General features: G+C 40.9%; 5 protein-coding genes across 5 annotated transcripts in view; 2 read left to right on the top strand and 3 right to left on the bottom strand.

Moving 5' to 3' along the window:
- Positions 1-314: 314 nt before the first annotated feature.
- LOC139435779 (putative nuclease HARBI1) lies at positions 315-2,158 on the top strand. The gene is made up of 3 exons (XM_071206635.1): positions 315-341; positions 1,012-1,845; positions 1,955-2,158. The coding sequence occupies exons 1-3, from the start codon at positions 315-317 to the stop codon at positions 2,156-2,158; spliced, it is 1,065 nt and encodes a 354-aa protein (XP_071062736.1).
- Positions 2,159-12,714: 10,556 nt separating this feature from the next.
- LOC117464021 (uncharacterized) lies at positions 12,715-15,305 on the bottom strand. The gene is made up of 4 exons (XM_071206634.1): positions 14,110-15,305; positions 13,511-13,620; positions 12,778-12,976; positions 12,715-12,718 (listed from the first exon to the last, which is right to left on the bottom strand). The coding sequence occupies exons 1-4, from the start codon at positions 15,090-15,092 to the stop codon at positions 12,715-12,717; spliced, it is 1,296 nt and encodes a 431-aa protein (XP_071062735.1). The 5' UTR covers positions 15,093-15,305.
- Positions 15,306-19,327: 4,022 nt separating this feature from the next.
- LOC117464020 (trace amine-associated receptor 13c-like) lies at positions 19,328-20,335 on the top strand. The gene has a single exon (XM_034106551.1). It carries the CDS (start codon positions 19,328-19,330, stop codon positions 20,333-20,335), a length of 1,008 nt encoding a protein of 335 aa, XP_033962442.1.
- Positions 20,336-45,673: 25,338 nt separating this feature from the next.
- On the bottom strand, positions 45,674-64,133 carry LOC117464019 (uncharacterized). Its single transcript, XM_071206633.1, has 13 exons — positions 64,094-64,133; positions 56,339-56,621; positions 56,016-56,167; positions 54,878-55,160; positions 54,518-54,669; positions 54,093-54,369; positions 49,114-49,259; positions 48,746-48,974; positions 48,415-48,590; positions 47,773-48,159; positions 47,318-47,650; positions 46,690-46,772; positions 45,674-46,543 (listed from the first exon to the last, which is right to left on the bottom strand). The coding sequence occupies exons 1-13, from the start codon at positions 64,131-64,133 to the stop codon at positions 46,463-46,465; spliced, it is 2,622 nt and encodes an 873-aa protein (XP_071062734.1). The 3' UTR covers positions 45,674-46,462.
- Positions 64,134-66,478: 2,345 nt separating this feature from the next.
- supt16h (SPT16 homolog, facilitates chromatin remodeling subunit) overlaps positions 66,479-72,089 on the bottom strand; it is a 26,762-nt gene continuing 21,151 nt past the window's right edge. The window contains exons 22-24 of the mRNA XM_034106158.2: positions 70,909-71,038; positions 70,697-70,771; positions 66,479-67,406 (exon numbers count right to left, since the gene is read on the bottom strand). Of these exons, the coding sequence (XP_033962049.1) occupies positions 67,297-67,406; positions 70,697-70,771; positions 70,909-71,038 (315 nt within the window). The 3' untranslated portion in view covers positions 66,479-67,296. The remainder of the gene's footprint in view (positions 67,407-70,696; positions 70,772-70,908; positions 71,039-72,089) is intronic.

Here is a 72,089-nt window from a genome sequence, read left to right as displayed (position 1 = left end):
GTAATAACTAGCAAACTAAAGATCATGTACATCCACTGCACACATCATCTGAAATAACAACTCATATTTCTCGCATCAAATGACATCAAAACGCATTTTAATGGCCAAACTAACTTTAAAATAGGCATTTTACACCCAGAATAAAACGAAGTTCGGCCATGTTTTCTTTTTCTGCAGGGAGAAATGTGAAGATCACGTGACGTCAAACAGAGCTTATGGGCTGTGTCCCAATTCAGCGGCTGCATCCTCCTGAGGACCCAGCCTTTGAATTCCGCGGAGGACCCAACCGACGTGGGTCCTCCGCGGAATGCGAAATGAGACGGTCTACGGAGCATTTCCTGGTACGTCACCGGCCGTTATCCCTATCTTTTGCCGCCCCCGTCGCATAGCAACCAGCTGCAGTCAGAAGTGTCGGTAATAATTTCTGACATTAGGCAAAATATTTTCAAACGGTTCAATATGGAGTCAGAGATAGTGCTTCTTTTGGTGATGTTCAATATGTTAAAATCAATTTCCCAAGGTCACACCAGGCGCACCATCTATTTCAAATTAATGGAAGACCATGTCCAGGTACTGATACTTATATCTATTATCATATTATATAAAATATATATGTACTGTATTTTTAGTACAGTAATGTTAATATTAGCCTATAATACATGTTTAAAATGTTATTTCTCAGGTTGAGTATAGCTTGTGTATATATATAAACATGTCTATAGAGATATATTTATACACAAACACAGAATATATGTATGTACTGTATTTTTAGCTAACAGTAATGTTATTAGCATAATACTGATACAAATTGTATTTCAGGTTGAGTATAGCTTCAGTATATATATATATATACATATATAAGTATGTATATATATATGTATATATTTTTGTGTGTATATATCAATAAACATATATATATATATAAACATGTCAATAGATATATGTATAAACATAGAACAAAAATGCTGTTCACTTATTTAACCCTTTTTTCTCAACCTTTCCCTCTACCAGCCAAGGCCCCTGTATTGCAGGATCAACCTAAGCGTCCCTGTCCTGGACAGGTTTTTTAATGACCAGGACACACGCCCTGATTTCAGGCTGAGCAGGGAGTCCCTGAAGGTGCTGCTGGAACTCCTGGGTCAGGACAGGAGACATGGATGGGGGGCCACAATTGAGACCCTGGTGTTCCTGTTCTGGCTGGCAAGTGGGGCATCATGCAGGGTGGTCTCCAGAGTTTTTGGGATGCCTAGATCCACGGTACACCGGATTGTCCACAGAGTGACTGAGGAGGTGGTGGCCATTTGCCACCAGGTCATCCACCTCCCCAGGACAGCAGAAGACCTGGAGGCTGTGTCGCGTGGGTTCGCAGGGCTGGCCAGACACAGAGCCTTCAGAAAAGCTGCAGGAGCAATCGACGGCTGCCATGTCCGCATCGTGCCACCAAGCGGCCCTGATGGTCACTGCTATAGAAACAGAAAACTGTTCAGCTCCATTTTGCTGCAGGCTGTTTGTGACCATCAGGGCCGCTTCATCGACACGTACGTGGGCTGGCATGGGTCAGTCCATGACTCTAGAGTGCTCCGCCACAGCCCACTCTATCGGCAGGCACTCTACCCTCCTCCAGGGCACTTTATCCTCGCAGACGGGGGGTACCCCTGCCTCCAACATCCACTCCCCCTCATCACTCCATACAAACGGCCGCTGCAAGGTGTGGGACCCCAGCGCTTCAACAGCCATCACTCCCGGGCACGCTCCATCATCGAGCGTGCCTTCGGGGTGATGAAGACACGATTCAGGAGTATCTTCCTGCAAGCGCTGGAGGTGCACCACACCTTCGTTCCTCAAGTAAGTAATCACTCATTAGGACATTTTGATAATACTGAAGAGTAGATCTAACATGAGGTATAACATATATATATATATTTATATATTTCTGCCAATTTTTAAATTTCAGATAATAACAGCATGTGCCGTCCTCCACAACATCTGTATTGGGGCCGGCGACATCATGGCCCCAGAAGAGGACACTGTGGAGGATGTAGCGGAGGATGAGGGGGAGAATGTGTTGGAGGCAGTCAGTGGTGCTCCTTGGCGGGACCAACTGTCTGCGGAGGTGTCTGCCCTGGAGGAGGTTCCTGGTGACCACGATTATGTGTAAAGGTATGTAAAACAATTGACGAGCTGTGATAAAATAACCGTGTGCAATATTTATATACATCTTTTGTTCTTATCTGCTGCTGAAAACATCTTAGTGACATGGCAGCCGTCGATTACGTCCGCCATGCGAACCCTAGCCCTAATGGACAATCCGATGTACTGTGGAGAGAAGCATCCCCAACAGCTCTGGAGACCACCCTGCATGATGCCCCACCCACCATCAGAGCACACCAGGGTCCTAATTGTGGCAGCCAGGTCCAGCAGCACCACCTGGGACTCCCTGCTCAGCCTGAATGTGTATATAGTTTAAATGTTGTTTTATTTGTATGTTGTTTCATTTGTATGTTGTTCCATCAAATTATAAGTTTCATATTGCTCATTACATTTATTTATTTATTTATCAACTAATTTTTCTAGGAGAGAAAAAAGCCTGTTCAGGTTCTCCCTGTTCTCCTCCCTCTGCTGCTTCATATCCTCTCTGATGAGGTCCATTAGCCCCTCCTTTCTTTTCCTTTTAGGCCGGGATGGCCCTGCCTCAACCTGATCCTCTTCCTCGTCCTCCTCTTGGTCCCCCACTGCTGAACTTGGCCGTGGCGTGTCCTCTGGAATAGAGGATATTAGGACAGGCGGGCAGATAGAGGGCCTCTGTCCTAATATCTCATCCATTTGGACAAACCACGGCCAAGTTGCAGCCGTGGGTTTCCCACCGACTCCCTCTCCTGACCCTGGGTATTTGCAATCCTAAAGGCAGAGTAAAACAATCATGGCATTACAAAAAAAAACACCAGCCGATAAACAAATGTCAGCAAATGTGTTTATTAACTTGTAAAACTCACATACTTTATATCTTTTTTTCAGATTGTCCCACTTCTTCTTAGCTTGCAGGGAAGTTACACTTCCCTGCAGGCCCATATCTTCCAAAACCGTCCTAATCACAGAGAGAATAGTACAACATCTAGTATTATGAATAAAACAATAACAATGTCACAACTAAGGATACACACTTAGGAAGAAATCTTCTTTTTCTTTTTCTAATGGTGGCATGGAGACATCCCCAGTGCTTGAATTGAAATAAAAAAGGTGCCAGTACTCTAAATCAGCAACTGTTTCAAGTACATTTTATGTATACAGCCCAAAAACAAGAATTTGGCTCAAAGGTCTTTACAATCTGTACAACATACGACTCCCTCTATCCTTATCCTCATATCTTTGATTCAGTAATTAAAAAGATACTACTATAATATAATATTACTACTGGGTGGGTGTTGCAACTGAGCATAAACACAACAAATATGCGTACCTAGATGCGTCATGAGGTGCCGGTACGCAGTAAGAACTAACGGTAAGCAGATGGGTAAAAATCAGAAGTCCCGGTACTAGACAATATTAGTTGTTTTATTAGAATGGAGTGTATGAAATGAGGGATGATTCATAAAATAAGAACGATACAAACTGGATATTGTGCCTTACCTCCAAGCGATGGCCGCGGAGAATTTGGCCCCGGTGAAGAGGGATTCATTCTCCCCTCGCATTTGGATGAATTGAGCAGTCTGCTCCTTGCTCCCTATCAAAACAAATTTTTGCAGTAAGATTTGTATAACAAAAGCAGTTAAATAAATAAATTAGCTTTATAATTAATCCCAACAATATGAAAACCATGGTTCTGGTTTACAACATGTCGAAATATTTTCACTTCATATTATTTTATGTATACAAAGAAGACATCTCCAATCGCCCGTATCTTTAAATAAAACTGTTAAATCGGTTTACTGTTTCATGTCGTTTACTATTTGGGTGAGTTGAAACCCTATACTTACATTTAAAAACAAATCCGGCTCCCGCCGAAGCTTCAGCCGTTGTTGCCGTCCCGTTAGAAGCCATTTTATTTTTAAATAACTCATTCGTCACCGTCGTCCATTGCATCCTGGGATATGATACACCGCGGAGTGTACATCAGATGTATCCTCAAAATCTGGGAATAGAAGGCTGCATTTGTGGGCTGCATTCGGAGGAGCCTTGTCTTTTTTTTTAATTGGGACAGCCTTCATGACGTATGCGGTCTTCGAATGCATCCTCAGGAGGATGCGGCCGCTGAATTGGGACACAGCCATGGTGTAGTCCAAACGATAGCTGGGGATTCTGGGTAGTGTAGTGTCTTCTGCCATCCTTTACTCCGAAAAAAGATTTGTTTCTCCGAATCGAAGGGGAAAAATACAAAAGCATTGCACACAATTTAAACCAATCAATGTTGTGTAATTAACAAGGATAATCTGGTGTTTTTTAGTCGATGAGTAGTGCAGATATCACTGTAAAATCAATCGTCAGTAAGGGGAATATTTACTTCCGGGTGTACAATTCTCCGCTATCCAATGAGAATGGACGCTCTCATTGCCTTTAAGGGCAGTCGACACAAACGAATGCCGTGCTTCCATGAGCGTCCATAGAAGCACATGGACATCCCGGAAAGCTGAAAATGGACGCTAAGGCCCCCCCCCTTGCGTTGAAAATGGACGCTAAGGCCCCCCCCCTTGCGTTGGAAAAAGCCGGCAGGGGACTTGACATAACGTCAACATAGACCGACCTGGGAGTGAGGATGTGTTGCTGTATCCCCTCTCATCGGGCTTAACTGAATAACCCTTAGAACCGGCCCATTTGTTGTTAAATATGTATTTAAATGAATGAATCTTTCTCTTGTTAGTCAAGGAATTCAATGTATGATGGTTTGTCTGCTCGCGTGTATCCTCTCTTTCGTCTCCTCCCTTTCGTCTCCTCCCTTTCGTCTCCTCCCGCACCCCTCCTCCCTCCCTCCCTCACCCCTCCTCGACTCCTCTGTGTGCATTTCAGCTATTGGGAAGTCCTTCAAATGTCTTGATCGATTTCCGGGGCCCTTTCTCATTTCTCTAACTCCCCTCCTCGACTCCTATCCTCGAGACTTAGTCCCGCCCACAGGAGATGCGAGCGGAGGAGCCGAGGAGGGGAACCGAGGAGAGAGGAGGGGAAGCAGCAGGCGGTTAGAGAAATGAGAACTCCTCTCCTCTGAGCGGTCATCTTAAAGAGACGTCCATTAATGATGACAGGAGGCACAGCAGCCCTCTGTCTGATGGACAGATGTGTCCATGACCACTTATATATTTACTTTTAATTCATTCACAGTGCGGTATAATGAGACAATAACAGGCTACAGATGCGGACACACACACACACACACACATATATATTTATATAAATATATACAATTTCAGAATCAAACAGAGCACTCTCATAATAACGTAACACTATCAGAGACTGGATATATATCCCCCCCCCCTCTCTGGTCGCTACAATGAGGAAAATAAATTACGGGCCAACAGTTTTATTTACAAGTATTAAAAGTAAGCAGAGGACACCAAACCAACTGAGACCTGTCTGTCCGCTGCATCTGCACACACGCACATACAGTTCCTACAGCCGTTGTGTATTTTATTGTGAAGCACTAAATGGTTTTAGAAAAATATCGACTCTTTGTTTGTAGATATCTACTAAACTACAGCAAATAAAAAGAGTAGGCCTGTTATACTGAGTGATATATATTATACACACTGCTCTGCTTTCTGCACGGACCTCACAGCTGTTCTCACTGTAACCATCGCATCGCGATGAAAGCAGTTAATAAAATAATATCCAGGGGAATAGAGAGGCGAAGTCCCTCCCTTTCCGGGAGCCTCCATGGGACCCCGGAAGCGTAAAATTATACATTGAAGTCAATGGAGAGAGAAAGGTTATCTTTTGATCCCGTTTGAATTGTGCCACGAATGACACATATGATGTTTGTCAATTTAAAAGAATATTTTGCAAGTCAAAAAAATACAAATGTGTCGTAAAACTGTGAAGTTACACATTTTTTTGTGTGAAACCGCTGAGTGAACTACAGGTCTCTGGTCTCGCACAATACGCGTCACCATCACAAAGACGGCCGTCACGTTAGCAAATTTCACCTGTTTCTTTCAGAATGAGGCGAAAAGTATAAAATTAGGTGAAAATCACTACAAGTCTGGGCATGTTGAGAGCTGTACATACACGAAAGGGGAGATGGATGGACTTTTTTATTAATCCCCGTGGGGAAATTGTTTCTCTGCATTTGACCCATCCTGTGTTAGGAGCAGTGTGCTGCCATTTTGAACGGTGCCCGGGGAGCAGTGTGGGGAACTGTGCCTTGCTCAGGGACACCTCGGTAGCACTTGGTCTAGCCGGGACTTGAACTGGTGACTTTCCAGTTGCCAAGTGTTTAGAGTTCTAGGTGAGGTCCTGTTAATTTATTCCGGTAAATTACTCTGACCTCACTAATTGACCTGACCGAAGTTACTGAGTCTATGTAAGTTTACTGCTTGGCTCAGATCCACCAAACGTCAGCAAGATCTCACCTCTATTAACTCCCCGAAGAACCAGGTTCAATTAACTGCTGTTTCTATTCAGACAACTCTTTTTAATCTGTTTAAGCGATCCCGAAGGATTTTGGTATCAGTAAATGGGGTGTGTTCCTACCTAAACGTGAGTGGCAGGGTGCAATCTTACCTTTGAAGCAGGAGAGGAGAGCACAGATGTCCTTTAAATTGTCCCAGTCCAAAAGGTGGGATCAGTTTATTTGAAGAAAAATAGGTCCAAACTAATACAGGGTTTTTACCTTCTCTCTTTACAACATTATAATCATACTAAACAAAAAAAAATGATGCTGTGATCATGTTCAAATATGAAACTTTAATTCACAGTCTTACATTTATTACCAAAATGTTTCACTTCAACTGCCCAATTCAGTTGTGACATTTAAAATCTCCCGATAGAATTTAGAGGCATTTCCTCATAAAAAGACCGGTGATAATAAAAAGCACATTCAACCTTTCATTCACGAAATCGATTCACATCGATTCCATACCTTTTTATTTTCCGTCACAGATGGCGGGGACTAACATTCAAAATCCCACAGTTTTTCGGAGGCAGTTCCTCACGTAGGTAGGTACTAATACTCACAAACGCATCTTCCCACAGTTTTTCGGAGGCAGTTCCTCACGTAGGTAGGTACTAATACTCACAAACGCATCTTCCCACAGTTTTTCGGAGGCAGTTCCTCACGTAGGTAGGTACTAATACTCACAAACGCATCTTCCATAAAATCATTCCATTCAGCATTCAAAGAAATTCCCTCATTCAAAGCAATTCACTCAGCATTCCAACCAAGAAATTCAAGAGATATTTACCAAGTTTGAGAGAACCTTACCGAGAGCTATTAACCCAGCTCTCAAGGACAGAGCTTACCGGGAGAGAGTATACCAGGGGTTTCCCCCTCTCTTCCCCCCGAAAATCCAAAAAAGCCAGTCTTTATATGCTCAAAAAACCGGATAGAAAACCCACAAACACCTCCTCTATACCCAACCAACATATTCTATTGGCTCTGGCATAAGACACCCCTTCCCAAGTTTGTGTAAAACAAAACATGACTAGACATATTCTATGACTATGACATAACCACCTTTTTGAGGCCTCAATGTGTTTCTGCTTAAGTCCGGAGCCCCCCTCCCTGCTGTGAGAGGAGAGGAAAGAACCTACCTACTCTCTTATCAGTGACACCCATAAATCATTATAAGTCTTAAACTCAATTCAACAAACCACTTGGTTTATACTGTAAATATAGAAAAACATATAATATGAAGCATTTTCATTGTGGGTTATACAAGAATATAATTGATTATATTGTATTATAACTAACTTTTGTTTTAAGTATTCAACCTGTTATGGAGATTTCAACAAGGCACACAATAAAACAGTGGAAACAAACATGTGTTTGACTTTCATTAGTGAATGAAACGTTGTGCCCTTTATAGTCTGTGTCCAATATTGTGTATTTGTATATATTGTATATATATCCTATATATATGCTAAGATCCCGCTACTGACACGATAACAGTCATGTAGTGTGTGCATATGTGTACGTTTATGTGTAATTAAACCCATGATATCAAAATCTCACTCCAGCCAAGTACCCAAAGTTGGCAACCCTGCAATAACTAAACTTTTATCTGTTCAGCTCAACAAGCATAGACATGCTAACTAGCTGCTAACTAGCTAGGATAGTCTGTTAGCAGTATTAACTTTTAGCTAAAGCAACCGCAGACTGTGCTTATGCTCATCTAGTTAGCAGCATGAGCAGTCTTCTTTGAAAAAACAACAACATATGTAACTAAAAGGTTAGTTTCTGTGTCTGCGGTTTATTTTTTACAGCTTGTTAATTGTTAGTTGAATCAGAATTACTTTGACGTTATTTTTGCACGATCAGGAGTAAACTGGTGGCTTCTTTCCAACACCAGTATAGTGGTACTTTCATTAAATACGGAAAAAAAGTAACGTAGCTAAGATGGCGGTTGTTGAGTGTGAGCAGTGTCCAGCATTCAACACTCAACTTTCTGACTGTTATGCGTGCACGATCCAGGTAGGCTGCTCTGAGTTTCAATTGAGAACAAGTACTAGTCTTTTTTGCTCCTAAGAAAGGGTCTCTGTTGTGTGGCTTTTGATGATTATTAGACCATAGCCTTGCTGTTCATCACAAGTAAGCTAGTGTTTACCACCTAAACATCTTGTGAAGGTCTGAATATAGCACACTTACCGTCAGTTGTGTTAACTGCCACTGAATAGGAATACATAATGGCATTATTCCAGTACCCTTGAATGTTATTGAGTCCTATAATGTAAACCTCTATTGTTATCCTAGTGTTCCTATCTCCAGTCTTTGAATTTGAACTAGTTGAGAAAATGGACAGAAAAATTACATTACATGTCTAGCTAAAAACCTAATCATTCAAACTAAACTACGATTGCTTGGCTTGTCAAGAGTGTTGATGTTTTTGTTTCATGTGACAGGTCATACATTAATCTGCCATAATAAGTCACTCCAAAACACCTGAAAATAATGAGCTCCCTAGTTGAGGTGCCAGAATCCACAGTGTTAAAGGGATCCCAGTTCTTAAAGGTGGGATAAGCCGGGAGAGAAGGCTGACGGCTGCCTGCATCCCCACCAGACCATCTTTCACACTTCTAATTGGTGTTTACGTGCTGTTAATGGTTACTCCAGACACACAGTAAAAGTTGTACTTGTTTGTGTGTTCTGTTGTTTTCACAAAGGAATGATGTTGTTTTCAAAAAGGAACTTTAGCTTGCAAGTAATTGAACGTTGCACTATGCCAGATTTTGTAGCAACTCTAGGCTTTGCTTTGTAAAGCAGCATGTTTTCTCCATATTTGATTTGACTTTTTCTCACAGGATAAAGACATCGACTGGTATGGTCCAGTGACTATAAACATTAACTTTATACATTGTATGCCCAATACCACTCTGAGAGTAGAATAAGATAATCATAGAGGCCATTGATGTTTAATGGTTATCTCAAAACAAGGAGACCAGAAGCATCTTTGAAGTTTGAGAAAGGAACGATTTAAAGAAAATAAATTGTACGAAACAAGCCAAGGCAAGTTTATTTTACATAACACCTTTCAACACTAGGCAATTCAAAGTGCTTTTAAAAAAAGGAAGCCATTAAGAGCATTGAGAAATAGTGCATCGGAAACACATTATAAAATGGCATTTAAAAGCATTCATTAAAAAGCAAAGATAATAAAATAAACATAATAACACAGGTATAAAATACATGAAAAAAAGGTTACAGTGCAGTGTAAGATATGAATAGTTCAATTAAAAGCAGCGACAAAAAGAAAAGTCTTCTTGCTGGATTTAAAAGTAGTCAGAGTTGCAGCGGACCTGCAGGTGTCTGGGAGTTGGTTCCAGATATTTGGAGCATAATAACTGAACGCTGCTTCTCCAGGTTTAGTTCTGACTCTGGGGACAGAAAGCTGACCAGTCCCTGAGGACCTGAGGGTTCTGGATGGTTCATCATTTAGCAGGAGGTCAGAAATGTATTTTGGGCCTAAACCATTCAGTGCTTTATTAAAATAAATTCTTTAACAGACAGGAAGCCAGTGTAAAGACTTCAGAACAGGAGTGATCCACTTTCTTAGTGTTAGTGAGGACTCGAGCAGCGGCGTTCTGAATCAGCTACAGCTTTCCAATAGAGTTTTTAGTGAGACCTGTGAAGACACCATTACAGTCGATTCTACTGAAGATAAAGGCATGGACAAGTTTTTCCAAATCAGCTGTGACATTAGTCTTTTAATCCTCAATATATTCTTAAATTGATATTAGGCTGATTTAGTGATTTTTTTAATGTGACTGTTAAAATGAAGGTCCGAGTCCATGACTACACCTAGATTTCTGTCTTTATCTGTTGTTTGGAACATTGCTGACTGAAGCTCAGCGCTGACTTTTATTAGTTCCTAAAAGGCTGCAAAACAATTACCTAATTGAATTTATTGAATTGAAGGATTTATCCTTTAACGCTGTTACGTCCCCACTAAGGTCTAGGGGACCTGGAGACAATAACGTACAACCAATAAGTATGAGAGAGTCAGAGTAAAGGTTGACAAAAGGTTTATTCCTTGTAACCTATCAGATAATACAATTAAACAGAAACTCTGTTTGTGAGGAGGAGGAGGAGTCAAAGGATTGTGCCAAACAAAAGAAACAAGCATAACAAAACCAGGCCTACCTCTACAACTATCCTTTGAAACCAAACTCAAACAAAAACCCTCACTAACTAACTACAAATAATTTGACAAAACAATATACAGGGGTGGCAACAATCCGCTTACCTAGTGTGTCTAAACAATAGTTAGCTCGGTGGTGAGAAATGTACAGGGTACCCCAGACTTACCTAACTCCTCCACCTCTCAACACACACACATTAACAAAGTTCAGATTATTCAAATAGCTTTAGTTGCTAAACACAGCCGTGTTCCTTCCTCAGCAACAGGCCCAGAGTGAGAGAGAGAAGACTTCCTGGGTGCCTCCTTTATGGTCGGCCCTGGTTGCTGATAGGCCAGCTGAGGGTGAGAGGATCCAATCAGCCATCAGACTCAGGTGCACAGGCAGATACCGATCAGCTGCTGATTAGCTGTGCAGAAGACAGGGAGAAGAGAGAAACCCAGGAGGGAAGGAAAACCACACATGTACAGCCTGCCTGGCACGTAACACCCCCACACATATAAATCCAAACAGTATGTTTGGCCCTTACAATGAACCTTCTATTTACATAGCACGAGATAGTGCATCGGCAAGAACATTATCGGACCCCTTTTTATGGCTTATGTCAAGGTTGTAGTTCTGGACAATCAACGACCAACGCGTTGATTGTGGTTGTACATCCTTGAAAGAAAAACCAGCGGATTGTGATCAGTGTATACCTTAATAGGTTTTACACTGGAGCCAAGATACACCTCAAAGTGCTGCAAGGCAAACAATAGAGCTAAAGCTTCTTTCTCAATAGTAGAGTACTTCAACTGATGTTTGTTGAACTTTCGGGAGAAGTAGCTCACGGGGTGATCGATAGCCTGTGCATCTTCTTGTAGAAGAACAGCCCCTGTCCCAACTCCACTGGCATCGACCTCGAGCTTGAATGGCTTCGAAAAGTCTGGTGCAGAAAGAACAGGAGTACAACACAGAATACCTTTTAGGCTCTCAAATGACTGCTGACACTCACCGGACCAAACGAAAGACTTTGAGGGACTGGTCAACGTAGTGAGTGGGGCCGCCACCGATGAGAAGTTTCTGCAGAAACGGCGATAGTACCCTGCCATTCCTAGGAAGCGGCGAAGTTCCCTCCTGGTGGATGGCACTGGGAGGGAGGCAATTGCCCTGATCTTTGCATCAGCAGGGCACACCTTCCCCCGACCAACCTGCTGACCAAGGTAGAGAACGGTACCTTTTCCAAACTCACATTTGGCAAGGTTAAGCGTTAGGGATGCGGCCGACAAGCACTTAAAAACTTCTCTTAAGGTAGACATGTGGCTAGACCAGTCCTTAGAATAGACAACAATGTCGTCCAGATATGCCTTACAGTCTGGAACATGTCCTAATACAAGATTTACAAGCCTCTGAAAGGTGGCAGGTGCGTTACACATACCGAAAGGCATCACAGTATACTGAAGGAAACTGTCAGGTGTCACAAAGGCCGAGATGTCAGAAGCACGCTGTGTTAAAGGAACTTGCCAGTATCCCTTTAACATGTCCAGTTTACTGACAAATTGTGCAGGACCAATTTCATCGATGCAGTCATCAATGAGCGGTAATGGGTGTGCATCGGGGACAGTGACAGCATTAACCTTGCGAAAGTCAGTGCAGAATCTGGGACTGCCATCTGACTTTGTGTCTAGCACACAAGGGGAACTCCAGGGACTGGAACTAGGCCTTGCAAATCCGTTTTTAAGTAGATATTCAACTTCCCTTTTCATAACCTCTCTCTTAACTGGGTTAACTCTGTACGCCCGCTGTTTGATGGGCGAGGGGTTGGTCAAAACCACATCATGAGCTAGGACAGAAGTTTGTGATGGAGTGTCATTAAAAAGACATGCAAAGTCAAATATCAATTTCTGTATATCACTTCCTTGGATATCAGGAAGATGAGACAAGTAATTGGGCAAATCAGCTAATACCTCAGTATTGCTTAGTCTTTCCCCCTGTGGTGTTGCACTGCGCATCACCAACTCATCCTCATCCTCATTTGAGCTCAGCTTTGAAACTGAAGCCATAGGAGAGACGGTTGTCTCCACCTGGTGAGCTTTAGAAGACTCACTTTGGTCTTCCCTGGTGCAGTACTTCTTTAGCATGTTGATATGACACACTCTGGTAGGACGTCTGCGGTCAGGTGTTTGAATGACGTAGTTTGTTTCACCGAGCTTCTTATCTACAACATAAGGACCAGCAAATTTAGTAGACAGAGCAGAGCCAGGTACAGGCAATAGAACCAACACCTTGTCACCTGGCTGAAACAAGCGTGCTACCGCCTTCTGGTCGTAGCGTTTCTTCATGTTCCCCTGGGTAGAGGTCAAAGCTTCCCTAGCCAAGGAGCAAGCACGATTTAGACGATCCTTAAGTTTGGCGACATACTCCGGGATACTGCAAACTGTTTTCGTAGGCATGATCAAATGCTCTTTAAGAACCCTTAAAGGACCTCTGACCTCATGTCCAAACACTAGCTCAGCAGGACTAAAACCTAGAGACTCCTGAACAGCTTCACGGGCAGCAAATAACACTAAAGGAACACCGTCATCCCAATCTTTATGAGACTCATGGCAATGTTTTCTTAACATGCATTTCATAGTCTGGTGAAACCTCTCTAATGCCCCCTGACTTTCAGGATGATATGGGCTGGATGTCACATGCTTGATACCTAAGGTGTCAAGTACCAGGGCAAACACTTTAGACATGAAGTTGGTACCTTGGTCTGTTTGAACTACCTTCGGTAGACCAAACATGGAGAAAAACTTCAGAAGTGCCTTGGTGATGACCGGGGCAGTAATTTTCCGTAGTGGGATGGCTTCTGGGAACCTAGTGGAAGCACACATGACAGTTAAGAGAAACTGGTTTCCAGTTTTAGTTTTAGGTAAGGGTCCCACACAATCCACAATCACCCTTTCAAATGGCTCTCCCATTACCGGAATAGGAATGAGAGGAGCAGGGTGAATCACCTGATTCGGTTTACCAACAACTTGGCACACATGACATGTTCGACAATAAAGAACTACATCAGACTTAAGTCCTGGCCAAAAGAAGTGTTTTAAAACTCTTTGATATGTTTTTGTTACCCCCATGTGACCTGACCATGGATGATCATGAGCCAAGGACATCACCTGAGAACGATAGGTTGTTGGCACGACAACTTGATAAATTGCTAAGGAGTCTGACTCCTCACAGGCATCACTAATCCAGCGACGCATTAATAGGTGATCTTCCATAATGTAGGCCATCTTCTTTGACTTGGCCTCTTCCTGACTGATAACAGAAGAGAGACATTTAGAAAGTGTTTCATCACTTAACTGGGCTGCCATGAATTCTTCCCGAGTGGCAGGCAGTTGTACAAGCTCTGAGCTGTTACTGGGTGATCCAGCACCAGCAGACCGGGCCTCCTCTGGCAGTCGGTCCGACACTGTCATGTCTTCAAGAAACTGCCCTGTAGCAAGAAAAGAATCAGACAAGTCCTCTCCGTATTTCTTTGACTGTGCCCTTGTAACAACACAAGCAGGAAAGATTTCGGGAGGTACTTCAGCTGATTTCTCTGCGTCTAAACTTAGATCAGGAGAATCAATGACCTCAGGTACTGGCTTAACTTTGCCCCCAGCCAAGTCATTACTGAGGATGAAATCAACACCTTTGATGGGCAAGGCAGGGAGGACAGCTACTTTAAAGAATCCTTTGACAAGAGATGAGTGAATATAAACATTGTGCAAAGGAGCCGCAACTAGTGTCATGCCTACCCCTTGAACAACAGCACTTGATCCACATGATGATCTGGAGGTTAAAGGTAAGATGCCTTCCCTAATAATGGACTGAGAACCTCCTGTGTCCCTAAGTACCTGTACTGGCAGCTGGTCTTTAGGATCCCCTGTTAAAGAAACAAAGCCCTTGGAAATAAAGGGTTTGAAACAGGGATCAGGTACATCATCTTCCTGGGACATTTCTATGTCTGATAGGGAAACTCCTTTAATGAGTCCCATGCCTTTTGGCGTTTGAAAGCGTTGCGAAAATTGTTGTTTACGCTTTAAGAAATGACACCCTGAAATAAGGTGTCCTGTTTTATGGCAGTAGTTACACTCACGGGTCCCCCGTGGAGGTGATGGTGGTCCTCTAGACCTTTCAAAAGTTGTTGGGCCAAGATCAGGTCTTCCGGTTTGTGATATTGAAACTCTATCTGGGCGCAAGGGTGAAGAAAACACAGTCTTGTGAGTGAGCATAAATTCATCTGCTAAAACAGCTGCCTTAGCCAGTGAAGTAACCTTCTGTTCATTTAAGAATATCACCATCCTTTCAGGCAAAGAATTCTTAAAATCTTCCAAGAGAAGTAACTGACGAAGACTCTCAAAATGATCCTTCACTTCATTAGCCGCACACCATTTATCAAAGAGAATGCCCTTCTCTCGCGCAAACTCAACAAATGTCTGCGTAGCAGACTTTTTATGGTTTCTGAACTTTTGTCTGTAGGCCTCCGGCACAAGCTCATAAGCACGCAATATCGACTCTTTAAGCACTTCGTACTGCAAGCTTTCTTCCAAAGAAAGTGAAGATACCACTTCCTGAGCCTTACCTACTAATTTGCACTGAAGTAGGATTGGCCACATGTCTTTAGGCCAGACCAGTGCAGTAGCAATTCTCTCAAAAGCACAAAAATATGAGTCAACCTCTGACTCTCTAAAAGTTGGCACTAAAGCAATATTTTTACTAACATCAAAACTCTTTGTATGAGAGACTGTATGTGAAGGTCTTGACCTCTCAAATGTCTGCTCTGAAGAGATTCTCAGGGCATCAACTTCAAGCCGCTTTAACGCGATTTCTTTCTCAGCTTCTATCTCTAACTTGCGAATCTGCAGCCTGTGTTCATAGTCCGCTCTACGCTCCTTTTCCTGGCCCTCCATCTGAAGACGGACAAGACGAACTTTTAGTTTGGCATCACTACTTGCACCTAAGCTACCCGGAGAGAAAGCCTCAAACCTAGGAAGCGTTGCAGGAGGAGCTTGAGGACTAAACTTGTCAACTCTAGGTGTAGCTAATACTCTTTCCTTATCATCTTCAATAGACACCTCAGCCCTAGGCTGAGTTGACATGCTTGGGATTACAAGAATCTTTAACTCCTCTAGTTTTTGCAGGATTTTCTCTCTTATCTCTTTTTTTACTTTATACTTGTCTACTGAAATGTTAAAGTGAGCTGCGATACATAACATGTCATCTTTGCGACAGGAATACAACGTATCAACACTTGGACTTTCAATAAAGTCCTGTAAGTCAAAACCCATTTTTCAGCCAATGTACAACACCTACAATGACTTCTCAATTATTGGTTGTTTTTATTTCAGGAAAATAGAGATCCCGGACGAGCCCCCATTTGTTACGTCCCCACTAAGGTCTAGGGGACCTGGAGACAATAACGTACAACCAATAAGTATGAGAGAGTCAGAGTAAAGGTTGACAAAAGGTTTATTCCTTGTAACCTATCAGATAATACAATTAAACAGAAACTCTGTTTGTGAGGAGGAGGAGGAGGAGTCAAAGGATTGTGCCAAACAAAAGAAACAAGCATAACAAAACCAGGCCTACCTCTACAACTATCCTTTGAAACCAAACTCAAACAAAAACCCTCACTAACTAACTACAAAGAATTTGACAAAACAATATACAGGGGTGGCAACAATCCGCTTACCTAGTGTGTCTAAACAATAGTTAGCTCGGTGGTGAGAAATGTACAGGGTACCCCAGACTTACCTAACTCCTCCACCTCTCAACACACACACATTAACAAAGTTCAGATTATTCAAATAGCTTTAGTTGCTAAACACAGCCGTGTTCCTTCCTCAGCAACAGGCCCAGAGTGAGAGAGAGAAGACTTCCTGGGTGCCTCCTTTATGGTCGGCCCTGGTTGCTGATAGGCCAGCTGAGGGTGAGAGGATCCAATCAGCCATCAGACTCAGGTGCACAGGCAGATACCGATCAGCTGCTGATTAGCTGTGCAGAAGACAGGGAGAAGAGAGAAACCCAGGAGGGAAGGAAAACCACACATGTACAGCCTGCCTGGCACGTAACAAACGCCCACATAAAATCAATTTCAAGGACCGCCTACTTCCATCTACGTAACATTGCAAAAATCAGGCATATCTTGCCTCAAAACGATGCAGAGAAACTAGTCCATGCATTTGTTACTTCTAGGCTGGATTATTGTAACTCTCTATTATCAGGGAGTACTAAGAAGTCAATCAAGTCGCTTCAGCTGATTCAAAATGCTGCGGCTCGTGTACTAACCAGAGTTAGGAAAAGGGACCACATTACTCCTGTTCTGGCTGCCTTACACTGGCTCCCTATAGAACACAGGATAGAATTTAAAATTCTTCTTCTCGCCTACAAAGCCCTTAATGGGCAGGCGCCATCTTACCTTAAAGAACTCATTATACCCTACTGTCCTACTAGGGCATTGCGTTCCAAGAATGCAGGGTTGTTGGTTGTTCCTAGAATCTTTAAAAGTACAATGGGAGCCAGAGCCTTTTCTTATCAAGCTCCACATTTGTGGAATCAGCTTCCAGTTTGTGTTCGGGCGGCAGACACCCTATCCGTTTTTAAGAGTGCGCTTAAGACCTTCCTTTTTGATAAAGCTTATAGTTAGGGCTGATTAGATTCAGCCCCTAGTTTTGCTGATATAGGCTTAGTTTGTCGGGGGACATCTTACTTCTTCCTTCTCTCTGTCTATACCCGTGTACACTCATGTTCCGATTAACCCAGCTTCCCCAAATGTCTTTCTTTTTGGTGTCTATATACGCTGGGATCCGGAGTCATAGATGATCCTGCGGTCCTGTGTCCTGGATCGCGAGCGCTGGATCTTGAGTCGTGGCTGTGGTCCTGGATCATAGGTCCTGGATGGATATCCTCGTGGATTCATCTTCCTATTATACACACATGCATTTCCAAACATTTGGACTACCTATGTTGCAAATGTATTATCTTTTCAATTTACACACGGCATCTATTGCACGTCTGTCCGTCCTGGGAGAGGGATCCCTCCTCTGTTGCTCTCCCTGAGGTTTCTCCCATTTTTCCCTTTAAACTGGGTTTTCTTTGGAAGTTTTTCCTTGTACGATGTGAGGGTCTAAGGACAGAGGGTGTCGTATTGTCATACTGATATTCTGTACACACTGTGAAGACCACTGAGACAAATGTAACATTTGTGATATTGGGCTATATAAATAAACATTGATTGATTGATTGATTGATTGAATTTGAATTGGAGCATAGTCTCCTGGTGAAATGGTTATGTACATTTGTGTGTCATCTGCATAGCTATAGTAACTTATTTTGTGGTAAATTATTATGGTGTTTTTCATTATCTGAGTGGTAGCATGTAGATGTCAAAGAAAAGAGGCCCCAAGATGGAGACTTGAGGAACCCCACATGTCATAGTTGTCAACTCAGATGTATAGTTACCTTTAGAAACAATGTTTTTTCTGTCCTTTACGTACGTAGGATTCAAACCAATTCAGAACTGTTTCCCAAAGTCCGACCAAGTCTTCCAGTCGGTCTAGTCATATGTTCTGGTTAACAGTGTCAAATGCAGCACTAAGATCTAATAATACTAACACTGAAGGTCGGCCACTGTCTGTGTTTAAGTGGATGTCATTGAAGACCTTAATAAGAGCCGTCTAAGTGCTGTGGTGCGTCGAAAGCCTGACTGGAACACATCAAAACAGTTATCGAAATGCAAGAAATGACTCAGATATTGAAAAACTACTTTTTCAATTAACATAACAGAGATAACCTTCAAAAGTGTACACGTGTTAAACCACTTGTTTAACCACTATTCATGGTATACTCCCGGAAGCCTGGTGCTTCAACTGTAGTAAAAAATGCTTAAAAACTCAAACTCAAGAGCTATACTATTGTATATTGCTATTGCCCCCCATTGTAATTGTTTGGTCTAAAGCTCAAGTAATATGGCTCAAAACATGTATTCATTCATTTAGTTTTCTACCTAATATATTTTGACTGCAATATTTGCAAATGTTCCGTGTCATTTACACTGGGGTTGGTCCAAAAGTACAATTTGTAAAATGTTTTTTAAAAAGCTTGCGCACCAAGATAATTATTGCGCATGTATTCGTCAGTTTTATAGCCCCGTTTTGGTATATATCTAACCTGACTTTGATCCCCCAATTACACTGCCTAAAAGTGTATATGTTGAAGACCAGTTAAAATCTTCTGACCTCTGATGACCCCATCACTTTTCAACACAAGTACATGTCAACTGCAGCGTATGTCTTTACAAAATGTCCTTTACTCAGTTTAAAAATGACATAACTGTTTGTTTGTCAGTCTTGCTAAAACACAAAATATTGTGTGATGTCATACATTGATGAAACCCTCTCTGATTGGATGGCCCAGGACGTCACACTGGAAGGCGTTGTCTATGCAGTTGTTTTTTTGTGTGGCTCAGACAGCCATCAACCCTAACACAGATCCGTGTGTCTCTGTTGAGGCTCTGCATCACATCTTTGGTTCCATCATGACGTTGGGAACTCAGGAGCAGTTCTGTTTCCCGGGCTCTAATGCCTCGTGTGTTACGGATCAGTTCAATGCGGGGAGCAAAGTCGCCCTTTACTTGTTGTTTGTTTCATGTATGCTGGTTACCATTTTAGGGAACTTTATTGTCATGGTATCAATAGCTCATTTCAAGCAGTTGCATAATCCCACCAATGTGCTTGTTTTATCTCTTGCTCTTTCGGACCTTCTTGTGGGTCTCGCTGTGATGCCCTTCAGCACCATTCGGACCATTCATGGCTGCTGGTTTTACGGGGATGATTTCTGTATGCTTCACTCAAGTTTTGATATGTTTCTTACCTCTGTCTCTATATTCCACCTCGTTTGTATTGCGGTGGACAGGCAACAAGCAATATGTAATCCTCTGCATTACTCTAGGAATATCACCATGTCAGTGGCGTGGATTATGGTATGTGCAAGCTGGGCGTTGGCTGCCGTCTTCTCTTATGGACTACTTTACTCAAAGGCTAACGTAGTAGGGTTAGAGGAGTATATGGAATCGATAAAGTGCCTCGGCAGTTGTAACCTTCTCTTTAACCCCCTTTGGAGCATCCTGGACGGTGTAATTGCCTTTTTCTTTCCCTGCACTGTTATGGTTTGTCTGTACACTAAGATATTTATCGTGGCAAAAGAGCATGTCAGAAAGATTGGAGATATGGGCAATTGTTCAAAGGACAGAGGGTTGGTTAAACAGTCTGAGCATAAGGCTGCAAAGACTCTGGGTATTGTGCTTGGTGCCTTTATCTTTTGTTGGATGCCGTTTTTTATTAACTCAATAATCGATGCCTACATTGGCTTTATCACACCTGCTGCCGTCTTTGAGGCTTTTCTTTGGTTGGGTTACTTCAACTCAACCTTAAATCCAATAATCTATGCCTTCTTTTACACTTGGTTTAAGAAATGCTTTTATCTTATTGTCAATCTGAAAATACTTAACCCCCATTCTTCAACCATAGATGTGCTGAAAGTGTGAAAGTAGTGGTGAGTGTTTGTATGCAAATGATTGCATTAAGAGCGGCTTTGAATGCATTTGTTACACATAAAACAAAACCTAGATGAAAGATGCATGGACGGCCGCTTATGCTTTTTCCCCTGCCGCTGATCTCTCTTGCTCAGCCAATGAATGCACGACAGCACTATGCCTTATTTTCCTGTGACAGCTTTTTGGTGAGCATTCCAGTTTATTGTCATTATGATTGTAAAAATTACAATTAAGTCAAAATATTTCAATCTGTTAATGCCACCATTTAAACGAAGGTACATTTACCACATAAGGAACTTTATTGTTTTTATGGAAACTTGAATAACTAAAGGTGTTACTATGAATAAATGCGAACAATTGTTTATGTTTTGTCATTGAAACTAGAGTAGGTTAACAATCCGTGTATCTACCGTCCATTTGTTTTTCTTTATTAAACACGTAAACGGAAGAGCTACGAGAGGCCTTTTTGCTTTACTAAATGGTCTATGGTCCTTGGAGCGAGGTGCGGGGCGAAACTCACGGAAGTGATTTCAAAACAAAAGCACTCGTTTGCTTGGAACGGGGATAATATTATAAACAAAGGGAAACAAGGTGAATTTAGTGATCACAACGAAAACGGCCCAGACATATATTGAGCCCAGAAAATTAATGTTATTAATGGCTGTAAATATAATAAGTCTATGTCTAACATGGACAACACTGTTAGGAGATTTAAACTATACAGCAATTCTGCACTGCGGTCAACTCAGCCGCCTCTCGCATTTGTTTTTTCAAATCAGCTGCTTTTCATTTTTTGTCGTGCTATATTTGATGATCGATACAAATATTTGTTACCATAAGTTATTAATAAAACTGATACTGTTGGACTCTGTACTAGTTTGACTGCTACCAGAAATAAAATGAAGTACTTTTACGATGTACTTTGTGAGTAATCCTCTGTCAGAGTCCCCTCCATAGTAGGCTACATAATGCATGTTTTCTGCTATCTTTGATGAATGATAAAAATAAAATGTTACCATTAGTTCTTAAAATATTGATACTGTTTGACTTTGTATTAGTTAGTCTACTACTAACAATACATTGAAGTTATTTTACGGTGTACTTTGTGAGTACTCCTCTGTCAGAGTCCCCTCCATAGTAGCCAACTATAATGCATGTTTTCTGCTATCTTTGATGAGTGTTAAAAAGACAATTGTACCATTAGTTCTTAATGATATTGATACTGCTGGACTCAGTAGTCTTACACGTACTACCACAATACAAGGAAGTACTTCTAGTGTGTTGTTTTAAATAAAATCCTTTGTCAATGTCCCCTCCTGAGAAAAAAATCAAGCCACTTCTGCTAAGTTTGATGAGGGAAACAATTATTTTTGCCATTAGTTATTCGTCGACCCTGTTGGACTCAGTACTAGTGAAAATACTCCCACAAGAACTATGAAGTACTTTTACTGTATACAAGAATGCATGTTTTTCTGCTATTTTTAATAAGCATGAAAACACCTTTCTTCATGAGGCTGATATTGTTGGACAGAGTATTTTGAGAGGATATGGTGGACATATTATCAGCAATACTTCCAGTCAGTAATCCGGCAGCAGCATTTTCACACCTTGGAAAGTCTTTAGAGACTGGCCTGGATAGCTGGTCACACATATCCTTGACACACTCTGTCACTCTGGTTGGCCTCTTATGATGTTGCTGTCTTTTAATATATAATTCAGGGCCGTATTCACCATATACATTGGGGGGGGGACATCCCCCCCAAGGTTTTAAAGTATCCAATGTGTTAGTGATTTTTTATGTATTTTCATTTAGAATGGCAGGAAATTAGTATTCAAATTTGTATTGAATTTTTGGTCCCCCCCAATGTTGACTCCATGAATACGGCCCTGATATAATTATTTCTCTGCCGCTAGTTCGTTCCTTGCAGATTATTCAGTCTCATCAGCGTTCAAAAAGGTGTATAACACAGCAAAGGGAAAATGCTAAAAAGCATAGTAGGGCCCTTCAAACACAATTAATAATCATAGTGTAGTGCAATATACCTGTAAATGTCATACACATGAGTAAAGTTGTACTTCTAAAAGAGAAGCCTCTAGTTTATTTGGTCATGTGTTTCTATCTTGCTATATGTATTTGTTTTATCTTTTACAAAAATCATTCATTCAACAATACCACTTCACTCTCACAACTGCCACTTCTAAAGATATTTGGTAAGTTCACTTCAAACAACAATAGTTAATAGTATGATATAATATTTAGTTGTTTTCTATTTTAGTATTCTAGCAACAAGCAGTAAAAGTTACACCCATTTGATATAATAAATAATGTCTTGTCTCCTCTGAAGGCTCACAGCTCTCACCCTGCACTTCACGTGAGGGTTAAATCATCCATACTGTATGCAAACCTAAAGTGTACTTTGATGACGTCATCAACATGTATTTGACTACAAATGTACTGAAAAGCATTTACACAATTCCTGGCAGGATTAAAATGGTAAACAACATTTCTTAGTTAAAATGCTGTCTAATAAATTACTTTAGAAAGTCCTTTTCAAAAGTCAAAATCAAAGTCAAAACTTTATTGTCAATCTCAAAATACTTTTTACTACTGTATAGCTTTCAATACACACGTTTAAAGCATGGTGAAACAAACAAGCAGACATATAGTTTAAGCATATTTATATCAACAAAGAAAATCCTTTCTTTAATAACAAATGGTTTTTCATTGACATTCTGGCATCAAACACAAGTTATGACAATATGTGACGATAAAAGAGTTAAAGACATTATTAAAATCCACAAAACCATAAAGTTTACACGTGTGCACCATGATACAATACACATACATGCCTAGAATCAAAGTGTAAATGTTGACATCGTAAGAGAATATTAGTGAGTTTTAAGACGATACATTCTTCAAGTTAATAACATAAAAACAACAACAAGAGAGACAGTGAAGTGATCCCTCTCAACTCTTCAACCCGCTTTAACCCCGTCTGCCGTATTTAATTATTGAGCGCCTTTCTTAATTGTTAACATCCTGTAATGAGAAAAAAACAAGTTTGAGAACAACATTGCTAAAATATTAAAAGGTTCACCAAAACATTTATAGTGAAAGCAGGTTGGATTTTAAAACAATACAAAGGATAATACTGATTTCCTCCAAATATGGACTTTACTGCACATGCCATTATTTTTGAGATATCATGTTGCTTTCTTGGAGGCATTAAACATTCCTTCTAAAATATATTTGACATTTTTACTCTAGAAGGTTTGATATAATGATGAAAATACAACATAGGTATATCTGTTCTTTCAAATGTAAAGAACAGATATACCTATGTTGTATTTTCATTATATGGCTGGAGGATTTGTTTATATGTCAGTCGCTGGAATACGCAGAGCATTTATTTTAAATGTCCTACGTATTATGCAAAATCCACTTTTTCATGTCTCTTCTACATCAACATGTGTCCTCTCTTCTCCATGTCTCTTCTTCATCAACATGTGTCCCCTCTTCTTCATGTCTCTTCTACATCAACATGTGTCCCCTCTTCTCCATGTCTCCTCTACATCAACACGTGTCCCCTCTTCTTCATGTCTCTTCTACATCAGATTTTGGCCACTTTGTGATGTCATAACGATGTGTTGCCTTGTGTAACCATTAGCCAATCACCAACCAAGGTAACCCCCCCCCCCCCCCCCCCCTTATCGCCTGAATCTCCTCTAGAGCACCATTGAGTTCTTTGTAACCAAATGTCTCTCAGAGGGGCGTGGGGAGGGGCTCCTTATTTTCATCTAAAGTAACAGACAGAGAATCAGCACTTTGGAAACAGGGCTGAAACAGAGGGGATTATGGGTAATGCTGCAATGATCTGTTTGGTGTTTGGAGCCAATCACTTCAGAGACATGTTCTGTATATATCTGAGACCTGTAATAAAGTAATGAAAAACAGTATAATAGGGGACCTTTGAGATGAGGAAGCGTAACTCACCTTTCTTTTCTTCGATCTTCAACTGTCGTCGAAAAACGAGTCCTTTGCTGTCCCTCTTCCAGCCGATGTTGATATCAGTTATCGACTGTTGCCTGAGGCCCATTTCTAACTGAAGACAAAAAAAGCATCTGAAAAAACACAATCCTTTTACCTTCTCTTCACAACCCATCAGAAAGAGCTTTACCTGCCCATGTGTAACATTATTTATATTACTTTTGACCTTTTCCAGAAGAGCATCGCTGATTGTGGAGTTGGTGAGGTCGACATCAGAGCGCACCGTCATTCTTATTACAATGTTCTTTACTTTGAGACCTGCATTTCAACACATTTTAATGTCAGTGATCAATGTGTCAGGCAATGGAGAACAATTTAGTGTAAACAGCGATGGAGTGTATTTTTTTAACCTCTTAAGCCCCACGGACCAGCCGAAGGGTCGAAATCACAACATCTGCAAGCAAAAGTGTCTGAGGGCTTCTTAAGATTTAATAAACTATGAATGTTTCGCATCTATGTAACGGGAAGAAACTCAGCTAACTGATCTTTTTTTTAAAAACCTCAAAGCTAACGCTGAGCCTCTGAATTAGCCACGGGCAAAACAATATTAAGGCCGTTAGCACAGAACTCTAGCTATACCGATCGATATACTTATTGGATCTGCACAAACAAGTTTAGCTAACATCCTGAGAGTCCACAGATTATAGAAATATAAGGATCATCACTGAGCGATCAGAACTCGTGACAGGGGAAGCAAATACAGACAACACACGACGTTTAGGTAAAACACGGAGATATGCTCACCTTAGCTGTTATTCTGATCAAAAGTCGTGTTCAATGGCATTAAAACGAGAAAAAACGCGGCTGAAGGTTAATCCATAGGTTAATCCAATGTGTCTGTCACTTTGAAAAAATTATTGATAATCCATAATTCCATTTTTATCCAAAAATCGGAGAAGAAAAATTAGCTGCTAATGGTAGCCACCAGAGGCTAGCACATCTTCCGGTTTTTCTACGCGTCACTATCACTCCTTATTTGGTAACCTGTGTGTGTATGTGGAACTTTCCCTCGATTCCATTGGCTCTGACGGTTAGAAAGAGATGTCAATCAGCAAAATCGACCAAGGGGGGCCAGAGATATGGAAGATGCACCCAAATGACCCCAGAAGTGCGTTTTCTTTGCTAAATCTGTCTGAAAATGTCAAATTTCACTTGTTTTGCATCAATCTTGATACAGGGTACTTATTATATGTTGCACTTTGGATTCCTAAAGCTTTTAGTCTACTAACCCATCATCCAAGGGTGGTTTTCACTATAAGTAAACAATTATTTATCCTGAGACACTGAGTGAGTTTCCAATGCAATGACAGTCCCGTTTCTTATTAAAAAATGTAATTAAAAAAATACTGTTGACTCATCCAATGGTTTTTTTGAGTAAAGAAAATGAAACTTTAAATAATGTAAAGTATCAAGACTTTTTTGGCAACTTGGAGACATTTGAAACAAGTTGTAAACACACATTTTCCACTTTGACGTAAAAACCAACAACCTTTTCGTGCAAACATGAGCTGTTTGTTTCGGCACTGGAGTGCAACTATGACACACTTGTGAACAATCAATCATTCAATCAATCGATCATATTGTACATCTCTTCCCACATCACATATAATTCGATTGAAATATTGTAGTCTGTTCTGTGCGCATGGCACGAGGCAGTTTTAACCAAATGCTTTTAAAATATCATTAAAATAATGTCCAAGTTTGAATTATAACTCAAATAATTCCTGTAATGTAATTTCCACACATTAACACAAGGTTCTGCAATTAACTGGTGGTCTCTTGTGTGCGCCATCCCCACCGGTAACTTTCTAGTGAACACGGGAAACTGACTCATGCGCACAATAACGCTTTTTGTGTCCATGTCCCCTTAGGGCCCGTAGGGGTCAAACAAGAAAGGGTTAAGAAAACGGCTGTAAGCTATTGCTAACAACATCAGAAAAAGTAATGACTTCTGTTGATACATCTGGATTTGTATTAACTCAGCCAAGGAGTTTGTGTTTGATATTTGTCAGCAGGATTATATAAAAAATACCCAACAATTCTCGCTAAAATATTGATTGAAGTTAAAAACATGACCAGAGAAAACACATACAATTTCGGATCTGATCAGAATCACAGGGCTGATATACCCATTATTTTTCAGTTATGGAAACGCCCTCTTGGAGGTCCATTGAACATTGCTCAACTTTTGCAGCGAGCAACGCGTAGCGACGCTCCCACAATGCAGTTCGGCGAAGCGTGACGTCACCCCATTCAAAGTGAACGGGCAGAAGCGCTGAAGCTTCAACGCACACCGCCGTGTGGACGGGCCGTAAGTGGCCTGCCTCACACAGGGTGACTGGCTGTCCACATGATGTGGCCTGCCGACATGGCCACTGTCATACAGATCATACATCAAAGCCCTTGATTGGTCTCTGTGTGTCATTCAAGCTCGGGATAACCTCAGCTCAGGCGAGGTAAAGGACTCTCTGAGTGTTTAGATAGTTAACTTAGTCTAAGTTCTCAGTGGGTCTCAGACGGTTTGGTCACCATTTATTAATAAATATGCATGAATAAAAATAAAAAAAAGTTTACTGGGTGAAAAAAAGGTAAGATACACTTTTAAAACTTGTTGAGAGCTAAAACTAGTCTTTGCTGCTGCCTCAAAGAGGAGCAGGGGAGAGAGGAGGGAGAGGAGGGAGAGGAGGGAGACAGGAGAGGCTGATTCAGGAGCACAGACACACTCACAACTATAAAGAACCAAAAACAAATAAATAAACAAGTTTCAATGTTTTTTCATATTGGAAATGGTATGTTATTGGGTATGGCCATGATTTTATGATTATTGAAATGTATACAGTTCTGTTTCATATAGGTGTTCCCATAGATCTAGTCTCTTTATTTCCCCCTCAAAATGCATTTAAAAAATCTTACCCCGGACCCCCCTAGAGGATTTGAGGTCCACCCGCACTTAAAATCACATGGATAGGTTCCTAAATACATTTACCATGTCCATATGTTCATGTGTGGGTAGTAGATTTAAACTATAGGGCTATCAGGGCCCTGCCTGTACCTGTTCGCTCAGGGTCTGCTAACAAGCGACCAACAGCAAGGTTAATGTTGTTGCACGTCACAAAGGCAAGTCACCTCAACCTGTTTCAATGTCATTTCATGCAAAGCACTTCCACTAGAGCGTAGGCAACACGTTTGAGTATGAGTCATCCTTTTGCATCCCGTGCTTTAACTATCACCTTGGGTTGCACTCCTTTTTTGTTTGTGTCTGTTCCGTTTCACTGACGTGTTGCTTTGTGTATCTTACCAATCAAATTCTAACACAATTGATTGCATTTGCATTTGTAGATGCAGAAGCCTGTGTTTTAGGATATTAAAGTAACCTTGAAACACTCAAAACTTTAACATGTGTAACTATCTATTGGCCTATTGTTGTTATAAGTGTTTTGTAATTCAATGCACCTGACATTTCCAAGCTCTTACAAAAATATCTAATGTATAGATGGACCGTCTGTGGATACATTTGAATTGTTACTAAAACAAGCATTAGTGTGTAAAGATTGAGTTTCAAACAACTGCATAAAATACAAAAAAACCCAAAAGGCATTTCTTTTTAAATCTATTCATTTTTATTCACAATCAGGATTAGAAGAATGTAATGGGCAAACAGATACACAGTCCTGACCTCAGAGTGCATCCTAAATAATCAAGTGTGTTGACGGTACATGGCAAAAAGCAAGTTAAATACAAACTTTTCATGGCATTTCATTTAGTACATTTAAAAATATTGTACATTTAGTACATTTACAAATATTGTACATTTAGTACATTTACAAATATTGTTTCTGTTGTATTAATAATTGTACTCTACTTTCTCAATCTATTCCTAATAGAACATATATTTGTTTCAAAGTAGCACACACACTCTGCAATCGGACTCCCGCCACAAGGTAAACATATGGAAAAGCAAAGAAGATAGTACACATGTTTATCTGTCAAGAGAAAGCTTTCAGAACGAGACGCACACCTTAAAATGTAAAAGTAAATTATATCGAATATGACCCAAGGTTGCTCAGGCTTTATACTTATTCCGCACTTTATAACTTAGATGATGACCAAATATGTATATATGCTGACAGTTATTTTACTCTTATTTTTATTTATCTCCTATTTTCATAGTCTTTTATTATTATTATCATTATTTCCTTGATTTTATGTTATTTATGATTTATTTTAGATTTTATTGATCTGTGTGAATCTTTGCTGTACTGTTTTTTTTTCACGCTTACCCTGTTGCTGCTTTGTACAACTGAATTTCCCCTTGGGATTAATAAAGGTTCATCTTATCTTATCTTATCTTATACCAAAGGTCCCATGACATGGCCATTTCTACTGATCATAATTCCATTGTTGAGGTCTACTAGAATATATTTACATTGTTCCATGTTCCTAAATCACACATATTAGCTATGCATATATGACAATAAAAGCCTTGAAACCTTGAAACTTGAAACATCTTAATCCCGACAGTCATTTCAAATCAATGGTGGCACCTCTGGTTAACAGTTTCTGTAATGAGAAGAACATAAAAAAAATTACTAACATGATTAAGAGCAGATTATATCTCACCAAAAGGATCATTCTGATTCCCTTTATATATACTCATGTCACATGTTAAAAAGCACATTATTTTTAGAAACTGGCCCCAATGGTAAAGTGTTGATTTATTGCAGGTTAAACATCTGCTTTATATTTGTATATGTCGTTTTAATTCTAAAAGGTTTGATGTAACAAAAATACAAAATAACATCTATATGTTCTGTAAACACTGGAGGCTAGGTTTGTTTATATGTCAGTCGTTGGACTATAACAATCATGTCTTTTCAGATTAGGAAGCTAAACTCACCCCTAAGGGACCTTATGACGTTGGAAGGCGAGTCCACTGCTGTCCCTTCGCCAGCTGAGATGGACATCAGTAATGCCCTGTTGGGCCAGGCTCACTTTCAACTGAAAGTAAAAGAAAGTGTTAGAAATAACATGATCCTTTGTTCTTACTCTTGTTATGTGTAAAACGTATACCTTTTCCAGCAGAGCATCGCTGACTGTGGAGTCAGTGAGGTCGACATCAGAGCGCACCGTCATTCTTATTACAGTCTTCTTTACTTTAAGATCTGCATTACAACACAGAATAATGTTAGTGATCAATGTCAGGCAAAGTGCAATGATGTAGTGGAACACGGTAATGGAGTGTAGGTTATTTAACTAAAAATGTAGTTTCCAACGGTCATGGGAGAATTATGTCCCGTCACATATTACAAATCTTAATTTACAGTTTTAGTTTGAAATACTCATTACATCCTCGAGAACAGTGGTTCTCGCGGACCCGTTTCGAGTTGGTCGCAGATGTGTGAGTGAAGAAAAAAAATGTTGAAAGAAAAATACTTTTAAAGTCAAACTTTTATTTTGAAGGCCCGATTTTCTAACGCTGTGCATGCAGTCGGCGTTGGACTGGAAGTACAGCGGAGACCATAAACGGTTTTGAAAACTTCTGTGACGTAGTGATCATCTTCTCAATACAAATCTTTGCTGAGGTTTTTTCGAGTCTTCTGGCCAATCAGAATCAAGATTGTTGCCGGAAGTCCCCACGGAGAATAACTCTGCGGTAGAACTACTCTTTATACATCCATGGGTACAACTTCAGATACAATTGAACACATAATGAAATATGAACCGCGGTTTGATGATTGACAGGTCACAGAACAATGGGGGCTATCTACCCTTACCCACAATTTAAAGTAATTCACACAGACTATCTCCTCTTTACTTTCCTCTCTGTGAGGAGCAGCAAGCTGTCAGAACAAAGTGAAAAACATATTATGTCGGATTGTAATACATTTATTTATTTTCTTCTCAGAGTGTACCAGAATGTTAGTATTTCCAAAAATCTCCTGGGGGAGAATCCCCCCAGATCCCCCTTCTGGGGTTCGGTTTGCAGCATGTGTGCCTTATTGTGTTATACAGTTCATCTTTGATTCCAGCATACTTTAGTTCTGTGAAGGGATACAAGGGATGCACTGTACTTCACTTTCATTAATATCGTACGCAGAAAAGTGTACGATATTACAGCACGATTCTTTGTTGAATAGATTTGCGTGGTTCAAAATGTCGGGTCGCGATGTATTGACAAAGGATAAAGTGGGTCCCGAGGCCTGACCAGTTGAGAACCACTGCTCTAGAAGCTTCCAGCAGCCAAAATTAAAAAGTGAAAGACTATGTGGGAAAAAAAGTTGTGCTCGGTGCAGGATAGGAGGAAGGCATTGCTATCTGCAGACAAATACCTTTGAACGGTTCTGCTTGTTCTTTTTCATTAAGATAATAATACATAAACAATCGTAAAGTATCAGGTCTGGTTTGGCCACTCAGAGAGATTTGAATGAAGTTGTAAAGAAAGATTTTCTTCGTAATAAAATGACGTGGTGAATTTGCTACCAAACCACTACAAGTAATGCTTATGGTGTTGATAATATAAAACATAAGGATTATAATGCAGTTTTATTTCCATTATTCCAATATTAAAAAGACTAAGTCTAATATTCCCTCTCCTTTTCGCTCTGTTTTGGTCTCCACCAGCTACTGAAAGTCACACATGGCTCTTTAGCTGTGAAACTCTTCTACATGTGAAGGGAAATCCAAATGTATGGGTTCTTAGCCAACTCCTCTCAACTTACTAACCTGAATAACTTAGGTAGCATGTCTCAGAGTCATGTATTTAATTAGCGTTTCAGTAACTCACCGCCCTGACAGACAAATGCAGACTTCTTGTTGCAATCGGCTCCAACCCAGCGTCCCCGCTCTGCAACAGAAGCACAGTCTCCCGCTGAACCTGAGCCACTCAGCCAGTTCCTGAAGGAGGTTTCTCCTCCATCAGACCACATCCAGGCATCATTGAAGAGGCCGATCCACATTTTGTCGTTCCATGAGTTGGCTTGATTGGCAACAGCTGTATTATTCGAGGCACTGCTTATATAGGCCAGGTCGGTGTGCTTAGTTCTGCACTGCTCTTGACTCTCCACCCAGGTTGTTTGTCCTGGGTAAAACACAAATGTCTCTGTTCCATCTGCCCGGGCTAAAGAGAGATTCAGGGATAAGGCACAAAAATACTTACGTTTTTTCATCAGCAAACGAAGCAGGGGTCTACTGAGCTCCTAAAAGGACATGGACGTAAAAACAACAACCTTTTCGTGCAAACAAGAGCTGTTTGTTTCGGCACTGGAGTGCAACTATGACACACGTGTGAACAATCAATCATTGAATCAATCGATCATATTGTACATCTCTTCCCACATCACATATAATTAGATTAAAATATTGTAGTCTGTTCTGTGCGCAAGGCACGAGGTAATTTTAACCAAATAAATGCTTTTAAAATGTCATTAAAATAATGTCCAAGTTTGAATTATAACTCAAATAATTCCTGTAATGTAATTTCCACACATTAACACAAGGTTCTGCAATTAACTGGTGGTCTCTTGTGTGCGCCATCCCCGCCGGTAACTTTCTAGTGAACACGGGAAACTGACTCATGCGCACATTAGCCGCGTTCACACTGCGGTACTTTTCCCACAAAGGTTCATGCGAACTTAGTTCATGATCGCGTTCACACCAAAAAGAGCCGGTACTAAAAGTAGTTCATGCGAACCTTTTTACCCCCTCGAAAGTCCCTGCTAGAAAGCAGGGACTTTCGAGCGGCTCTTTTTTGAGAAAAGAGCTATATTCCTGATTGGCTGGGCGAATTGCAAACCACGCCCCGTAAAACTCCCAAAAAGTTTTGTGAAGCCGCCATTTTATTATCCCCGCATTAGCATTATTAGCATTAGCATTAGCCCAGCGCAGAAACGCAGAGAGACTAATTTATGGCAACACAAAATAAAACATGGGAGCGGTGGAGATGAGGAGGTGTCGGCGTTCTGGCGATTTACTCGGAAGGCTTCAGTAGAACTGAAGCCAGTCCCCAACTCCGGGGACTTCCGGCCGGGGACTTTGGGCGGCAGTATACGCCGTGAAGTGGGTTGCGGCCTGCCAGTAAACCCAAAGCAGAAGAAGAAGAAGTGACGTCAGCGGCTTCATTTGCCTAATCCACCCCCAGGGACTTTTTCTGGTGTGAACGCGATCTGTACTTAGTTCATGAGAACTAAAGAGTTTGCATGAACTAAGTTCGCATGAACCTTTGTGGGAAAAGTACCGCAGTGTGAACGCGGCTAATAACGCTTTTTGTGTCCATGTCCCCTTAGGGCCCGTAGGGGTCAAACAAGAAAGGGTTAAGAAAACTGCTGTAAACTATTGCTAACAACATCAACAAAAGTAATGACTTCTGTTGATACATCTGGATTTGTATTAACTCAGCCAAGGAGTTTGTGTTTTATATTTGTCAGCAGGATTACATAAAAAAAAAAAGTTTCGCTAAAATATTAATTGAAATTAAAACATGAACAGAGAAAACACATACAATTTCGGATCTGATCAGAATCATATACCCATTATTTTTCGGTTATGGAAAGGCCCTCTTGGAGGTCCGAGCTCTCAGGGTGCTCTTCTGATTTAAGATGTTTTTAAAGCTTATTTTATCACATCTTTAACATCTACTACAAATATCACACTGTGTGCAATTTGCTTACTTTCATAACACGCAACATCTTTTCCAGATCCACACGTTACGTCATTCCACATGCCTCCAACTAGCATCTCTCCACACGGTTCGCTCGCTCCAACGGTGCTGGGTTCTCCAATTCTCCACCTGGTATAGTGAGCTGGGCCCCTGCCATCGGACCACATCCACCTGCGAGTGTTTCCTCTTCGAAGCCCGATCCAGCTGTATGTCGCATGACTGCCAAGAGTGTTGCCCAGATCGTTCTTGTCGCTCATGTTGTTCACTGTGGCCAGGTCGGTATACATTAATCTGCAGAAGCTCTGAGCTTCATACCAGGTCAGGGAGCTGTTGATGAGGTGGTACTGCTCAGAGGCTTTGGGAGAGGTTTAGGTGGTTAACAAGTTAAAAAAGAGCAGAAACATTGAAAGTCACAAACAGGGAATCGGGATTTCCTGAATTACAGCAGAATCAACACTTACTGTATGTCACACTCTGAACACAAAACAGTTAGCATTTTACTTGCGGAGAAAAAGTGTTATTTAATTCAATTCCTCTGTTTTCTTTACCATATCGCTGCCGTGGAATTCATGGTAAAAATCTGCGCTGGAATTATTGGATAAAGTTAGGGTGTAACTTGTTAGTGTGCTAATTTGCTTTAATTTTTCATATCGGCATAGGTTTCCAGATGAATCACAAGTGTTGATGTTTTGATGTTGAAACTTCCTATCTGGAACTTTCCTTGGATGCTTCACCATAGCTTTCCCCAGCTAATGCTGCGTTGCATTATTCTTTCCCCATTGGTAATGAATCCCAATGCAATGTAGCCTACTGTCAGAAAGGTTGGTGTACAGGTAGGTGGAAAGATCTACTTTAAATTAAGATTTCTACTGCAGTCACAGTTCAAATGTTGAGTAAAACAGTTTAACCAAGTGTACACCATTGTTTTTGGGATTTCAACATACATGTAGTTTAACCTGTAATTATAGTTGAAAGTTGTAGCATTTAATCATGATGCAAATAAGAACTAGGGAACAACCCATTTAGGCTCCTGTGGGACATCTCACTTCTTTAACGTGTCTGGTTTAAGGCGAGACACCCCAGGTGAATAGGGTAAAAAATTTTAACTTAAAGGTATCAGCTAGAAATGTCTCCAGTTAATTACTTACAATAAGGCAATTGTTTTTTGTATTACAAGTTTTCTGAAATAGCATGTTTAAATATGCAAATTTTCCATTATCTCATTAAGTATGCACATATTTTAACACATTTCAGGAATCGAAATCTGAACTTTGGATAACGCCAGGTTCAAAATTATTGTTTCATTTTGTAGTCATATTAGTATCTAAGGCTTTTACAGAAGGGATTTTGGATATCTCTTTGTATCACTCCATAAATCAGAAAATACTGTCAACAGCCCTAAAATATCAATTTTCGCCATGTTTTTAGGTATACAATGTTGTATAATTCAGGCTATGAATGATATATGAACAAACCCTTCTGTAAAAGCCTTCATAATATTGATAGGAATGTAACTGGAAGGTTTGGTGTATGTACGTGCTACTGAAGTTGACATTTCGAACACAGTAGGAGAAAAAACTCATTTTGAGAAAACGACCTTTAAAGATGGCAGTGAGGCGCTAGCTAAACCCTCCTGTTCTTTGGATAACAGCTTGCGCCTCGACGCACTCCGTGAAGGTATTTCATGTTCGGGGTCATTTGTTTTTTGTATAACCTTGCTTCGTGCAAGTGACAATTGTTGTCGTCTTCTCTGTGAACGTTTTTTTCGCCGTTCTTTTGCCATTTTGAGATTTCAATTTCTAGCGGAAAGCTAACCAGGAAGTGTTTTAGCACACCACGTGACGCATCTGAACGAATCACGTTGTCAGAAATTGACACCAGCCAATGACATTTCGTTTCTTGGTTTAAAGACCCCTTGGTGCTTTCACGATTGGTTGCTGATACAAAGGAAATGACCATATTTGGATCCGATGAGATTGTGCAGGAGAGACTGAGCTTTCCAGCGATACCTCTGATGACATGGTGCACACAGCGGTCGCGGTACTTTATGTTACGTTAGAATGCTAACTTTTGGTGAATTTAGGAGAAATCTACAGACGCAAATAGACAAACTATAGTAAAATAAACACGTAAATGTGTATTTTGTACGTTTTCCTTCCAAAATCCTGAAAGAAAACATGTTATAGAATCAAAATAGCACACAATCTCAAAATTGACCAGTACTTGAAAAACGATGTTTTTGCCTGCCGTGTCTCGCCACTATGACAAAGACCACTTGATGATTAACTGTGATCTAAAAGTTGTTAATCTATCACCAGGAGGTAGATAAGGCGATACGTTTTACATTTTCTAACTAAGGCAAAAACATGTCCCATGACGGTCTAATTTCTGTCTTGGCCAAATCGGTCCATTTTATTAAAACAGTCGATAAAAATAAGGTAAAAAGAATCAAAGCAGACCAAAATTCGCAAGAAATGTTCGCACAGTCCTCACATTTCTGTTATGCCAGTTGTCTCACATGATTAATAAAACAAAGAGAACATGTTGCACATCAGCCAAGAAATAAAAATAAAGTTAGTTCAGTACTTACTCTGGGCAGACGTCCTCTGGGACAAAAGGACAATCCCTGTGAAAAAAGCACAGCGTTTTTTTCTCACAATTCAACAACAACCAAGTTAACATTAGTATTAAATGTGCTTTACCAATGAAGGGGATAACACCTTGTAGCCACACCATTTTATCTGTGAGACAGAAGACAGTGTATCACATAAACTATATCACAAAGATAACGTGGAATACTTTAATATTAATTAACTTATATCAGAGTAATGACCTTCTAACAATTTACGTACAATAGTATATTATTCCACACAAAGGGCTTACCTGTCTTCCTTCCACATCCAACTCTTTCCAAAGTTTAGATTGTGTGATATAAATATGGAAGCTTTGTCACTGTTTCAATGTCACTTCATGCAAAAATATTTCCATTAGAGCGTAGGCAACACATTTGAGTATGTGTCATCCTTTTGCATCCCGTGCTTTAACTATCACCTTGGGTTGCACTCCTTTTTTGTTTGTGCTTGTTCCGTTTTACTGAAGTGTTGCTTTGCCAATCAAATTCTACAACAATTGATTGAATTTGCATTTGTAGATGCAGAAGCCTGTGTTTTTAACGTAACCTTGAAACCTACAAAAACACTCAAAACGTTAACATTTGTGACTGTGTATTGGTCTATTGTTGTTATAAGTGTTATGTAATTCAATGCACCTGACATTTCCAAGCTCTTACACAAATATATAATGTATAGATCAGTGGTGTCAAACTCAAGGCCCGAGGGCCAAATCCGGCCCGCAACTTCATTTTATGTGGCCCGTAAGAGCTTGCAAGGAATATAATACGTTTATTATATGGTAACATGCCACTTTACAGAAGCAGGTTGCCCATAAACTACATGTCCCACAATGCATCTCATTTTGTGACATGCGCACTGAAGAGACTTGCCCTAGACTTCTGCTTTCAGACGTAGTTCATTATGAAGATATTACCCTATCCGAAAATAATCCAATGCAGAGGCAATAATGTAATATAATACATTATTTTATATATATTATATATTTATATAGTCTTAAAGTTACAACTGGCCCTTTGAGTGCAACCATAAGGCTAATGCGGCCCACGGTGAAATTGAGTTTCACACCCCTGGTATAGATGGACCGTCTGTGGATACATTTGAATTGTTACTAAAAGGTTCTTAACGATGTGCAAGCATTAATGTGTAAAGATTGAGTTTCAACAAACAACTGGACATAAAATACAACAAAATCCAACAGGCATTGCTTTTTAAATCAATTGATATTTATTCACAATCAGTATTAGAAGAATGTAATGGGCAAACAGATACACATTTCTGACCTCAGAGTGCATCCTAAATAATCCAAAGTGTTGACAGTACATGGCAAAAAGAAAGTCAAATACTAACTTTTCCTCCAGTTACATTGAATACATTTAAAATAAGAGGTTACAAATACTGTTTCTGTTTACAATCTTACTCTAATTTTCCCGTTTATTCCCTCTAGAACATATATTCCTGTCAAAGTAGCAGGACTCCTTTTTCACCAAATACACTTACTAGGGAAATGGCAGCTCACACACACTCTGTAATCCGACTCCCTCCACAGGTAAACATGTGAAAAAGCTAAGTAGATGCACATATAGAGAAAACAGATGTTTGTCTGTCGGGAGAAAGCTTTCAGAACACGCCGCAAACCTTAAAACGTAAAGGTCAATTATATTGAATATGACCCGAGGTTTCTCAGGCTTTATACTAACGTTTTTACAAGGCGGTTAATAGAGGGAGACTCTCTTCACGCAGAGCATCTTAGAGTCATGTTAAATGAATGGTGGCACCTCTGGTTAACAGTTTCTGTATTGAGAAGAAGACAAATAAATTACTTACAAGATTAAATGTTCCTATGTATTCTTAATTAAAAGCAGATTATACTCAAAACAACACCCAAAGGATCATTCTGATTTCCTTTGAACATATATGTACTTATGTCAAATGTTAAAAAGCACATCAGAGTATTGTTAGATACTGGCCCCAATGGTAAAGTGTTGATTTCTTGCAGATTTGCTTTGAATGAGTATACAGTGTGTCGTTTTTATTCTAGGAGGTTCGATATAACACAAATCCAAAATAAGATCTATATGTTCTGTAAACACTGGAGGCTAGGTTTGTTTATATGTCAGTCGTTGGACTATAACAATCATGTCTTTTCAGATTAGGAAGCTAAACTCACCCCTAAGGGACCTTATGACGTTGGAAGGCGAGTCTACTGCTGTCCCTTCGCCAGCTGAGATGGACATCAGTAATGCCCTGTTGGGCCAGGCTCACTTTCAACTGAAAGTAAAAGAAAGTGTTAGAAATAACATGATCCTTTGTTCTTACTCTTGTTATGTGTAAAACGTATACCTTTTCCAGCAGAGCATCGCTGACTGTGGAGTCAGTGAGGTCGACATCAGAGCGCACCGTCATTCTTATTACAGTCTTCTTTACTTTAAGATCTGCATTACAACACAGAATAATGTTAGTGATCAATGTCAGGCAAAGTGCAATGATGTAGTGGAACACGGTAATGGAGTGTAGGTTATTTAACTTAATTTTAAACATCCCATTTTTACAGTTTTAGTTTGAAATACTCATAACAACCTCTAGAAGCATACTATCCAGCAGCCAAAATCAAAAACAAAAAAAGTGAAAGACTATGTGGGAAAAAAAGTTGTGCTCGGTGCAGGATAGGAGGAAGGCATTGCTATCTGCAGACAAATACCTTTGAACGGTTCTGCTTGTTCTTTTTCATTAAGATAATAATACATAAACAATCGTAAAGTATCAGGTCTGGTTTGGCCGCTCAGAGAGATTTGAATGAAGTTGTAAAGAAAGACTTTCTTCGTAATAAAATGACGTGGTGAATTTGCTACCAAACCACTACAAGTAATGCTTATGGTGTTGATAATATAAAACATAAGGATTATAATGCAGTTTTATTTCCATTATTCATATTAAAAAGACTAAGTCTAATATTCCCTCTCCTTTTCGCTCTGTTTTGGTCTCCACCAGCTACTGAAAGTCACACATGGCTCTTTAGCTGTGAAACTCTTCTACATGTGAAGGGAAATCCAAATGTATGGGTTCTTAGCCAACTCCTCTCAACTTACTAACCTGAATAACTTAGGTAGCATGTCTCAGAGTCATGTATTTAATTAGCGTTTCAGTAACTCACCGCCCTGACAGACAAATGCAGACTTCTTGTTGCAATCGGCTCCAACCCAGCGTCCCCGCTCTGCAACAGAAGCACAGTCTCCCCCTGAACCTGAGCCACTCAGCCAGTTCCTGAAGGAGGTTTCTCCTCCATCAGACCACATCCAGGCATCATTGAAGAGGCCGATCCACATTGTGTTGTTCCATGAGTTGGCTTGATTGGCAACAGCTGTATTATTCGAGGCACTGCTTATATAGGCCAGGTCGGTGTGTTTAGTTCTGCACTGCTCTTGACTCTCCACCCAGGTTGTTTGTCCTGGGTAAAACACAAATGTCTCTGTTCCATCTGCCCGGGCTAAAGAGAGATTCAGGGATAAGGCACAAAAATACTTACGTTTTTTCATCAGCAAACGAAGCAGGGGTCTACTGAGCTCCTAAAAGGACATGGACGTAAAAACAACAACCTTTTCGTGCAAACAAGAGCTGTTTGTTTCGGCACTGGAGTGCAACTATGACACACGTGTGAACAATCAATCATTGAATCAATCGATCATATTGTACATCTCTTCCCACATCACATATAATTAGATTAAAATATTGTAGTCTGTTCTGTGCGCAAGGCACGAGGTAATTTTAACCAAATAAATGCTTTTAAAATGTCATTAAAATAATGTCCAAGTTTGAATTATAATTCAAATAATTCCTGTAATGTAATTTCCACACATTAACACAAGGTTCTGCAATTAACTGGTGGTCTCTTGTGTGCGCCATCCCCGCCGGTAACTTTCTAGTGAACACGGGAAACTGACTCATGCGCACATTAGCCGCGTTCACACTGCGGTACTTTTCCCACAAAGGTTCATGCGAACTTAGTTCATGATCGCGTTCACACCAAAAAGAGCCGGTACTAAAAGTAGTTCTTGCGAACCTTTTTACCCCCTCGAAAGTCCCTGTTAGAGAGCAGGGACTTTCGAGCGGCTCTTTTTTGAGAAAAGAGCTATATTCCTGATTGGCTGGGCGAATTGCAAACCACGCCCCGTAAAACTCCCAAAAGGTTTTGTGAAGCCGCCATTTTATTATCCCCGCATTAGCATTATTAGCATTAGCATTAGCCCAGCGCAGAAACGCAGAGAGAGACTAACTTATGGCAACACAAAATAAAACATGGGAGCGGTGGAGATGAGGAGGTGTCGGCGTTCTGGCGATTTACTCGGAAGGCTTCAGTAGAACTGAAGCCAGTCCCTAACTCCGGGGACTTCCGGCCGGGACTTTGGGCGGCAGTATACGCCGTGAAGTGGGTTGCGGCCTGCCAGTAAACCCAAAGCAGAAGAAGAAGAAGTGACGTCAGCGGCTTCATTTGCCTAATCCTCCCCCAGGGACTTTTTCTGGTGTGAACGCGATCTGTACTTAGTTCATACGAACTAAAGAGTTCGCATAAACTAAGTTCGCATGAACCTTTGTGGGAAAAGTACCGCAGTGTGAACGCGGCTAATAACGCTTTTTGTGTCCATGTCCCCTTAGGGCCCGTAGGGGTCAAACAAGAAAGGGTTAAGAAAACTGCTGTAAACTATTGCTAACAACATCAACAAAAGTAATGACTTCTGTTGATACATCTGGATTTGTATTAACTCAGCCAAGGAGTTTGTGTTTTATATTTGTCAGCAGGATTACATAAAAAATATCCAACAATTTTCGATAAATATTGATTGAAGTTACAGCATGACCAGTTAAACCATTACATTTGGGATCTGATCAGAATCACACGGCTGATATTATTTTTCGGTTATGGAAAGGCCCTCTTGGAGGTCCGAGCTCTCAGGGTGCTCTTCTGATTTAAGATGTTTTTAAAGCTTATTTTATCACATCTTTAACATCTACTACAAATATCACACTGTGTGCAATTTGCTTACTTTCATAACACGCAAAATCTTTTCCATATCCACACGTTACGTTATTCCACATGCCTCCAACTAGCATCTCTCCACACGGTTCGCTCGCTCCAACGGTGCTGGGTTCACCAATTATCCACCTGGTATAGTGAGCTGGGCCCCTGCCATCGGACCACATCCACCTGCGAGTGTTTCCTCTTCGAAGCCCGATCCAGCTGTATGTCCCATGACTGCCAAGAGTGTTGCCCAGATCGTTCTTGTCGCTCATGTTGTTCACTGTGGCCAGGTCGGTATACATTAATCTGCAGAAGCTCTGAGCTTCATACCAGGTCAGGGAGCTGTTGATGAGGTGGTACTGCTCAGAGGCTTTGGGAGAGGTTTTGGTGGTTAACAAGTGGAGAAAGAGCAGACATATTTAGGGTTATGGTTAGAGTTAGGGTTAGGGTTGCGGGCGCGTTGCGGCTCCCTCTCCTCTGTCATCATCCTTTTGGAGCTGTCTGCTGCATTCGACACGGTGAATCATCAGATCCTCCTTCGCACTCTCCAAGAACTTGGAGTTTCAGGCTCTGCACTTTCCCTCCTCACCTCATACCTCAAAGACAGCACCTACAGGGTTACTTGGAGAGGGTCGGAGTCCGACCCTTGTCAATTAACTCCAGGGGTCCCTCAGGGCTCTGTTCTCGGTCCCCTCCTCTTCTCCTTGTACACAAACTCGCTCGGATCAGTCATTAGCCCGCATGGTTTTTCATACCACTGCTATGCTGACGACACCCAATAAATTCTGTCCTTTCCCCGCTCAGAGACCCAGGTCGTCACACGCATCTCTGCTTGTCTAACTGACATCTCTCAGTGGATGTCTGCTCATCACCTCAAGCTCAACCTTGACAAAACTGAACTGCTTTTCCTTCCGGGAAAAGATTGTCCCACTCTTGACCTAACAATCAACATTGGCACCTCTGTTGTTTCCCCGACTCAGACTGCAAGGAATCTGGGTGTTATCCTAGATAACAACCTGTCCTTCACTGCAAACATCGCTGCTACAACCCGCTGCTGCAGATACACGCTCTACAACATCAGGAGGATACGTCCCCAGCTGACCCAGAAAGCCACGCAGGTTCTGGTCCAGGCTTTTGTCACCTCACGCCTAGACTACTGCAACTCCCTCCTGGCTGGTCTACCTGCATGTGCCATCCGACCTCTGCAGCTCATCCAGAATGCAGCGGCTCGTCTGGTCTTCAACCTTACTAAATTCTCCCACACCACGCCGCTCCTCCGCTCCCTCCACTGGCTTCCGGTAACTGCTAGAATCCACTTCAAGACACTGGTACTTGCGTACCATGCTGCGAATGGATCTGGCCCTTCCTACATCCAGGACATGGTTAAACCGTACACCCCAGCACGTGCACTCCGCTCTGCATCAACCAAACGGCTCGCTGCACCCTCGCTGCGAGGGGGACCCAAGTTCTCATCAGCAAAAACACGTGGGTTTGCTATCCTGGCTCCAAAATGGTGGAATGAGCTCCCCATTGACATCAGGAAAGCAGAAACACACCTTCCGGCGCAGACTGAAAACTCATCTCTTTCGACTCCACTTCGAGCAATAGAACTATTAACAAAGCACTTATGGACTGGCTTATCTAAAGCCAGTTGAGTAGCACTTGAAATGTTTTTGCTCTATGAAGCCTGATGTACTTATATGATTCTGTTTTCTTCAAGCTTGTATTTTGTTGGTCGAACGCACTTATTGTACGTCGCTTTGGATAAAAGCGTCAGCTAAATGCAATGTAATGTAATGTAATGATGATGAATGCATTATTTTTACCACTGAAATACAGCAACCCAACTTTGATTCATGTTGTTTTTAACTGGACTATTACAATTATTATTAATTATGTCTGTAGTCTACAACACAACAAAATAGGAAATAACAACAATAAACACGATTTAAACAGACACAAAAATAAACCATTTAACTATGTAGCCTACTTACTTTCTTGTGGAAGTACAAATGTCCAGGAAATATGCCCAAATCAATAAGAACTGCGAGCCGGCATGCACGACGCTCCGCTTCCGTAATGCTTCTGAAACGCTCGTGAAACGCGCCCGGTAGGGTATGACGCCGGAGGAGGCCGGACCAAAACCGCACCGCAGCCGTAACACGCCACAGACGGACCCGGTGGAAACTAGGGGTTACCCCTCTGCCGCTGGCTGAACGTTGTCAGTTTTAGTCTTACTGGCTTGTCCTTCATCCTCCACCGCATCAATCCCTCTTTTTCACCTCGTTTATCCACACCATCACAATTACTGGGCTTATTAAAAAAGCTTCGGACGATCAGCTGCCGTGACATTTTGCGATTGCTAAAGCCGGTTAAACAACGAGGTAATCAACGAGGTCAAAAACAAGACTAGACAATATCTACTTAATATGCACACACTCGTCACCAACTGGACAGGGGTGAGAATGACTAAATAATAGTTACAGACTACAGCAGAGTACAGTAGATCGCCCTCAGTCGACCTGGCCACTAAGGATGTAATATAATGTTGGCCGCTGGTGGACATTTTGGCGCTGTTCCGAGTTGTGTTCTAATCTGTCAAAATGACGGACTGCTTTCAGATTTTTCCGTCATTGTTAGAAAAAATCCGTCATTGAAAAATATTCGGTTAATGCGACCTCTGGTCTGAACACAAAATAAGTGGAAAAAGAGGAATAGTGTCTAGAAGTAATTTAGAATCAACACCTACAGTATGTCACTGAAAAAAACACAGAAATGCATCTAAGTAGACCAACATTTAAAAGTTATTTTCACACAGTCCTCACATTTCTATTATGGCTCTTGTCTCACATGGTTAATAATACAACAAAGAGAACATGTTATACATTAGCCAAGACATTTAAAAATAAAGTTAGTTCAGTACTTACTCTGGGCAGACATCCTCTGGGACAAAAAGACAATCCCTGTGAAAAAAGCATAGCGTTTTTTTCTCACAATTCAACAACAACCAAAGTTGACAGTAGTAGTTAATTAATTTGCTTACCAATGAAGGGGACAACACTTTGTAGCCACTCCATGTTATCTGTGAGACAGGAGAATAAAAATGTCACAAACAGCGCATCACATAAAGTATTTCATACAGAGAAAGATTGAAAAGATTAAGTTATGACAGAGTAATGACATGTTTTGTGTGGGATACATTTTAACAAATTACTAGTACAATAGCCTACTGTATACTATTTTAAACACAGCCTTACCTCTCCGTTCAACCACCAACTCTATTTTGGAGTGCATGCCAGGCTGTGTCATTTTTCTAAAGTCATTTTATGCAAAACGCATCCTTTTGTGCAGAAGAAAAAAGAACACATTTGGTTACAAGTTGTTCTCGGGCATCCGGTGCTTTAACTAGCTCCTTTGCTTGTTTTTGTTCATGAGTGTTTCTTTGGGTATGTTCCAAAACTAATTCTTAAACATTAGATTGGATTAAAATGATTGTTATGTGTGTATGACTCACATGCATGATATGTTCAAGCACTTACAACTGTTAAATGAAATATGACTAAGTATTGATTGACCGTCTGTCAGAATATTTTACATCAAAAGGTTCTCAGCTTTTAAAGAGGCCTTATTTTGCTTTTTGGGGTTTCCCTTCTCCTGTGCAGTGGCGGTTCTAGACCAATTTGACCGGGGGGGCCAGGCTGGGGCCAGTTATTTTCTGAGGGGAGCCGAATAAGAAAACAATGCAATACAGTTATTGGTATTTGTTTCAGTACACATATTTATTTCAGATACTTATGGTTACAGTTTTTACGCTCTAATGCAGGGGTCTCCAACCTTTTTTAGGATGAGAGCTACTTTCAAAATATAAAACAAGTCCTGAGCTACTTTTACTCCTCTTTTGTTGTTTTTTGCAGTGTATATATTTAGCTCATTTTAACATTATTATATGCTTACCTTTAACCTTTATGTTCTGTTTGGGTCTGTGGAACCTGTTTTCAGTGTTTACTAAGAGAAAATGTATGCAATTTAATTATTTTTAACCTGCTTTATTTGGAGGGTGGACCTCACCTCCTCTAGGGGGGTCCCCCGGGAAGATTTTTTAAATGTTGAAGTGAAATGCCTCAATCTGGTGCACTTTGAGCACAACATGACTTTATGGATACAGCTCTCAACACTCAGACGAAAGGGAGCTGTATACTTTTAAATAATCCAAAAATCTTTGGAATATGATCACAATCAATAACAAATAATTTACACTTGTTTATTCTTATCTTATGTTACCTAGTTAGCATTCTTTCTTTTTATTTATGCATATTTTACTAATCACTCCCCTTTTAAACTGTTTTTAATTTTTGTTACTGTCTTATAGTACACATTGGAATGATTTCTAGATAATAGATAAAGGTGTGCTCTCTCTAATGGGTCCGACTAGAATTACAAATATCGTTAGTTCCACCTATTCCGTCAGCCAAGAAATCGTTTAATCATAAACTTTTTTTCATCTTCAGGGGGGCCACAGGGGGGTCCAAAGGCAGTATTATGGGGCACTTCCCCCCCCTGGTCCCCCCCTAGAACCGCCCCTGCTCCTGTAGTGTGTCATATAGGTTTTATGCATGTAAATCGCCTGTAAAGGTTAAAATCCCAAAGTTTCTCTTCCACACACAGAAGACTGTACAAACACCTCCATTGGACTCTTTTGTTTACATATATTGAAATCAGTAGGTAACACTAGCACTTCTATTGCCTAGGCTAAAGGGGCGGGACATCTCAGAGTGGTTGACCAATCACAAAAGTGCCGGCCAGCTAACCAATCATCATTACTCTGTAAAGATTTAATTTATCAAAAGATTACATGTGGACATCAAATGAAAAAATAACACAGTGCTCAAAATGGGTATTTTTATTTATATGTGTTTATTTTTATTCACAATAAGTATTAGAAACATTTGAAGGGGCAAATGATACACATTTCTGATCTCAAAATGCATCTTAAATAATCAATCAAGTATTAACCATAGTCATGCATCATTTTGAAATGCGAAAAACGGCTAGCTTATCTCTTTAATTTTGTAACAATTCACTTCTTAATTCAACGGTACATGACAAAAAGGAACTAATATACAGGCTTTTCTTCCGGTTACATTGAGTAAATAAAATAAACGTGTTTAAAATACTGCATTTTTTTATGCAAGTACACAAATTAGTTCACATTGTTTAACTTCAGTCCATTCAAGGTAGCAGGACTCGTGTTTCACCTCCTCCAGGTGAAGCAACAGATGTTTACATAGTTATCTGTCAATAGAAGGCTTGAAAAACAAGGCCCTCAAACTAAAAACGTAAAGGTCAATTATATTGAGGATGACTTCAAGATGTTTGGGCTTTATACTGGAGTTTTTACAAGCCAGTAACCAGGCAAACTCTCCTGCAGCACATTTCTAAACTGAGCTATTCACAAAGGCTCCTCACACAGAAAACGAAAAGGAATTATAACAGATCAAAATCGGAAATCAGTACCAACACTAAATGCACAAGTCAAACTAAAAGTGTTGTTCACATGTTCAATTTCATTTGCCAACAAAAAGTAAAATTGTATGAGTCCTTGCTTAGACACTGTCTATTTAGACTTATATTATATAGTATATTCTTACACACAACTAACATTTGAGTTTGACATCAACTTTTATAAAATGTCTCTCTGAGAGGGTTACTTAAACATTGCAAGTGAACAAGCATGTACAACTAAACAAGTTAATTCAATGGGAGGTTGTCATGGTTGTTTTTGTTGTCCGGACATCTTCCAGTTGATCTTGAAATCAGTGATTCCCATGTCTCTCATCTTTGCCTCCAGCTAAGAAACATACACAAATACCAGGGGTTACATTTGTCCCGACTTGAAATCCAGCCACTCATTCGCTAAAGTTCTTCTATATTGTTAATAACTACGGGAGTAAACTGTTATAAAGGCAAATATGAAACAAGATGTATTATTCTCACCTGGCTCACGATTTGTTGTTGCACGGCTGGGTCACTCATGTCAAAGTCAGCACTGATCCTCACAAACGTCTTCTTCTTAAACGCTGGAAAATAGGGCTAAAGTTATTGAATTTAATGATTTTAGAAGCCCTAGCATTTGTTCATTGTTCTAGTAAATGCACTACGGGAGTATTAGCATCAGTTATCATCATAAAGTGACTTTAAGATTAATTTGATCGAAGGCAGCCATTGGTTCATGTTTATCACAAAACAAGCTATTAACAAAAAACTGGATACCTGGCACTTTTAAATCAATTCCATATACTGTATACATGCAATTAATAATCACTGGTCTACTCAAGGTAAAAATAACGCATGTCAACAATGGGAGTGGGGATACAACTATGTTATTATTTTTCATTATCAGTTCATCAAACAATTATTCTTTTAATCAACTGAAATGAATATGTATTATACAATGAAAACAAATGTCTACTATTTTTGTTTTGTTCCCACTCACTAGATAGCCATAACCCCTTGTTTGTTCTGATGGAGGAAGCAGCTACCCGCTATTAAAAAGTGGCGACAGGTAGCCCACAAGTACCAACAAAACAAACTGATTTATTGTCTGACCCCCTGTAGCACTTACTGTAGCAGAGAAACATGGATTTGGTGTCGCAGGACCTGACGTTCCATTTCCTGTCGGAAACATGAGCGCAGTTGGGACCCTCTCCTAAAAGGGGTTGTTCCTGAGAGAAGTATCTGAACGAGGAGTAACTCCCGTCCGACCACTTCCAGGAGTCTTGAAAGAGGCCGATCCAGGCCAGCTTTCCTTCCGGCACCATGCTCTGGACTTCCTGGTTCTCCGCCTGGTTTCTCACACTGAGCAGGTCTGTGTGGTGTTTCCTGCAGTAGCCTTGAGCGTCGGCCCAATTCATAGCTGTTTCCACGAGAATCTTGCCTTTGAGTGCACCTGTTCTGCCTGTGGACACAGAAAGAATCACGATGCGCCAAAACACAACGAAAACCTACTCGTTCCTGGAATAAAAGAGCATTAGCTTTGAATAAATGTTGATGTGTGCATCATATTTTCCTTCATATTACCATCAAAGCATAGGAAGAAGTTAAGTGAGTCACATTGCAGGTCTCTCCATTCTCCCGTGTGTTGTATGCCTGCACAGTCCTGGGTGGCCCTCTCCAGATCGGGTTCACCAGCACCCCAGTTCCTGAACTCAGCTTCCCTCGCTCCATAGTGACCTGACAGAGACCACCTCCAGGTAGCAACGTCTTCATGCAGCCCAATCCAAAAGTCTTTGTTGGAGTAAATCTCCATCTTTTCCATGACCCTATACATGTCCTGGACGTCGTTGATGGTGGCCAGGTCAGCGTACTTCTCTCTGCAGTAGCTCTGGGCTTCAAACCATGTTTTGGGTTCATCAGGAATGAGAATGTAGTCTCGGCCACAGGACACATCGGAGCAGTAATCTTTAACTGTATTTGAAAAGAAAATGCGGGAATGACGTAGCCAGAAAGTACCAGTGTGAATGCCTGTTACACATCATGCTCGATTCAATCAGTAAAAGTTTAACAAGGAATATTTTCAATTTCCATTCCGTAGATGATTAGAGCTTTGGTTTTAACAAGATACTGACAGATGACAGTATCGTCTGCACATGGTATGAGCCTTATAATCCTGGTTGGACGTTTGCATTGTGAAGAGATTGTAATACAGCGTTATATGTTTACCGTGGGGCGGGGGCAGCTGAGGGAATATGTTTTGAAGATTTAGCAAAGTGCTATAGACCTCCACCTCGCACAGAGGCGGTGTTACGCCAGGATGGATCACAGTCACATAGCGACCCACGATCCCACCGCAATCCAGGGTCATCAAAGAATATGAATTACTGTAGATGATCTCACAGCTGAAAAAGATAAAGAAGAAGAAGTGTTTGAAACACTGCTTGATTTACCTTTAAACTTAATTTATATCATTTCAAAAAGTGCTCTACCCACGAGACAAATTATGAGAAAAAGGTCGAGTTATGCATTCCTCCAACATTGTCCAACTATATATCACCTTGTGTCGTCTACACGGACAACGAAACGGAAGCAGCAGTCGGCGCTGTAGGCGAGTTGGACTGCAGTCACACTGTAAGGAACCAGTAGATCCACTGTTACCCACGGACCTGGCTGCTCAGTGGCTACGCTGCAGGTGGAAGTCTGATCGCCGTCAATGACTTTGCTGGCTACACTGGTATCCAGACTTGAGGAGGAATGAAAAGCCAGTCCTCTCAAAGCCACGTTTTCTAGTGAGGGTCAAACAGAACCAAGAAAAGCATTCTTTACAGGAAGAAATATAACAAAGGCTTCTGTTTAATGTCAAGTAAACAATGCAGTCTGGAGATTTAGGAGAAGTCTAAACAGCCATTATCATTTGGAGCTTACCAAGCAGAGTACCAAACACCTCTACTTCACAAACAGTCAAAGTCTTCTGTCGACCAGGAAGGTAAACATGGACGAAGCGTCCTTCCATTATTCCACATTGGTAGTTGTATTTCTGCTCTCCCTCGGAAACGGAGATGATGGCACACCTGAAAGAAGGAGGAAGTTAAAGGGGAGAATAAAGGTCACCTGTTATGCAAATTCCTCTTCTTCACGTCTCTTCTACATCAACACGTGTCCCCTCTTCTTCATGTCTCTTATCAACATGTGTCCCCTCTTCTCCATGTCTCTTCTACATCAACATGTGTCCCCTCTTCTTCATGTCTCTTATCAACATGTGTCCCCTCTTCTTCATGTCTCTTATCAACATGTGTCCCCTCTTCTTCATGTCTCTTCTACATCAACATGTGTCCCCTCTTCTTCATGTCTCTTATCAACATGTGTCCCCTCTTCTTCATGTCTCTTCTACATCAACATGTGTCCCCTCTTCTTCATGTCTCTTCTACATCAACATGTGTCCCCTCTTCTTCATGTCTCTTCTACATCAACATGTGTCCCCTCTTCTCCATGTCTCTTCTACATCAACATGTGTCCCCTCTTCTTCATGTCTCTTCTACATCAACATGTGTCCCCTCTTCTTCATGTCTCCTCTACATCAATATGTGTCCCCTCTTCTTCATGTCTCTTCTACATCAACATGTGTCCCCTCTTCTTCATGTCTCTTCTACATCAACATGTGTCCCCTCTTCTTCATGTCTCTTCTACATCAACATGTGTCCCCTCTTCTTCATGTCTCTTCTACATCAACATGTGTCCCCTCTTATTCATGTCTCTTCTTCATCAACATGTGTCCCCTCTTCTACATCAACACGTGTCCCCTCTTCTTCATGTCTCTTCTACATCAACACGTGTCCCCTCTTCTTCATGTCTCTTCTACATCAACATGTGTCCCCACTTCTTCATGTCTCTTCTACATCAACATGTGTCCCCTCTTCTTCATGTCTCTTCTACATCAACATGTGTCCCCTCTTCTTCATGTCTCTTCTACATCAACATGTGTCCCCTCTTCTCCATGTCTCTTCAACATCAACATGTGTCCCCTCTTCTCCATGTCTCTTCTACATCAACATGTGTCCCCTCTTCTTCAGGTCTCTTCTACATCAACATGTGTCCCCTCTTCTTCATGTCTCTTCTACATCAACATGTGTCCCCTCTTCTTCATGTCTCTTCTACATCAACATGTGTCCCCTCTTCTTCATGTCTCTTCTACATCAACATGTGTCCCCTCTTCTTCATGTCTCTTATACATCAACATGTGTCCCCTCTTCTACATCAACACGTGTCCCCTCTTCTTCATGTCTCTTCTACATCAACACGTGTCCCCTCTTCTTCATGTCTCTTCTACATCAACATGTGTCCCCACTTCTTCATGTCTCTTCTACATCAACATGTGTCCCCTCTTCTTCATGTCTCTTCTACATCAACATGTGTCCCCTCTTCTTCATGTCTCTTCTACATCAACATGTGTCCCCTCTTCTCCATGTCTCTTCAACATCAACATGTGTCCCCTCTTCTCCATGTCTCTTCTACATCAACATGTGTCCCCTCTTCTTCAGGTCTCTTCTACATCAACATGTGTCCCCTCTTCTTCATGTCTCTTCTACATCAACATGTGTCCCCTCTTCTTCATGTCTCTTCTACATCAACATGTGTCCCCTCTTCTTCATGTCTCTTCTACATCAACATGTGTCCCCTCTTCTTCATGTCTCTTATACATCAACATGTGTCCCCTCTTCTTCATGTCTCTTCTACATCAACATGTGTCCCCTCTTCTTCATGTCTCTTATACATCAACATGTGTCCCCTCTGTGGAAAGAGAATCTGAAAGTTTCAGGAAAAAATAGTTGCTCTGTTTTTGTCCTTGATCCATTTATATAAAAACCTGTCTGAAAATTAGCTGATCAGATTTTGGTCATAACGATTGTTTGGCTTGAGTAACCATTAGCCAATTAGCAACCAAGGTAACCCCCCCCCCCCCCCCCCCCCCCCCCACCTTATCACCTGAATCTCCTCCTAGAGCACCATTAGGCGCATTCACACTGCGGTACTTTTCCCACAAAGGTTCATGCGAACTTAGTTCATGATCGCGTTCACACCAAAAAGAGCCGGTACTAAAAGTAGTTCATGCGAACCTTTTTACCCACCGGCTCTTTTGTGAGAAAATAGCTATATTCCTGATTGGCTGGGCGAATTGCAAACCACGCCCCGTAAAACTCCCAAAAAGTTTTGTGAAGCCGCCATTTTATTATCCTCGCATTAGCATTCTTAGCATTAGCATTAGCCCAGCGCAGAAACGGAGAGAGACTAACTTATAGAAAAACAAAATAAAACATTGGAGCGGTGAAGATGAGGAGGTGTCGGCGTTCTGGCGATTTACTCGGAAGGCTTCAGTAGAAGCTGCTGGGAGTCCCAGCAGCTTCTACTGAAGCCAGTCCCCAACTCCGGGGACTTCCGACCGGGGACTTTGGGCGGCAGTATACGCCGTGAAGTGGTTTGCAGCTGTCACTACCCGATCTGCAGCTCTGCCCGATCTGCAGTGCGCATATGCGAGATTGTCCGCCATATTGAACAACTCCGGACGGCAACCCAAGATGGACACTTGACACAGTGGCTTTTGGCAAAGCTCAAAGGGAAAACTCGAGAGAAATGAGTTATTGTTATTACAACCAGTGGCGGCTGGTGGAAAATATTTTTGGTGGGGCTGTTGATAGAGTGAGTAAAACAAATTCTTTGGGACAAATGACCCCTTAAATTAGGACTTCTGGTGATGTAATGGCGCGTTTCCAGTGCAGCGTGGAGCTCGCTTTAATGCTGCGTTCAGACCGGACGCGATGCGAATATTCGCTTTGCTCTAAACGCTTCTATCGCATCGCTCTAGTCGCTCGAGTTTCACCGCAGCTGCCAGCTGTGTTTACTCGCATCATTCAAACAAGACGCGCTGGCTCGGGAGCTACAGCTACAACAAGAGTAACATATTTGACCGTGATTTAATTGTAATACACGTTTCTAAATGATGCCGACGTAACAACATACTGATACCGGTTAGTAAAAACCATGAATTAATGCTTTGACAAGTCTGCAGACAGACGGCAGGCGAAAAACCTTTTAGAATGCTTGTTCCCTGAATGGAGCTTGGCTAAGCTAACGTTATATATGCTCCGACCGTCCACACTCACAACAACGGCCTACAGACATAAATAAACCAGCGACTGTATTCTCCATGACACAGACAGTCTGTGGTTTGTACTTGTTTAACTTTTGTCTAGTTTCTGAACAGATCGTATCTGTCCCCGGCTGTTTGAAGAGCATGTGAAACAAAAGATAGCATTTACCTGTTTGCATCCAGCTAGCCATGTGAGAAGCCTTGTTGATACGTTTTGTCTTTTTCACGAGCTTGCTGTGATATATAAAAATCGGGTTGGTCCGGTCCAAGGTCTTTAAGTATCAATTTATCTCCCAAACTTCTCCTTTCAAAAGGATTGGAGAGTAGCTCTTGGGCGGACCGAGGTTCCGGCGACTCCACCTGCACACCATTCTCATCCAAATACTGCGTCACCTTGGTTACTCACGAGTCTAAAAAACAACTCCTCACGTCAACGCATGTAAGCAACATGGGCGCTAACGTGAGCGCCCACGTGACCAAAATATTTGACGGCGCTGATTGGCTGAAATTATGTTTCGGCGGCACAGTTTACTATTGAGACTTTTGCAACCTGCTGGTTGCTGCTGTTTCGCTCGGGGGCTCTGCCCGGTAATGATAAACTAATGCAATGGGCAAGGCCAGGCAGGAAACAGGTGACTTATCAGTAACTTTAGACATCGTATCACAATTTTAAACGAGATTGTATTGTAGATTATACATTTTTGTGATACTAATTGTATGATATTTACCTTGTTCATTAAAAACTAAAATATAAAATATATATATTTTTTAAATATATTTTTTTTAAAGTTATTTTTTTTTATTTAATATTTATTTATTTTATTTTATTTTGTATCTGGCAAGAGGTGGGGGCGGCGCCCCTAGCGCCCCTATGGGCCGGCCACCACTGATTACAACGTGACTTCACTATTATTTAACTAACTCTTTTTATTGGGTTCTTTTATTTGGGGTTAAGTACATTGTCAGAATAAGTGAGAAATGAATTTAACTTCTGTTAGACAGCTATATGCCATACATTTTTGCACACATTCACAGTAAATATGTATTCAGTATGATAGCTGTCTAACAGAAGTTAAATCTATTCCTCACTTATTCTGACAATGTACTTAACCCCAAATAAAAGAACTCAATGAAAAGAGTTGTTAATTAATATTGAAGTCACGTTGTAATAACAATAACTCATCTCTCTCGAGTTTTCGTTTTGAGCTTTGCCAAAAGCCACTGTGTTAATGTTGTCCTACTTGGGTTGCCGTCCGGAGTTGTCCAATATGGCGGACCATCTCGCACATGCGCACTGCAGATCGGGCAGAGCTGCAGATCGGGTAGTGACAGCGGCCTGCCAGTAAACCCAAAGCAGAAGAAGAAGAAGTGACGTCAGCGGCTTCATTTGCCTAATCCTCCCCCAGGGACTTATTCCGGTGTGAACGCGATCTGTAGTTCGCGATCTCTTTAGTTCATGAGAACTAAAGAGTTCTCATGAACTAAGTTCGCATGAACCTTTGTGGGAGAAGTACCGCAGTGTGAACGCGCCTATTGAGTTATTTGTAACCAAATGTCTCTCAGAGGGGCGTGGGGAGGGGCTCCTTATTTTCATCTAAAGTAACAGACAGAGAATCAGCACTTTGGAAACAGGGCTGAAACAGAGGGGATTATGGGTAATGCTGCAATGATCTGGTAATATATTGATGAAAGACAGTATAATATCTTTAATGCTACTGAGGCAAGTAAGTTACTGTATCTTTGTTCGTGCTTGTATCACCTCTGGTTGGTAACGCGCATGCTGAGGCCGATGCGGACCTCCGCCCCGTTCAGCTGCTCCGAGCAGCAGTCTCCTGAGCTGAGGATAGACACAGCAGTTATGCGGTAGATATTCCTCAGGTCAAGTCGCCACCACGGGTTGTCTTGCAGTGCGACGGAGGCACAGGTTTCCAGAGCATCCGTCGGCCCAGGGTGTTCATCAACAGCCATATGTTGAGAAGTCTCCACAGAAGCAGGGGCTGAAGACAGCGCAGCTATTCCTCTTGGTGCAACATTAGCTGGCAAGAGTGGTATAAAGGCAGTTATGACCAAAGTAATGAAAACAATCAGGTGGAAATCTGCGCTTTAACCAGAGAAGCAATACTTAACCAAATTGTGTAAATGTCATGTTGTTCCCAGCAATGCCATTGTTTAGTGACGCATTACCTCCTGTAAGCTGGGTAGTGGTGTACACTTTGACCTCGCACATCTGGAGATCTTTTCCTACTCCAGGGTTGATTATGTTGACGTAGCGTCCTTGCATGTGGTTACAGTTGAAGGTCATGGGAGCATTACTGGTCTCGGTGATGACTGCACATCTAAAGGACGGTAAAAGGGACAGTTAGAAAATGCATATTGGCTAGCAATGGGTACCAGATCTGTGTCACTATTTTAGGAACAAGATGCCTTATGCTGATTGGTTAAGGCCAAACTAAACAAAGTCGGCCTCCGAGATGAAAATATCCCACATGAAGAACACAATGTCAGTGTGAATAATATTGAGAAAACAAAATGTCTTCTCATCACCTGGGATTGTTGTTGCCATTGTTCTCCAGTGAGTTACCAATGCGTATTTCTGCCCCATTCAACAATTGGCCGCAGCAATCTGTTCTTCGAAGGACTTCAATGGATAAGATGTCATACGGACCCCGCATGTCCAATCTCCACCAGGGGTTACTATTCCTCAAAGAGCTAAAACAGCTCCGCTGCGAATCGTCTGAATAAGGTTTGCCATCAATGGCTAAGCTTGGTCGATGGTCAAAGTCGTGCTGTGATGACGCCGCAGCCACTCCACCCAGAGCCACATTCACTGCAGAGTGAGCACAGTGACAAAGATTCAAGTTTTGCAATGCAAAATATGTAAAACAACTACACATGGAAGCCCTAAAAGATCTTTAAAACCAAATAATCCATACAAACAGATCGACAAAATTTCTGTTATTTTACGGTGTGTTGTTTCAGCTGACCAGCAGATATGTGTACGTAAAGTTGCAATCACATGAATTGCTCACGACTATGATGGCCACAGAGCCTTGTGGTGAAAGCAGTTAAGTTTCATTTCTATGGCTGTACGTCCCCTGCTAGCTGGCGCAGCTTCACAAAGCTTTCATTTGATTGTTTGCTAATAGAAAAGGTTCGAACTTTGAACGACAGCACAGAGCTGTTTTACCCAGGGCCGGCTCTGACCAAATTGCTGCCCTAGGCAAGATTTTAGCTGGTGCCCCCCCCCCCCACAAATACAAAATCAAAAACTATAATTGCACACTAAAACCATTATTTCAAAAAAAGAACAATTTCACATAAACCTCTGTTTTTTACTGGGGCTGTTCAACTTGATTTGGGGGCGGTGCGCCATAGTTTATGGGTGCTGTACGCAATATAGGCGTAGTTCTGTTAGTATAAGATAATAAAATGTACTTTGTTGATCCAAAATTGGGAAATTGTGTTGTTGTGAAAAAAAAATTTCTCCCCAATTGTTGGCGCCCCTGATGGGTTGATCCGCCCTTAGCATCCGCCTATACTGCCTATACTGCCGGCCCTTGTTTTACCGTATATCATGTGAACGCATTTTAAAACCAAAGTATCAGAACACTAACAATATTTTTCAGATAGCTACTTAATTATGTTACTAGTGCTTTACGTGCCATTGTTTAGTTTTTGTTACCTCCTGTGATGGGGGTTGCAGCGAACACTTTGACCTCACAAACTTGAATCATAGATTGAGATCCTGGACGGAAAATGTTGACGTAGCGTACTTGCTTCAGGTTGCAATGGAAGGTCATTTTAACTGAACTGCTCACAGGGACGACTGCACATCTGAGGGAGGAGGACAGACGGGAAGTAGAGTACAGATTTAAAACCTCAATCAGTGATTCCTGGCAACTTAACACCCCTAAAAAATCTCCGACATGAACATAAATTAAGTGTGATACAGAAGAAAATGAAAACCCTGTCCGATTGTCAGGCTAGTTCAACCCATTCGATCACCTAGGATTGTTGTTGCCATTGTTCTCCAGTGAGATACCAATGCGGATTTCAACCAAGTTAAGATCTTTGAAGCCTGAATCTGTTCTTCGGAGGAGTTCAATGGTTGAGATGTCAAACAGACCCCCCAAATCCAGCCTCCACCAGGGGTCAATCACATAAGTGGCAAAACAGCTCTTGTGGATAAATTGGTTTGTTTCATCGCTGCCATCAATTGCATTGCTTGGTCGATAGTCGTAGTTCACCCTTGTCGACGATGCAGCCGCTCCACCCAGAGCCAAGTTAGCTGCAGGGAAAGGACAGTGACAAAGATGTATGTTCACCATGCCAAATAGTAAAACATCTAGACAGGAAAACACTTGATGAGAAGCTGAAAAAGCTGTCTCCTTTTACTCCAGTACATTTTTGACAGCTGTCGTTTTGTTGTCTGATTAAGGTTTTAAATAAAAAGAAACAAATAGTATGCTTACCAATGGTTTCTCAAATGTTAGCAGTTTTAGATAAAAAAAGGCCATGAGATAAAAGTCATTTTCAGCCACAGAACTTTGCATTACTTCCTTTTACATTCGTATCACAAAGTGTATGGTGCTAACACAGGACATTTGACTGTAGCACAATACCTAAAACTTATACTATAACTTAAGGGTCTGAGTATTTGTTCCATCCATGCTTTTCATACTAAACAGTCACTTACTTGCTTGATGAGTTATCCTCAAACTGAGAAGTAAAGCCCCTGCAAAAACAAATATATATCTAATGAAGTCTGATCGATACACAATTATAGTTTCCATGTGGCTAAAAAATACATTTTAGTTTCTAAATGTGGCCTACTGACAAATCTGATATGTCACCATCTAGGATCTAATCTGTAAATGAGACAAATGAAGTGAAATAACATGCTTTCTATAAATTAAAGAAATGTATTCTTGTGTAATAGTGATTTTATCCCTTTTTTGATCAAATAAATACTTAAGAATCAACTAATGTATCCATATATATACTATATATATATATATATATACATATGACATGACTTACCCCAAATAAAGAGGAATTTCCACCTCCACTCCATCATGTTCTGAGCGTTCTAGTTGTATTCGTGGTGTCAGCCAGAGAATAACCAGCTCGAATCCAAAATGTGTGTTATGATGTCTCGACAGTGGTTGACATTGAGTTGCTGACATCCTGTGTCCTCAATTCTTTCTGTGACGTTCAATATCATTTACCTACACACAAATGAATTCAAAACACACTCTGAAGTGTTGTCAACACCTGCCTGGTGTTCACATCAAGTATTTGTTTGTGACACACACATAAGAGCCTTTCAAAAGAAATGGTAGTATTTACTGCAGGGGGCCGTTGAAAATGAATTGTAAAACATTTAAAATGACCTCTGTACATCAGTGTGAATGTGAAATGTATTGATATATACATAATTGTACTTTCAAAGCTGTTTCTTTAAATCTTAGAGTGGGTTTTAGTATGTTTTAAAACAGGATATGTATAATTCTATAGTTTATTAATTCATAAAAAAGGACAGCAGGGTTCCTTCTGCCGCATCTCAAGTGGGGAAATTGGTGTGTTTCATCTCTGCCATCAAGGGCATTGCTTGGTCGATGGAAGTGGTCGAACGTTGTCGGCGATTCAGCGGCTCCTCCCGAGCCAAGTTAGCTGCAGAGTAAGAACAGTGACGCAGATGTATGTTCCCTATGCAAAATAGTAAAACATCCAGACAGGGATGCACTTGTTGAGAAGCTGAACATGCTGTTAAAATGTAGTTGTAGTTTTGTTTTAAGACTAAGGTTTTACATAAAAAATAAATAAATAGTTACCAATGGTTTCTGAAATGTTAGCAGTTCTACCAAAAAGTGACATGCCTTGTTTTAAATGACGTTTTTTTTGTACAAAACTAACATCCTATTAAAATACTTTTTAAGACCTGCAAATAACGTAAATAACTGTTCAAGGCCGAGACATTTTTATTTTTTTAAGTGAAGCATTAGATGCAAGTCATTTTCAGCCACAGCACTTTTCTCTGTCCCATTCGTCATCACATGGTATATTTGTATCACAAAGGACATAGTGTTAACACAGGGCATTTTACTGCGAGACAATACCACCTAGACATTGTTGAATTGTTACTTATACTATAACTTAAGGGTCTGAGTATTTCTTCCATCCATGCTTTTCATACTAAACAGTGACTTACTTGCCTGATGAGTTATCCTCAAACTGAGAAGTATCGCGCTGCAAAAACAAATATAATGAAGTCTGATCGATACACAATTGACATAAACGTACATTTTCCATGTGGCTAAAAAATACATTTTAGTTTCTAAATGTGGCCCACTGACAAATCTGTCACCTCCACCCCGTGAGCTTCTGAGCGTTTTAGTTTTATTCGTGGCGTCAGGCAGAGAATGTTTTATGAACTAGCTCAAATGCAAAATGTGATGTCTCGACAATGGTTCACATTGAGTTGCTGACATCCTGTGTCCTTAATTCTTTCTGTGACGTTCAAATATTGAAATGATGATGTGCATGTCTGTCACAAATGTTGGCAACACCTGCCTGGTGTTCGGATCAAGTGTTTGTATGCGACACAGACACGAGAGCCCTTTCAAAATAAAACGGTAGTATTGACTGCAGGGGGCCGCTGTAAATTCACTGTAAAACAAATTGAAATCCCTAAATCTATTGATATATACACTGACTTTCAAAAGCTGTTTCTTTAAAGGTCTCCTATCATGCAAAATGCACTTTTGATGTATGTACAGAAGAAATTCAAAAATGTTTACAATGAATTTACAGCGGCCCCCTGCAGTCAATAGAATAAAATCACTATTACACAAGAATACATTTCTTTAATTTATAGAAAGCATGTTATTTCACTTAATTTGTCTCATTTACAGATTAGATCCTAGATGGTGACATATCAGATTTGTCAGTAGGCCACATTTAGAAACTAAAATGTATGTTTTAGCCACATGGAAACTATAATTGTGTATCGATCAGACTTCATTAGATATATATTTGTTTTTGCAGGGGCTTTACTTCTCAGTTTGAGGATAACTCATCAGGCAAGTAAGTGACTGTTTAGTATGAAAAGCATGGATGGAACAAATACTCAGACCCTTAAGTTATAGTATAAGTAACAATTCAACAATGTCTAGGTATTGTCCTGTAGTAAAATGTCCCCCGTTAACTCTATACGATTTGTGATATGAATGTAAAAAGAAGTAATGCAAAGTTCTGTGGCTGAAAATGACTTTTATCTAATGCCTCACATTGAAAATATAAATAATTTGACCTCTCGGCCTTAAACCGTTACTTACGATATCTGCAGGTCTTGAAAAAGTATTTTAAGAGCATTTTAAAAGCATTTGTATTTTAGTTTTGTGGCATTTAAAACAAGGGAAGTAACTTTTTGGTAGAACTGCTAACATTTGAGAAACCATTGGTAAGCATACTATTTGTTTCTTTTGATGTAAATCCTTAATCAGACAAGAAAACGACAGCTGTCAAAAATGTACTGGAGTAAAAAGAAACATATGTAAGCTTCTCAACAAGTGTATTCCTGTCTAGATGTTTTACTATTTGGCATGGTGAACATATCTTTGTCACTGTCCTTACCCTGCAGCTAACTTGGCTCTGGGAGGAGCGGCTGTATCGTCAACATTGTGGGACTTTCAGTAAGTGCATTCAACCAGGAGGGTACAGATTAACAAGAATCATGTAGGTACATTAGTTTGAACTATGCCAAATCATTCGAAGCGCTAGTACCTTAGCTTCAACTAAGCCAAACCATTTAAAGTGCTAATACATTAGCTTCAACTAAGCCAAACCATTTAAAGGAGACCTATCATGCTATATTTGAATAATATATTGTAGGGCCATCCCTATATAAGGTATATTTATACGTTTTCTTTTTCAAAATACCAAACAGATCATGCCTTTTAGCCATGCCTCATTTCGCTCTATTCGCCCCTGCAAAGGAGGGGGCCGAGTTACGAGCTTCATGTTACCATGGTGTTACCATGATGCCACGGCAACCTCTCATTCCCCTAATTGGTGGAGAGTTGCCCATATAGGCGGAGCTCGTCGTCACTGACGTCAGACTATTTTCAAATCTGGATCAGTCTGTATCAGATCCGTTAAAGCCCAGTTTTTAGAGATTTTGGGTATGGAGGAAAAGAGAGAGGGTTGTGTTTTCTGACACTTGCACTTGGACACATAATCATGTATAAAAGACGTACAAAGGTGCATTTTGCATGATAGGTCCCCTTTAAAGTGCTAATACATTGGCTTCAACTAAGACAAACCATTCAAAGTGCTAGTACCTTAGCTTCAACTAAAACATTCCGTTCTAAGTGCTAGAACATTATTACAATGTGTATGGAGATTTCATTGGCCGAGGTGCAGTCGAAAAAGGTGTGTTTTCAGTCTGCGACGGAACTTATCACATCACACTTACTTTATGTTCATGTTGAATATTTTTCAGGTGAGTTAAGTTGCCAGGAATCACTGATTGAGGTTTTAAGTCTGTACTGTACTTCCTGTCTGTCCTCCTCCCTCAGATGTGCAGTCGTCCCCGTGAGCAGTTCAGTTAAAATGACCTTCCATTGCAACCAGAAGCAAGTACGCTACGTCCACATTATCCGTCCAGGAAAGGATACTGCACTTCAAGTTTGTGAGGTCAACGTGTTCAACCCCCATCGCAGGAGGTAACAAACACTAAACAAAGGCACCTAAAGCTGATTCAGTTAAGCACTGGGAACATAATTAAGTAGATATCTGAACAACATTGTTAGTGTTTTGATTCTTACATAAAGTGATCAGACAGGTTTTTATAGAAATGGATCAGGACAAAAAGTGGGAGAATCTTTTTTCCTGAAACTTTCAGAATCTCTTTACGAAGAGGGGACACATGTTGATGTAGAAGAGACATGAAGAAGAGGGGACACATGTTGATGTAGAAGAGACATGAAGAAGAGGGGACACATGTTGATGTAGAAGAGACATGAAGAAGAGGGGACACATGTTGATGTAGAAGAGACATGAAGAAGAGGGGACACATGTTGATAGAAGAGACATGAAGAAGAGGGGACACATGTTGATGTAGAAGAGACATGAAGAAGAGGGGACACATGTTGATAGAAGAGACATGAAGAAGAGGGGACACATGTTGATGTAGAAGAGACATGAAGAAGAGGGGACACATGTTGATATAGAAGAGACATGAAGAAGAGGGGACACATGTTGATGTAGAAGAGACATGAAGAAGAGGGGACACATGTTGATGTAGAAGAGACGTGAAGAAGAGGGGACACATGCTGATGTAGAAGAGACGTGAAGAAGAGGGGACACATGTTGATGTAGAAGAGACATGAAGAAGAGGGGACACATGTTGATGTAGAAGAGACATGAAGAAGAGGGGACACATGCTGATGTAGAAGAGACGTGAAGAAGAGGGGACACATGTTGATGTAGAAGAGACATGAAGAAGAGGGGACACATGTTGATTTAGAAGAGACATGAAGAAGAGGGGACACATGTTGATGTAGAAGAGACATGAAGAAGAGGGGACACATGTTGATGTAGAAGAGACATGAAGAAGAGGGGACACATGTTGATTTAGAAGAGACATATAAATGTTTGTTATTGATCGTGATCATATTCCAAAGATTGTTGGATTATTCAAAAGTATACAGCTCCCTTTCGTCTGAGTGTTGAGAGCTGTATCCATAAATTCATGTTGTGCTCAAAGTGCACCAGATTGATGCATTTCACTTCAACATTTAAAAAAGAAATCTTCCTGGTGGACCCCCCTCCAAATAAAGCAGGTTAAAAATAATTAAATTGCATACATTTTCTCTTAGTAAACACTGAAAACAGGTTCCACAGACCCAAACAGCACACAAAGGTTAAAGGTAAGCATATAATAATGTTAAAATGAGCTAAATATATACACTGCAAAAAACAACAAAAGAGGAGTAAAAGTAGCTCACGACTTGTTTTATATTTTGAAAGTAGCTCTCATCCTAAAAAAGGTTGGAGACCCCTGCATTAGAGCGTAAAAACTGTAACTATAAGTATCTGAAATAAATATGTGTACTGAAACAAATACCAATAACTGTATTGCATTGTTTTCTTATGCGCAATTACTGTCTTTGTCTTTTTCGTCCTGCATTTATTCGGCTCCCCTCAGAAAATAACTGGCCCCAGCCTGGCCCCCCCCGGTCAAATTGGTCTAGAACCGCCACTGCACAGGAGAAGGGAAACCCCAAAAAGCAAAATAAGGCCTCTTTAAAAGCTGAGAACCTTTTGATATAAAATATTCTGACAGACGGTCAATCAATACTTAGTCACATTTCATTTAACAGTTGTAAGTGCTTGAACATATCATGCATGTGAGTCATACACACATAACAATCATTTTAATCCAATCTAATGTTTAAGAATTAGTTTTGGAACATACCCAAAGAAACACTCATGAACAAAAACAAGCAAAGGAGCTAGTTAAAGCACCGGATGCCCGAGAACAACTTGTAACCAAATGTGTTCTTTTTTCTTCTGCACAAAAGGATGCGTTTTGCATAAAATGACTTTAGAAAAATGACAAAGCCTTGCATGCACTCCAAAATAGAGTTGGTGGTTGAACGGAGAGGTAAGGCTGTGTTTAAAATAGTATACAGTAGGCTATTGTACTAGTAATTTGTTAAAATGTATCCCACACAAAATATGTCATTACTCTGTCATAACTTAATTTTTTTAATCTTTCTCTTTATGAAATACTTTATGTGATGCGCTGTTTGTGACATTTTTATTCTCCTGTCTCACAGATAACATGGAGTGGCTACAAAGTGTTGTCCCCTTCATTGGTAAGCAAATTAATTAACTACTACTGTCAACTTTGGTTGTTGTTGAATTGTGAGAAAAAAACGCTATGCTTTTTTCACAGGGATTGTCTTTTTGTCCCAGAGGATGTCTGAAGTAAGTACTGAACTAACTTTATTTTTAAATGTCTTGGCTGATGTATAACATGTTCTCTTTGTTGTATTATTAACCATGTGAGACAACAGCCATAATAGAAATGTGAGGACTGTGTGAAAATAACTTTTAAATGTTGGTCTACTTAGATGCATTTCTGTGTTTTTTTCAGTGACATACTGTAGGTGTTGATTCTGCATTACTTCTAGACACTATTCCTCTTTTTCCACTTGTTTTGTGTTCAGACCAGAGGTCGCGTTAACCGAATATTTTCCAATGACGGATTTTTTCTAACAATGACAGAAAAATCTGAAAGCAGTCCGTCATTTTGACAGATTAGAACACAACTCGGAACAGCGCCAAAATGTCCACCAGCGGCCAACATTATATTACATCCTTAGTGGCCAGGTCGACTGAGGGCGATCTACTCTACTGTAGGCTGTAACTATTATTTAGTCATTCACACCCCTGTCCAGTTAGTGGCGAGTGTGTGCATATTAAGTAGCTATTGTCTAGTCTTGTTTTTGACCTCGTTGATTACCTCGTTGTTTAACCGGCTTTAGCAATCGCAAAATGTCATGGCAGCTGATCGTCCGAAGCTTTTTTAATAAGCCCAGTAATTGTGATGGTGTGGATAAACGAGGTGAAAAAGAGGGATTGATGCGGTGGAGGATGAAGGACAAGCCAGTAAGACTAAAACTGACAACGTTCAGCCAGCGGCAGAGGGGTAACCCCTAGTTTCCACCGGGTCCGTCTGCGGCGCGTTACGGCTGCGCCGCGGTTTTGGTCCGGCCTCCTCCGGCGTCATACCCTACCGGGCGCGTTTTCACGAGCGTTTCCATGGAGGCTGCCGCATACCTCAAATCATCTTCGTAATATCTATCAAACTATAGATCCTGTCGACTGGAGGTGGATTCTAAAAGTACAATATACTCTCGCTAGAAATCTAATCAAAAAGCGTTTTAATGGCCAAACTATCCTACAATTTAGGATTTTACAGAGAGGGTTATTTGTGAATAAACGACCATCTGTAACGTTTGCCTTACATTTTCCGACAAAGAATTGGGAAATTGTCCGTGTGCAAAGCATTGTGGGGATTTTAAGACAATGGAGGATACAATAGCCTCATCCCAATACCCCTCCTCGACTCCTCTCTTCCCCTCCTCTGGGACTTGACCCGGAAATCGATCAAGACACGCCATTTTGAAGGACGTCCCAATAGCTGAAATGCACACGGAGGAGTCGAGAAGGGGTGCGGGAGGAGGGGTGCGGGAGGAGACGAAAGGGAGGAGACGAAAGGGAGGATACACGCGAGCAGACTACGCGGAAGTGTTTTCACTATTCGCGTATAAAAGCCCCGCCCCCACCTTCACAGCTGGTCGATTTCAACAGAGGAAAACCGACAACTGGAAGATGAGTGGAAAAGCGTCACATAAATGTGTAAGTGCTCACAGCTCCGTGGGAATTATTATGTGCAATTCATTTCTAAAAGGCTTTCACATTACTATAATTATAGTTTTATTTAAATGTAGGCTACATTTTACACCAAAACGGAACATAAAAGCAGGACCAATCATCATACATTGAATTCCTTGACTAACAAGAGAAAGATTCATTCATTTAAATAAATATTTAACCAGAAATGGGCCGGTTCTAAAGGTTATTCAGTTAAGCCCGATGAGAGGGGATACAGCTGTGCACATGTCATCATTAACAGACGTCGTTTAAAAGTGACGTTTGAGTGAACGAGGCCATCCCATTTAATACCTGAGGACTCCTCTGTCCTCGTGTCACCTCCTCGTGTCTCTCGCTCGCATCTAACGGAGGCGGAGCTAAGATGCAAGGAAGGGACGCGAGTGAGGGAAAGGAGGAGTCGAGGAGGGGTATTGGGATGAGGCTACTGGGTGTTTCTCAATGTCGAGGACGTTTCCTTGGTAGGACACGTCTTCCGATTCAGTTCCTTCAGAAGCGAGGCATGAATCCTTCCTAGCCTCGGAAAATGAATAATTGTGGGACAGGCTAACAGTTGTGCATCATATGAGGCGCCGCCTTAAATGGAGCACGATTTCCACCAAAGATTTGGAAATTGGTCCGTGCGCAAAGCATTGTGGGGATTTTAAGACCGCTAAGTCTACACATGTACAGCCTCGAAATTTCCCGCAACGAAGGATTCAGTCCTCGATAGAATTCCAAGGATCCTGGACATTGGAACAGTCCTTCGGCGGGATTCGATGACGTAGCATCCTTGAAATAGTGGCTCTGGAGAAGCCTTCCTCGACATTGAGAAACACCCAATATATTTTGAAAACACAATTGCTTTCTTAAATTGCCTGCTGTAATTGTTTTAAATTTGCCCATTCTGCTTTCACCAAGTAAAAATTGTAACATCTTCAAATGTCTTTTGTAAAGAAATTAAATTATTAAAGCTTTAAAATCGCTAAGCAATATCAGCAAAAATGCACAAGAGTTGGGTCATTCTAAAACAACCATTTGTTAAAGGTGGGGTAGGTAAGTTTGAGAAACCGGCTCGAGATACACTTTTTGTTATATTCCATGGAATGCTCTTAACATCCCGATAGCAATGAATATCTGAAGTGCTTTGACAAAAAATACATTAAAAAGTCATCTGTGGAAGCCGTGGCGCTGTAAAAAGCACGACCAATCATCTGTGCCGGCTAAAGTAACTGGATGGCCTACCTGCCTGTCAGCCTTCCATCGGGGCACAAACTCATCTCGTGCCCTCATTGGTCATGTGCGCGTTCGTGTGTGTTTGGAGAGGGGCTCTGTAAGGAAGCGGCAGATTTTCTCCAGTTGTGTATTTTCAAATTCTAGCGATCTCGAGCCGGTTTCTCAAACTTACCTACCCCACCTTTAATGATTGAAATAGCCTTTGGACAAATCAACTTACTTATGATCCTTAATGGCCTCAAGTGTACCGATTACAGTTGAAAAGTTAAAGCATTACAAAAAAATATATTCCGAGTGCGAGGAGGTTTTTCCACGTGGTTTGACGAGGGTGACACATTTTCTACTTTCTGTAAAAACAGCCACAGAAATGTCACCCCGCGTTTGTGTGTGTCTGTGTGTGTGTTGTGCAGCCCTTGAACAAGTCTAGTGTTACATTTCCATATGTGCCGACAAAGAAAAAGAGCATTCAAATCTACAGTTCCTTTTAATTTTATTACAAAAACAAAAAACAGGATTTTCAGAATTAACAGTAACAACAACAAATCTACTGAAAAAAAGGAAGGGGGAAACAGAGAACAAGTGCAGGGAAGTGGTGTGTGTGTGGGTGTGTGTGTGTGTGTGTGTGTGTGTGTAAGTTTACGATCCCCATTAAAAAGAAGAATAAATCAGAGAATGTATCTGTCCCCCCCTTCAGAAAATGTCTATACTTCAATCGAACAAATATTGAAGAAAACATGAGGGGGAAGTGAAACGTACACGAGGAGTTTCTCAGATTTTATATAAAACACTTGGCAGAGGAGATGTCAAGCCTTTTTTCATTTTATTATCCATTAGTTAAGAAAAACAAATCATTTTTTTCAAAACGGAAAACAAACAATGCTCGCAATAAAAACCCATTTAAACACACATGCACGCACACAGACACACAAACATGACACCTGATGGGTGGATGGAGATGGAAGGAATTAAGGGGGGGGGGGGGGGGGGTGATGAATGAAGTGTGTGTGACCACTCGTTCTTTCCTACCATTTCAACATGACACGTCACTGACCAACACGAAAAATAAGGGGCGTCTACGTCTATATACACATTGTGTGTGTCTGAGTGTGTGTGTGTGTGTGTGTGTGTGTGTGTGTGTGTGTGTGTAAGTGTGTGTGTAAGTGTAAGTGTATGAGTGAGAAGAGCCAATTGGGGTGAATGAAAGGTCTAGGTTTGGCAGTGTGTGTGTGTGTGTGTGTGTGTGTGTGTGTGTGTATACGTGTGTGTGTGTTTGTAAGAGACATTTAGGATCGTCGCTTCTTCTTGGCGGGGTGGCTTGGGGGGGCTGGGCGGATCTTTCTCTTCCTAGGGTTGGTGGTGGTGTCCTCTTCCTCGTAGACGCTCTCTTTGTCAGCTATAAAACAGAAACATATGACACGTTTAACAATAAAGACAATTCGCATTTCATGTATTTAAAAAAAAAAAGGACATTAAATTGCACTGCAATAAAAACACAAAGGTCTTTTCTTTGTATGAGACTGGTTTCAGACAGAGGGTGAAAAGAGGTGCTGCAGCAGTATGAGACAAATAAAGAGCTTTTTGAGCATTAAAGCATGGAGACATGTCCCAGTAGAGACACTACATACTGATATACACCTGAACATCAGCAGGAGAGGACTCTTTAAAGTAGAGACACTACATACTGATATACACCTGAACATCAGCAGGAGAGGACTCTTTAAAGTAGAGACACTACATACTGATATACACCTGAACATCAGCAGGAGAGGACTCTTTAAAGTAGAGACACTACATACTGATATACACCTGAACATCAGCAGGAGAGGACTCTTTAAAGTAGAGACACGACATACTGATATACACCTGAACATCAGCAGGAGAGGACTCTTTAAAGTAGAGACACTACATACTGATATACACCTGGACATCAGCAGGAGAGGACTCTTTAAAGTAGAGACACTACATACTGATATACACCTGAACATCAGCAGGAGAGGACTCTTTAAAGTAGAGACACTAATATACACCTGAACATCAGCAGGAGAGGACTCTTTAAAGTAGAGACACTACATACTGATATACACCTGGACATCAGCAGGAGAGGACTCTTTAAAGTAGAGACACTACATACTGATATACACCTGAACATCAGCAGGACAGGACTCTTTAAAGTAGAGACACTACATACAGATATACACCTGGACATCAGCAGGAGAGGACTCTTTAAAGTAGAGACACTACATACTGATATACACCTGAACATCAGCAGGAGAGGACTCTTTAAAGTAGAGACACTACATACTGATATACACCTGAACATCAGCAGGAGAGGACTCTTTAAAGTAGAGACACTACATACTGATATACACCTGAACATCAGCAGGAGAGGACTCTTTAAAGTAGAGACACTACATACTGATATACACCTGAACATCAGCAGGAGAGGACTCTTTAAAGTAGAGACACTACATACTGATATACACCTGAACATCAGCAGGAGAGGACTCTTTAAAGTAGAGACACGACATACTGATATACACCTGAACATCAGCAGGAGAGGACTCTTTAAAGTAGAGACACTACATACTGATATACACCTGGACATCAGCAGGAGAGGACTCTTTAAAGTAGAGACACTACATACTGATATACACCTGAACATCAGCAGGAGAGGACTCTTTAAAGTAGAGACACTAATATACACCTGAACATCAGCAGGAGAGGACTCTTTAAAGTAGAGACACTACATACTGATATACACCTGGACATCAGCAGGAGAGGACTCTTTAAAGTAGAGACACTACATACTGATATACACCTGAACATCAGCAGGACAGGACTCTTTAAAGTAGAGACACTACATACAGATATACACCTGGACATCAGCAGGAGAGGACTCTTTAAAGTAGAGACACTACATACTGATATACACCTGAACATCAGCAGGAGAGGACTCTTTAAAGTAGAGACACTACATACTGATATACACCTGAACATCAGCAGGAGAGGACTCTTTAAAGTAGAGACACTACATACTGATATACACCTGAACATCAGCAGGAGAGGACTCTTTAAAGTAGAGACACCACATACTGATATATACACCTGGACATCAGCAGGAGAGGACTCTTTAAAGTAGAGGCACTACATACTGATATACAGCTGAGCATCAGCAGGAGAGGACTCTTTAAAGTAGAGACACTACATACTGATATACACCTGAACACCAGCAGGAGAGAACTCTTTAAAGTAGAGACACTACATACTGATATACACCTGAACATCAGCAGGAGAGGACTCTTTAAAGTAGAGACACTACATACTGATATACACCTGAACATCAGCAGGAGAGGACTCTTTAAAGTAGAGACACTACATACTGATATACACCTGAACATCAGCAGGAGAGGACTCTTTAAAGTAGAGACACCACATACTGATATATACACCTGGACATCAGCAGGAGAGGACTCTTTAAAGTAGAGGCACTACATACTGATATACAGCTGAGCATCAGCTGGAGAGGACTCTTTAAAGTAGAGGCACTACATACTGATATACACCTGAACATCAGCAGGAGAGGACTCTTTAAAGTAGAGACACTGATATACACCTGAACATCAGCAGGAGAGGACTCTTTAAAGTAGAGACACTACATACTGATATACACCCGAACATCAGCAGGAGAGGACTCTTTAAAGTAGAGACACTACATACTGATATACACCTGAACATCAGCAGGAGAGGACTCTTTAAAGTAGAGACACTACATACTGATATACACCTGAACATCAGCAGGAGAGGACTCTTTGAAGTAGAGACACTGATATACACCTGGACATCAGCAGCAGAGGACTCTTTAAAGTAGAGACACTACATACTGATATACACCTGAACATCAGCAGGAGAGGACTCTTTAAAGTAGAGACACTACATACTGATATACACCTGAACATCAGCAGGAGAGGACTCTTTAAAGTAGAGACACTACATACTGATATACACCTGAACATCAGCAGGAGAGGACTCTTTAAAGTAGAGACACTACATACTGATATACACCTGAACATCAACAGGAGAGAACTCTTTAAAGTAGAGACACTACATACTGATATACACCTGAACATCAGCAGGAGAGGACTCTTTAAAGTAGAGACACTACATACAGATATACACCTGGACATCAGCAGGAGAGGACTCTTTAAAGTAGAGACACTACATACTGATATACACCTGAACATCAGCAGGAGAGGACTCTTTAAAGTAGAGACACTACATACTGATATACACCTGAACATCAGCAGGAGAGGACTCTTTAAAGTAGAGACACTACATACTGATATACACCTGAACATCAGCAGGAGAGGACTCTTTAAAGTAGAGACACTACATTCACCTTGACATCAGCAGGAGAGGACTCTTTAAAGTAGAGACACTACATACTGATATATACACCTGGACATCAGCAGGACAGGACTCTTTAAAGTAGAGACACTACATACTGATATACACCTGAACATCAGAAGAAGAGGGGACACATGTTGATGTAGAAGAGACATGAAGAAGAGGGGACACATGATGATGTAGAAGAGACATGAAGAAGAGGGGACACATGATGATGTAGAAGAGACATGAAGAAGAGGGGACACATGCTGAATGTTAGCCATGAAAAGCTTGACAGACCTCTTCTGGCCTCTTCCTCCAGCTCGTCCCAGTCTTTCCCGCTCTCCTCCTCGCTGCCGACGGACTCGCTGTAATCTGCAAGAGAAAATACATACATGTAAACTAATCACTGCAAAGAGAACGGTTTCTAACGGCAACAGTTAAAAAAACAGTTTGTGTTTTCGCAAGGTGTGGCATGCTGGAAAAAGGAGAAAGAAATCAAAAAGTCGTACTGGAGTCCTCCGTCTCCGAGTCGTAGTCTTCGTCACTGTCCGCCTCCTCCTCTTCCTCCTCTTCATCTCCAGACGGGTTGAATGTTTCATCCTCTATTTCCGACTCGGAGTCTTCCTCCCGACCGCTTCCCTGAGAACAAACAAAAATACAAAATGTGTCGTTTGATCAAAAAAGAAATGAAATAAAATGGTGTGGCAAGAACGAGGAAAATCTGGTCCGCTGTTCAACACAAACTAGAATATCAGTGTTTCCACTAGGACAGAGTCATGGCAGCGCTGCCATGGCAACATGTGAGCGAGTGCGCCCCGCCAATATGTTTCCATGTGTCTGCCAGCACAAGAAAGGCCTAGTTCATACAGTGTCTCAAGATTGAGCTAAACCTTTATTGAACATACAGTAACACAAATCCACAAAACGAGCACTAGGGGGCGCCACTTATTAAAAAACGAATTTGCACCGCCACTATTTGTGTACAAGGGAAACACTGAATATATCTTTATTGTCATCATACAAGGTATAACGAAATCTCTTTGGCAACTCTCACTGAAGTAAAAAATAGACAGTATAAATAAATAAGAGTGGGGAAAGCAGAGGTAGTAGCGATGACAGTGCAACGAGAGAAAATGCAATGTCAATGTGCATATTTACACTTACTTACTAACTACAGAACTGTTACAGGTGAGTATCATCAGGGTCTGCGCAGGAATCCTGAGTCAAATGGAACACCTTTTAAGACTTAAGACCCTTCCCATACATTTTAAGACCTCATCGCCACTTTGAATTTTAACCGGTTACACACTTCACCTCACATTCACTATATACAGTATTGATTGTCCTTCCTCCTTATCTTCCAACCATTTGGACGCAGACTTGCATTTCCCCATAACGATGTTGCTTAGCAACCGGCGTAAACGGACCTCCTGATCCGATGACGTCAAATCCAACGGGATGCCATCAATAAACTACAGAATCTCACTACACACCTACGCCATGACTACATTCAGGCAGACTGTGGAACACAACCTCTCTGGACCATTCATATACTTATTAAAACAAGCTACAAAATGTGATGCCTTGGAAAATGCCGGTTAATACTTTTTAATAGCCTTCATTTTCGCTAAATTGATTCATCAACTTCTAATACTCTTTAAGACCCGCGGACACCCTGATTATGTAAATT

The sequence above is a fragment of the Pseudochaenichthys georgianus genome, chromosome 18 (assembly GCF_902827115.2).
Source record: "Pseudochaenichthys georgianus chromosome 18, fPseGeo1.2, whole genome shotgun sequence".
NCBI classification, from domain to species: domain Eukaryota; kingdom Metazoa; phylum Chordata; class Actinopteri; order Perciformes; family Channichthyidae; genus Pseudochaenichthys; species Pseudochaenichthys georgianus.
The sequence above is the reverse complement of the archived record's forward strand: the minus strand, read 5'-3'. Positions and strand labels throughout refer to the sequence as shown.

Bases quoted from the DNA above. Each gene is read 5' to 3' on its own strand.
- LOC117464020 (XM_034106551.1), top strand. From the start codon at position 19,328: ATGACGTTGGGAACTCAGGAGCAGTTCTGTTTCCCGGGCTCTAATGCC.
- LOC117464021 (XM_071206634.1), bottom strand. From the start codon at position 15,092: ATGGTGATATTCTTAAATGAACAGAAGGTTACTTCACTGGCTAAGGCA. The intron at 13,621-14,109 runs GTTAAGTGATGA...TGCTTCCACTAG, and splicing joins GAAGAATTCATGGCAGCCCA to GTTCCCAGAAGCCATCCCAC. The intron at 12,977-13,510 runs GTACCAACTTCA...CTTATGTTGTAG, and splicing joins GGTAGTTCAAACAGACCAAG to ATAAGAAGCTCGGTGAAACA.
- LOC139435779 (XM_071206635.1), top strand. From the start codon at position 315: ATGAGACGGTCTACGGAGCATTTCCTG. The intron at 342-1,011 runs GTACGTCACCGG...TCCCTCTACCAG, and splicing joins GGTCTACGGAGCATTTCCTG to CCAAGGCCCCTGTATTGCAG. The intron at 1,846-1,954 runs GTAAGTAATCAC...TTTAAATTTCAG, and splicing joins ACCACACCTTCGTTCCTCAA to ATAATAACAGCATGTGCCGT.
- LOC117464019 (XM_071206633.1), bottom strand. From the start codon at position 64,133: ATGACGCCGGAGGAGGCCGGACCAAAACCGCGGCGCAGCC. The intron at 48,975-49,113 runs GTAAGCTCCAAA...GACCCTCACTAG, and splicing joins GGTGTTTGGTACTCTGCTTG to AAAACGTGGCTTTGAGAGGA. The intron at 48,591-48,745 runs GTGATATATAGT...TATCTTTTTCAG, and splicing joins GTCCGTGTAGACGACACAAG to CTGTGAGATCATCTACAGTA.